General features: G+C 29.8%; 3 protein-coding genes across 4 annotated transcripts; 2 read left to right on the top strand and 1 right to left on the bottom strand.

Annotated features, from left to right (window-relative positions):
* The first annotated feature begins 3,810 nt into the window (after positions 1 to 3,810).
* Positions 3,811 to 4,834, top strand: LOC129307253 (uncharacterized). The gene has a single exon (XM_054948158.1). It carries the CDS (start codon positions 3,882 to 3,884, stop codon positions 4,662 to 4,664), a length of 783 nt encoding a protein of 260 aa, XP_054804133.1. The 5' UTR covers positions 3,811 to 3,881; the 3' UTR covers positions 4,665 to 4,834.
* Positions 4,835 to 9,171: 4,337 nt separating this feature from the next.
* LOC129304630 (uncharacterized) lies at positions 9,172 to 13,601 on the top strand. The gene is made up of 2 exons (XM_054944353.1): positions 9,172 to 9,530; positions 13,256 to 13,601. The coding sequence occupies exons 1-2, from the start codon at positions 9,445 to 9,447 to the stop codon at positions 13,362 to 13,364; spliced, it is 195 nt and encodes a 64-aa protein (XP_054800328.1). The 5' UTR covers positions 9,172 to 9,444; the 3' UTR covers positions 13,365 to 13,601.
* A 1,419-nt stretch (positions 13,602 to 15,020) lies between these two features.
* On the bottom strand, positions 15,021 to 22,418 carry LOC129306530 (probable magnesium transporter NIPA3). Of its 2 annotated transcripts, none has more exons than XM_054947171.1 (9): positions 21,560 to 22,418; positions 20,703 to 20,759; positions 19,785 to 19,875; positions 19,551 to 19,711; positions 19,326 to 19,453; positions 19,086 to 19,223; positions 18,060 to 18,152; positions 16,398 to 16,503; positions 15,021 to 15,493 (listed from the first exon to the last, which is right to left on the bottom strand). In XM_054947171.1, exons 1-9 carry the CDS (start codon positions 21,699 to 21,701, stop codon positions 15,384 to 15,386), a joined length of 1,026 nt encoding a protein of 341 aa, XP_054803146.1. In that variant the 5' UTR covers positions 21,702 to 22,418; the 3' UTR covers positions 15,021 to 15,383. The 2 variants fall into 2 exon arrangements, with proteins under 2 accessions (XP_054803146.1, XP_054803145.1); XM_054947170.1 differs by lacking the exon at positions 21,560 to 22,418 and adding an exon at positions 21,313 to 21,484.
* Between the last annotated feature and the right edge of the window lie 38,530 nt (positions 22,419 to 60,948).

Raw genomic sequence — 60,948 nt, 5'->3', positions numbered from 1 at the left:
TGTAATTATTTTCCATAATCATGGAAAGAATATTTGTTCCATTAAATTATAATCATAATAATTCATTGTAACATGAAAAATAGAGCGCAATATATATAAGAGATACTAATTTACATTTTATTTGGGGGTTTGGATCATAGTGCAACTGATAATAGTTGACCATATTTTCACCCGTGCATCTACTTTTGCATGTGTATAGATACTGTAAAAACTTGCTTGAGATATTTGCGAGTTTTTGCAAGGATCTTTTATCTTTTGAAAAGTAACCATAAAATAAAAAATAAAATTTTAAAATAATTTATTTTTGTGTACTTGTAATATTTTACTTTATGTAAATTTTTAAATTTAAATAAAAATTTATTCTATTTTAAAATTTGTTTTACCCAAATATATTAAAGATATAAATAATAATTTATTGTTATTTTAAAATTTGTTGCTTCCATAATGGATTTAAGAAGGAAATACCTAGATTTGTACTCTTCCTTCAATTAATGTGAGGGAAAAATTTAAAATTGTGTTAAAGAATAAATTTTCTGTTAAGTATTACCCCATAATTAACTAAAAAAGTTATTCTCTAACAAATATTATTAGATTTGTCAGTATTTTCTCTGTATAAATTTCTAAGTTACAATTGTTATTTTACAATGTATTGCCTTCATGCATACAAAAAATTATAAATATTTTTTTAATTAGCATATCATGCAAAATAAATTTAGCGTATTTTCTTTAAGACTTTGTTGGTCCATGCGTCATGAAAAAAATAAAACATATATCATAATAAATCATACACTGTAATTTATGTTATAATAATATTTATAAATCATAATTACAGCCAAAAGTAAAAATAAATATGAATAATGATTTTAAATTAAGGAAGTAGAATAACCAATATTATAGTACTATTTAACGACTAAGAGAAGTATAGGAGGTGTGCAGTAAAAATAAATTCTCCAACCTCGTAAGAATAAATTTGAAGTACATAATTGCAATGTTTTCAATAGATTTTAAAATTGTAGTATGCTTATGTATATTGATAATAAAAAAATTAATTATTTAATTCTTATAGTTTTGACTCACTTACAACTCAATATCTCAATTTTAACTTATTGTAATTCAGTTTTTATATTTTTAATTTAGTTATAACTCATTCTGTAAATTTTACCTCTTACAATTTAGTCTATATAGTTTTAAACACTTAAATATTAATTTCTATATTTTAAAAAATAAAATTAAAAATATTAAAAATATTTTAAACTTCTAATATTTATAATATTTATTAAGATTAAAAGGGTTTAATAATTTAAAATATTATTAATAAATTTTAAAAATATTGTAAATGTTTTTATTAGTAATAATTTTATTGCAAATAATATAAATAATATAAATATTAAAATTTCAAAATCTTATGGTTTTAATCTTTTAATCTTTAAATATTATAAATATTAAAAGTTTAAGATATTTTTAATCTTTATAATTTTATTTTTTAAAATATAAAGATCAATATTTAAGTAATTAAACTATAGGAAATAAATTAGAAGAGGTAAAATTTAGGGATTAAATTACAATCAAGTTAAAACTATTACGATTGAGTTACAACGAATTAAAATTTAAAAATTAGATTATAAGTAGGTCAAAACTACATGAATCAAGTAATTAATTTTCCTAATAATAAATTTGTTACCTCATGCATAATAAGAATATCAACAATAACTTATTTTATTTTCACATATACTATTTTGTAATTTGATATTTCTGCGTATATGAAAATATAATAAACAATTTGTTATATTATATCCTGCGATGTGTTATTCTCACATAAATTAAAATTTAAATAACTAGTTATATTATAGACTTTTTCCTATGTACATATTGAAAACATAAATAACATGCTCTGTATATTAAAAAATTGAATTTAAATTCTCTAAAGTTGATATATGTAAATTTCAGTGCATTTTTTTTTTTTTTAAATATTTTTTCATTTTATTATTTTTTAAAATAGAAAATTTCTCTTTCTTTTTTAAAAAGGAAAACTGTACAAAAATTTATAGATATCAACGTCAAAGAATTTAAATCCTAGGCAATTATACATAAAAATTTGTTACCTGTGTATATTAAAAATATAAAAATAATTTATTATTTTTATAAATGTTATTTTCATATAAATTAAATTTAAAAAATAAAAAAATTTATCTTATAATTTTTTATTTAACTTTATATTTTATTATACAATTTATTATTTTATACTTACACAAAATAGAATCAACAAATAATATATCTCACAACATTTATTTTTATTATGAATTTTATATCTGCTATTAATTTTTTTTAACCATGAACCCCACATTTATTTTTCTACTATGAGGCCCACATGATATTTTAACAATTTGTTTTAAAAAAAATTGTTACCGTCCATTCAACAATAGATAAAAAATAACAATGATATTACATGCATGGGCCGTGCCATGTATAAGTTCGGGGGAATGCTGAACTTAGAGAAAATTATAAGAGGGGTTATATATTTCACTACTTTGCACCTCTTGACTCAAATATTTTGTACCCTTAACCCAACTTTAAAAATATTTGGGTTTTAAAAAGTTTTAAATATGTTCAACTGAAGTCTTAAAAAATATTACACCCCTTTGACCTAGGGTCATGGCACACCATTGATTACATGTATATAGATTCTATAAATTAAAATGTCATATAATATCTATTTGGAGGTTTGAACTGTAGTCCAACCTATCATTGTTAACTATATTTTTAAAATGTCATGTGATATGAAAATATATTAACTAATTTGAATATTTTTAAGTATTATTCTGTACTTTTAGTTAAAAGAACAATTTTTACTATTTTAAAAAAATTAATGTATTGTTTGAATTAATGAAAATTTGAATTTGAGCCAAATTTCTAACTTAGCTGGGATACATAAAAATATATAAATATAGATTTAGTTCAAATTAGAGTACATGTTTTATTATAACATTTTTGTAATTTTAAATTTTTGGAACACGGTCGTTTAAAACCTTCTTGTTCTCTTCAAGTTTTCATTGTCAGTGTTTTTGTTACTCTCGTGTCTTCTGTCATTTCTGGTCCTCATTATTTTATAATCTTTTATTTTATCCCTTTTCTTTCTTCCTTTATTATTATTTTTTTTGGCATTGTTCAAATAAAAAATTTCAAATACATGAATTTAAAATGTGAAATTTTAAATCTGAAATTTAAATTCATCCGTACTTAAAAAATAATTACATCGATTTAGATTAATTTTCATTTATTTGTGCCTTTTTTAATCAATTTAAACAACTTTTTCTTGAAATTTCAGTTGCCTAATTTTTTGACCATTCCAATCATGCCAAAAGCCTATTCATCAAATTTCTCCATTGAATGTCAATCATCACAAATCAATCCAATTCTCATCATTAGTACTGTGAGAAATATATATATCCCATCTCAAGCTACCTAATGAATAATAATATAGATCATGACCTTCTATCACGTGACTCCTCACGTGACATATATACCAGATAGTTAGTTTGCTGGTCATCCTCAAGCCCACCAATAAGAACCAAACCCCACACACACAGACAAAAACACACACATACACAACCTACACAAAACCAACACAATCTGATCTTTTTGCCTTGCAATAGAAAGAAACCTAAAACCCCTCCATATATATATATATATTTATATATCTCCCACTTTGCTTTCACTCTATGTCTCTTCCTTCATCCATCACAACCATTGAAGTACAAGCAAAGAAAACCTTACACTCACAACACCACACACAACAACACTATTAATTTCAACCTAACAACCAACCCTCCAGTCTTCACCTTCTTTGATCTCCATCTCCTTCTTCCACATCATATCACTTCATGGAACCTCAACCTCAAACCCTAGATTTCGCCTCCACCGTCGACACCTCCTCGGCTTTCCGCTCCGTCAAGGAAGCCATCGCCGTCTTCGGCGAGCGCCTTCTCGTCAAAGAAATCGGCTCTCCCTCGCCCTCGCCAGCTTTGAAGCCGATCAAGCGAGAGAATTCGTGGAGGTTCACGTCGAGTCCGGTGACGACGACAGCGATAAAGGGAGAAGATGATGTTAGTTACAACTACAACGATCATCAGAAGAATTATAACAATAATAATAGCAATGGACTTTTGGAAACCCTAAAGAAGGTTGAAGCAGAGCTGGAGGAGACGAAGATGGAGCTGAAGCAGTTGAAGGAAAGAGAGAATGATACGGAGGTGGCATTGGCGACACTCAACGCAGAGCTTCACAAGAACATGTCGAAGCTGGCTCAGGCTGAGGCGGCCGCCGCTGGGAAGGCCGCGGGGAAAACGGTGAGGTTTGATGAGAGGCTGAATCATTACAAGGACGATGATCATGATTATGTTAACAAAGGAGAGATTGTGATAGAGGAAGAAGAAGTGAAGAAGAAGAAGAAGAAAAAGGAAACTCTGGCTCAGATTCTAAGTGTTGGGGAGAGAGAAAGTTATAATAATAATTATTATTATTTGGGAGAGAAAATGGGGGAAAGAAAAATGAAGAAGAAGATGAAGCCAATAATTCCACTCGTGGGCGGGTTTTTTTCTAAGAAAAAAGGATCTCCTACTAATCACCATAATCCTCTCTATGCGTCTCCTTTCTTCTATGATTGAAAAATTATCATTAAATACATGTTTGCATTTTGGGTTTTAATTTTGTCGTTTTGTCAACAAAATGTATTTCTTTTTTTCTATTTTTTAATTTGTTTAATTCTTGGTAAATGTACTGTGTGTAAAAAAACCAATGTATGCCTATGTAACATACAATTTTATATCTTTAGTCATTTCTGCTTCGCCGTTTTTTACATAAGTGGATTATTATTATTATTATTATTATTATTGATAATGAAACTTTTATTCCATTAATTAAGCTTGTCTTAATTAACCAACAGGATTAGGTCTAATGAAAAAAATTAGTCTTTTACATCATGTCGAACTAAGGCTCAAATTCTTACAATAGGATTGAGAGTCGATTTGTATTTTAAAATTTAAGTAACTAATATGATAATTTAAAAAAACTTAAGGGGCCAAATTTATAATTGAGACAAGTCTAAAGAATTAAAAGTTTTATCATCCCTCCAAGTTAATTAAGTGATGATGAGTTGGCAAAATGTGTGAGAAGGTTTATATAAGTCCCATCTATCATTGCTCATATTTCAAAATGCTAGGTATAGAATGGCGTTAAGAGAAATGAGGTGTGAGCTTCTAATCTAAAGTAATATTTTTCAGACGAAAAAAAAAAAAAGCAGTTGTTCCTATATTTGCCTGTCGTAGGGTATGTGATAAATTTTCTTAGAGAAATGTAATCAACTATTAGGACTTTAAGATTAAGATTAGTGTAAAGATTCAAATGAACGAAGAAAGAAAGATTAACAAGAAGCAATTGGTTCATCTTTTATAAATTAATTCTAAAGGATCACGTCCAGGGGTTTTGATTTTGAAAAGATCATCACTCTTGAGATGGAAGCATATGTACATGTCCTGGGATGAGTATCCAAAATCCAACTCACTTATTCTTTTAATTATAAAAATAGAAAAAATAATTTTGAAATGATGGATTTAATCTAAGCATACCCTATCTATCTACTCAATTAGAAAGTTTTAGTCTTCATATTTGTAAGATGATTTACAAAAATTAAGCGTAATTGATACGTTTTTCTTTTTCTCAAATGAAAATCCAGTTGAAAAAGAGTTCTTTAAATTAATTACTCCCTTAATTTCTTTAATTATAAGAAATAAATAGGAAAAATTATGTATAGGTTATGTGAAAACAACTTATCTACAAATAAGTCTCACAAATTAAAAAACTTCATATAGAGTACCAAGTGTAATTTGAGATTGGAGTGTAAAGATAATACTACAACAATCAATATAATAATTAAACCAATTATACATTGTTTACAATTACCTTATTAATAATTTATAATTATCATTTTAATTTTTTATAACTGTAACTTTACATGTTTAATAGTTAAACTAATAATATGTTATTAAAAAATTTAATGCTAATTGCTTACAACTATTTCATTTGTTATTTATAATTATTACTTTAATTTTTTTATAACTTCTGCTTTACATATCTAATTGTAAAACTTATTATGAATTACTAACAAGTTTAATACTAATTATTTATAATTATTTTATCGATATCTTATAACTATCACTTCAACTTTTTACAATAATAATTTTATAGAACCAACCAACAGTAAATTATAAAATCACTCAAACCAATTTTTTTTCTGTAACTTTTTCCTCGTATAATTGAATTTGGTCTCTGTTTTTTTTTTTTTGGAAAAAATTATATCTAGCAAAGCAAATGTTCAAACTTTTTTGCAAACTGTCAATATCCTTTTCATACTATCTTGTACACAGTGATTTTGATCATAAAGTAGTCCGAAAAATTGAAAAATGGAAATTAAAACTTAAAGTAATGAAAAATTAAACTGAATAATGAAATCTTATTTGTTGATTGAGATAGGGCCTTTAGCGTGCAAAGCAATTATAAGGACAAGGAGAAGCATCATCAATTACGATTGATTGTCATGATGAAGGAGTTGCTCATATAAAATTATCATGGATTTTGCCGTGGCAATTTCGTAGCTAGGCTTCGATGGTGAAAAAGAACAAGGTAGAGAGAGCATTCAACACAACGTCTAGCGAAGAAGAACATGGTAGAGCTACTGTGAATATAAATAGAGTGATCGTGAGCGTAAACAAAGTGTACATAATGTTTAATTGAAAAGCCATGGGCATCTTTGTTATTGTAACCTAATAGGTAAGGATAGTGTTGTATTTGCACACAAATCACAACTTACACTAAAGTTTTAAGAGATTTAGTTATAATTTTTAAATTTTATAAAATTTATTTATAAATAAGTTGCTTCTATGAAACCTATACATAATTTTTTCAAATAAATAATCATTTTATATTGGTCAAGAAATAAATTAATATCAATAAACATGATTTCTATAAAAGGTAATTAAAAAAGATATTTGATTTGGGATAATATATTTGTAAGTTTTTATTTCCACCCCTACTGATTAGAGCCGTCAATTAGGGCCGACCCTTTTAGGCCCGAAAAAATTAAGGGTCGGGCTTCTATTTTATCTTTAAAAAGTAAATCGAGTCTAAAAGGGCCAACCCTTTTAGGCCCGAAAATAAAAGGGCCGGCCCTTTAGGGCTAGGGCCGGCCCTTTTAGGCCCGTTTATAATTTTTTTAAAAAAATTATAATATAAAAAAATAAAAGATTAAATACATAATTCAAAGAAATAAACATATTAAATGCATTCATTCATCCCTCATTTATTTATTAAGATTTAGCTGATAATATTAGCTAAGTTTAATTTTTATTGGTATTCACTTTGATGTTGCTATTTGATATTAGACCTAAATATTTTAGTTTTCTTTATTGTTGTGGTGTAAATTTATTTAAATTTATTTTCTTAAACTTAATTTTATGAATAATAACTTTTTTATGATTATAAATATATATTTTATAATTTTTAATTGAAAAAATAATTTTAAAAAAATAGGGCCGAGGCCCTGAGGGCCGGCCCTTTAGCCCTGAGGGCTAGGGCTGGGCCTTAAAAAATGGAGCTCTGATATGTAATCGGGCTTATTAGGACCAGCCGTTTAGGCCCTGGCCCTTCAAGGGCCGGCCCTTTAGGGCCGGGCTGGCCCTAATTGACAGCTCTACTACTGATTGGCCAGCCCGAGAAATTCTTGCGTGGACTAGTATATCACATCATTCATGCTTCACATAATAAAATTACATCAATTCAATTAAATAAAATATTATATATCATTATTTTTAATAATTTTATTTTTAAAATAGAATACATCTTTAATTTATTATCTTTTCTCCTTTTATCATCATAAGACATAGAATCAATTTATATTTATAATCATCTAAATGACAGGTTTTTATTAGAAAAGCATGGATGATGTGGTGCATTGGATCAACGTAAAAATTTATCTTGACAGTACTAACCTTCATCGAAAATCTCTAATTTTAATTCCTTAGGCTTTTTCCCCTTTCTCTCCTCACTAAATCATTATTTGACATGGCGCTTATATGGATGCTGATTCAAAATTTATTCTGCCATGTAGGATAAGTCAGCCATGACTCAATTTAATTTATGGTTGACAAGGATTAAATAGGAAAAAATATTAAGAATTGAGTTTTAGACTAGTGAAAGTTTTAGGGGTTGGGTTACACTGATTGCTTGAAAAACTAGGTTTTATGTAAATTAAAATTTATACAACTAAAAGATTAACTTTTTTTTAAATATTGTACGAAATAAATTCATGTAACTTCCACCACATTTTATTTCCATCCATTGGATTCCCAATCATTCTGGGAACTGGTCAAGTGCTGGTTTAAATATTAATAATCAAAATCATCATTGAATTATCATCAAAATAATTATAAATAAAATATTTTAGGAAGAATTTCAATGAAAAACTATAGATGAAGCTTACTTATTAGTGGATCTCAAAAAAATCTAAAACTTCAATTTAGTCCAAAGGATTAAAATAAAACTAATTTTAATGATAAAATGATCAAAGTACTCTTAACCTGTTATGCAAAATAATTAGTTATTAATTTTTTTTATTTTACTCGTCAACTTAGTAATATGAATTATAAATTACATAAATTAATATATTAATAATTATATAAGACTCGATATAAGTTGTTTAGTCCCAAACAACAATATTAGTTGTTAAATTGCTAATTTTACTTGTTAATTTATTAATATTAGTTGTAAATTATTGACATGTATTATAATTTATAACTAATATTAGTAGATTAATAATTTAACAATTGATATTACTATTTTTCTAACAAATGGATATAATTTACAACTCATTTAATAAAATAATAAGTGAAATAAAAAAATAAATAATTAATGATTTTACGTAATAAATGAAGAGCATTTTAATTTTTTTTATTGTTGAAATAATCTCCATTTCAATCCCCTCAAACTGAAGTGAATTTTTATATTTTTTTTAAATTCATTAATAATTAAATCCCATCTATGATCCTCTCCCAGCATTTTGTTCAATTGATCAAGATATTGATATTGGTTTAACAAATTGACCCAGGATAAGGGCCGTACCCATTGTTCGTGGGGCGCATCTCCCGAACCGGATTGTAATGAATAGCGTGGAGAACCTCGCCTCCTCACGAGATGGCTCGAGAAAGTCTCCAACTTGCAGAACCAGGAGGACGATTCATCGGCTTTCTGTTTCCCTCGTATACTTGCCTCCAGCTATACGACGTCGTTCCTTTCTCTTCAACCGCCATCGACGTCCACGATCACTGCATCTTCCAAGCTAGCGAAGGCCGCCATTCATAGCTACCATACACTGAAGTTACTGATTCCCGAAGCATGCCTCAGCCAAGCAAAGAGCCCTGCAAGAAACAGGCTTGTGACATTCAAGCCTGTCTCTCCAAGAATAACTTTATCCCTCAAAGGTACCTTTTACGCCTCGTTTGATTTCAATCTTGAAATCTGATTATTTGTCAGCCGTTTGAATTTTTGTTTGATTCCTCAGAACATGCTTGCACGTGCTTGATTGCAAATCGTGGAATGATTTGCTCGTTCGCTTTTTGGCCTTCTTTGATTAGCATTTTGATCATCTAGGTTTTGTTGATTGCGTTTTTGGGATCATTTTGTCATTTCTTAGTATTGCAACTTTTATCATTGTTAGTTACAGCTGGATATGTCGATAATTTGCTTAGATGAGCGATCTTCTATGGAGTTTTCTCTGATGAACTATGTATGGAATTCCTCGTTGAAAGCCAGTATAATCAAGCAATAGGCATATCAGTATCATTAATACTTTTCTACTTTTCACAAGGCGTACATCACATTTCTAATGAGTTCCTTGCTGTTGTGCTTGGATGGTGATGTGCTGTTCTTGCGTATTAATGAAACAAATGAATTTTGAGTTTCTGATACAATGATCTTGGCGGAGTAAGAGATAGTGCTGGCCATCTGACTAAGAATATTAATTTTTTTTTAATTGTTTTGGACTAAATGGTAGTAGTTCCCGTTCTCTTTTCATTACTCTAGTTATTGTTCTGCTTGAGGCGAACATCCATCCAGTGTAAATCCTTTGTGACTAGAAACCCTTTCTGTCTCTTGCTGATGCTTGGGAGCATCTGATGAGTTAGAACCGATCCTGTATTATATTATTCTTCTATTTCTTCATTTTGTTGAAGTTATTTCTCTCTTTTCCAAAATAATAATAAGCTGTTATACTGTTTACTGCCATTATCGGTCTGTGTCTGGACTCTGATTGGTGTAGAAAATGAAACAACTTGCTGACAGATTAGTAAAATGCAGAAACTTGCTTACAGAATATAATAGATCTGTACCATAATCTTTCTCTTTAATCTTACAACCATGTTCAATGTGCATAACCGTCTTTTCAATAAAATATCTGGGGAAAATTTTAGTCAACCCCCTTAACCCAACTTAATTTCAGTCCAACCCTCTAAAACTCTGAAATTTTACTGCACATGTGGGGGATTGAAGTGAAATTAAGGAAATGACTTAAATAACCTTATTGTCCTTCATGAAGTTAGGTGCATCAACAACTTGTGTAAGGAAAACAAATAACTGATATATGAAAAATAAACGATGGACATAAGTGGAATTTGCGACTTTTATTAACAGCACAACACCACTTTGAATTTGCAACTCTCGTTCCACCTACGTTAGTTGTTTATTTTTCCTACATGAATTGGTCATGCCCCTAGATTCACTTATTTATATTCATAGTGGTATTATACTGTTAATGAGAGTTGCAAATTCCACCCACATCAGTTGTTCATTTTTTATATGTTACATGTTCATTTTCCATACTTCAGTTGTTCATTTCACCAAGGACAATAAGGTCATTTGAATCAGCTTTTTAATTTCATTTCAATCCCCCACATATATAGTAAAATTTCAGAGTTTTAGGGGGGTTGATTGAAATTAAGCTGGGTCAAGGGGGGCTGACTGCAATTTTCCCAGATATCTGCATGTCAAACTTAATAGTGCTGAAACAGCACTTAAGGACAAAATCTAAGATCTCCTGTACCATAGATCTCCCAAATATCCTTGTATTTTGGTTGTAAGACAAGGTTCTGACTTCTGATTATTAGAAAGTTGGAGACTATCAGACGAGATTGCAAGCCTTCTGAGTAGTCTTAACATTAACAATTCAACATTTTAAGGCTCGTAGTTCTTGCACTTCACTCTTGCTGCAATATGCAGTATGGAATCACTTGCACGAAGAATATAAAAATGCACTATCTTTCTTGGAAAATAATCTGCAACATAACTCTTTTCTTTGAGCTGTTTGTCTCTTCTCTATGAGCAAAATAATGACGATGATGAGTGGAATATGTAACCGTGGGGAGATGGGAACCCTCGTACATTGAGGATAAATAAGTCTTAATAAAAGCACATCTCAGTGTGATTAAGAATAAAAGAGCCAAAAATATTTAACAAGTTGAAGAAAAAGAGACCTTGCTGAATTATCAAGAAAAGCAAGGGAAAATATTCTGGCGGGATTTAAGGGCTAGCTTCCCTTAATTTGGTACGTAAGGATTAAGCAGGGATCTTCACTACCATGGATGGAGATGGACATGCTTGCGTAACTCTGTCCACTACGAAGTCAGAGAAGACTGCAAAAGACTTATTTGCCTTCTGAGTGATTTCCATGTTGACAATACAATGTTTCCATATGCTCAAGCCATGCAATTTAAGCATATCAATACTGCAAATGTCCTATCTCGTATTGCTATAATGTTTTTTGCGTTATATATATATATATAGTGGTATTTTAGCCTGTATAGATGAGGTGCAGCGTTATGAGTTGATGGCTGCTTGTGGTTATGATCCATAATGGAAACTTGAACCCTTTTTTCTTTAGAATACTGAGGGTTTTATTGTGTATCATCTTGCAGGATAAAGGCAAATCAATCACGTAATGCTTAATTATTTAAAAATTCAAATTTTGTTCTTAATAATTCAGAATGTGAATACCTAAAGATTTTTAACCAAATCTTGTTCCAAATAAATCCTCTTAGGTGAGTTGTATATGCCCTTATTTTTTGGCCAAAAGTTGTATTTCCCATGTTGAAGTAATTGAATCTTCTGTGCAATAGATTATGGAAAGCCTGAAAGTAGCAAGTTTCTTTTACGGTGCAACATTCTTTTTACAGCTTTCTTAACTTACCAGTGGTGGAAGTTGACAATCTTCTTTGAAAGGTCATGTAATACTGAGTTGTGAAAAAATGTTAAAGTTGTTGGAATCTCTGATTGCAAATACATAAAGAGCTTTAATCAAATCTTGTTCCAAATAAATCCTTCGAGGTAAATAGTGCATGTGATGTTGACGAAATTGAATCTTTGCATCAAATAGAAATTGAACTTCTGTATAATAATAGATGATGGAAGGCCAAGTAGCAAGTTTCTTTTACCTTACAACATTCCTTTAGCTGCTTTCTTAACTTGCCAGTGGTGGAAGTTTGGAACAGATGAAAAAGCGTCCCCCCCCCCCCCCCAAAAAAAAAAAAAAAGAAAAGGTATGAGTTAGTTTCATAATTTTCATAGCCTGTCACATGAAAGTCTTTACAGTGCAGTTTTGTTTCTTCCCAACGAGGTGGAGCTTTGCACTACTTTTGAACACTGGATCTGTCAATAAGCTAGACTGCGACTCTTCTGCTTGTTCTATGTAGCTTTGAAAGTTAGGGTTCATTAATCTACTGTTGATTACAATGTGTCATTTGTTTCACCATAGTATAATTAGAAGTCCGCATTATGATAAATTAAAGCAACTGTTTTTTCCTTTTTTGCAAGCTTGTTGTACTTCTTTAATCTTATTTATAACTCACTTCTACCATGATTTACTAGAATTAAAGAAAATTTTAAAACTCATTTACTCTTTCTAAAAATTGAATAAGTTTTCAACTTTACTCCTATTAAATATATAATATACTGATATATTCTAATAATATAATTTCTCTCATCAATATTTAATAGAGGGTGAAAGGAAAATTTTGCTATAAAAATTTAATGATGCGGCTTATAAATGGGATGAAAAAATCTTCTGTCTCTGCCTTGTAAACAAGAACAAAGGGAGTATCGAACTTCATTAACTTGATTATTAGAGGCTTCTACTCACTGCTTTCATTCTGTGCAGGTGCCTTCAAGTCATTGAAAAGTTGGAGTCTTGTTGTGAGAAATGCAATTATAAATCAACACATTGCGGTTCCCTTTCAGGGCTTTTGAAGCAGAAGGCTACAGGATAGAGCTGTGTTCTACTGCTTTAAGATTACTTTTAATTGATGAGCGATGACATTGATTACTTTAACTTAAGAAAAATCCTTAATTAGATTGTGTCAATCAAATATTTGTAAACAAATCAAGCCAATTGTGAAGAGACACGCTTGAGTATGTCAGACATTTTTCAATAGGAGCTTTCTCATGCTTGTATGGATTAGAAATTTTGAAGGGATAGAATTAACAGGTGTTGGTCTTGTTGGAAAGAGGTAGACTTCATTTAAGTATAATTACTTGCATTTAAATATGAGTGTAAGCAAAAGACACGTTTTGGAAGCTACCCTCGATCTAGATTCAAATTCACGGGAGTTCAACATGGTTTCAAATGCACAAGTTCGCTACCAAAAAAAAAACAAAGAAAATTAAGGGGCGGAAGCTATGTCATCAAATATTAAATTCCCAGGGAATATAATTGAGGAAATAATAACATTGGTAATAAATTGTAAGCAATATTATGTTACTTTTTTTTATCAAAAACAATTTATAATAAAATATTTATGTTAATGCATCAGTGGCAGTAGTAGTTGCTGCCGCTCTTGCAAATTATAGGTTATAAATGAAAGAGTAAGAGATTTTCTGTTTTTGTTTTGTTTTTTTTTTCTCACATAATTATTTAACTAGGTTAGATTCGAACTGAATTTAAATGAGGATAGTTTTTCCATTGGCATTTTTTTATATTTGCACAAACTCAAATTTAAAACCTTACCTGAATAGTTATACCCTTTTCAGAAAAACCATAACATATTGATAGTAACATGTTAGTTGTTAACAAGCCACAAGTTACAGATTGCTAGCGTTTTCTTTTCAAGTAAATTGAACAAGTTTTATCCAGAATATTTAGTTGAATATTCTCTTCCCAGAGTGGAAATCCTTCTATTTTAGTATTTTTAAATTTAAATGATCCAGATGCTTGGAAATTATTTGATTACTTCAATACTAAAGTCAAGCCTTGACGATAGAAAGCAGATATTCCAAAACGAAACAAAAGAATGGAATCTTCTCTTGTTTTGAAACTGAACAAGTTGCAACCTACAGATTGATTCAACATGACAGTGTAACTCACCCAAGAAATGTATAAAACACAAACATGATTTGGCAATAACGAGATTTAAAGAAACACAAACAGCATTACATGTTAATAAGATCTCTCGACATTTTTTCTGAAAATTAAAGCAAGTTCTTGATCCTCAACCACCAAAAACGTTTTAACCTTCTAAAATATTCTACCTTGTATAAATATTTAAATCAAACAGTCGGCCTTTTTTCTCATAAAATTTTTTTAAAAAAAAAAGGCACTTGCACCAATATGCTGTATGGCAATTTGCCTGAATACTAGATTTTTAAAATCTGATTCCTTTTTTTATATTGAAAAAAAAAAAGGCCAAACAATGAGTTTCACAGTAATAAAAAGTCGTTTCTCACTAAACTAATACGCAAAGTGGAAATACTGAAGTTAAAAACAATTGATGAGCTAGATACAGAGAAACAAGGAACAAATAAAAACTCGCTAAATCAGTAAACCCCTTTTTGTGAGTCTCAATTGACTCCTCGCAAATGATTGCAAAGAGTGAACGTGTATATAAGAATGTTGACAACATTTTCAATATTTGTTGCAGAGAGCTACCTGGATTTTAACTGAGATACACTATATAATAATAATAATAATAATCAGGGAGCAGAAAATTACATTGGACTGTGTCTTCTGATGTGTGGAGCTTAGAGAGAGGTGTACAAGGCAACATCAATCAATAATCATCAGGGAAGCCTAAAGGACCATGACAGGACAATCTCATCCATATCCCAACTGTATCAGAAAATGAATATATGATGATGACGACGATGACGACTGGGGGGCGGAAAAATCTTGCTCAAATACAGTGTGACCTTCACAAGGTCCCTCCCCACGAGACAAAAGTATGAGAGAATTGCATGCAATGGCATGGCAAAAAGTGTGTATATTTATATTTATATATATATCTCTATATATATCATGATGCTCTCAACGATTCCTGCCGTCTTAGGGGAATCCCTTCACCATTACCGAAATCATCATCTTCTGAATGCTTGGGAAGTTTGACGGGCAAAGTTGCCGGTAAGCCTGTACATGGATTGATTACCAATATCAAAATATATACACGTGATTTATAAGAAGTAATCATGAATAGTACGACTCATTTCAAACTCCATGTAAAATGTGAGACCCACATCCAGTTGTACTAATAATAATCAATGATTAAGTGTCAGTGTGAGAAAGCATGCAGATAAAACAGACCATGGATGCAAATGAACTGGACTAGTTTAAACTCAAGTCCCGAAAAGGTTGATTTTAGCTAGACTTGTTTCTAAAATGTATAAAGCTTCAATAGCATGTCGAATTTGTTCACTTAAATGAGACAAACTGAACAAAGTATTCATGATTTTTTACACGCATGGTTTTAGTAACTCCATTTTTTTCCACTTTGTTCCACATTCTAGCAAATAGATATGGAAAACTTCCATTTGTCCCCATGCTAACATGTCTATCATGGGAATGTCGAAATGAATTCCTATTAGTATGGGGAAAAATAGAAAAACCAATTTGTTGGAATTTCAAAAACTAACCGCTGATTTTGAAAGTTCAAGAGCTATTTGCAAGTAAAAGAAATTAAGGGGACTTTATTTTCCCCTTTTTAATAAATTTATCTTGTGCATGTCGATGCTATTATGTTTGCAATGGTTTATTTATCCAATGATTAAGCTTAATTATAAATTTAAACTTGATTAAAGGTCAAGCTAGAGTTAGAGCTCAGCAAATTCCAAAATGAGAGAGAGAGAGAGAGAGAGAGAGAGAGAGAGAGAGCATTCTAAAGTTAGACTAGACCCGATTATACCTATAAACAAGAGGATGCGAAGGAAATCGAGTCATTTTGTCCTTTGGGCAATTTTGATGATCAAAGGTTAAAGACAAAGATAAAAGATTACCAAGAATACGATGATAGAGATAAAGGATTGGCGGAGCATACCATCAGCCATATCTTTAGTTTTGTGAAGAAGAAAAGTTCCTGAAAGTATCGTCACAAATCCACACATCTCTGTGACAACTTGTGTCGGACTCTGCCTATCCCAGTCCTGATATCAAATTCAGAAGGTAGATTAAGTGTCAGTCATCCAAAATCGAAAACAGTGAACAGACACTGCTAGTCAAGCTTTAAACATACATTTTACATATAAGATTCAAGTAAAAGACAGAAATTACTCATTTAACGGACTAGATGATAAAAGTAATAAAATACATCTCACCTAAAAAAAAGCCAATAAAATACATAGGGCAAACAAGTTGCCATAGTGTTTGTGTCCAAAGGATTTTGAACTAATGCATGCTTATTCATGGTACAGGTGGGAAAAGTTTCGCACCCTATCAAAAATAAAGACTTTGAATCAACAATAATCTATTCCTCAACTTTTCCAGAAGTTCATTTTAGTTGGTCCATGTAGGATCCACAATGCGCAAAGACAGACCAAGGGAGAATTTGACAATAATACTCCCTCTATTAAAAGGTAGAAAGAAAAAGATTTTTTTTTTGTCTTATTTATAAGTAATGTACTAATGTCATTAGATTTTTACTAGAAGTTGCTGCTCTTACCCCATTAAATGCTGATTATTAAAGCACGTATATTTAATAGAGGTAAAGCTGAAAATTTATTACATTTTTCAATAGAGTTAATGAATCTTAATTGGTTATGGCGAAAAATGTTATAAGTGACTTGTAAACAAAACCAAAAAGAGTATGTATTTAATGCCTCCATAAAGCCTTTAATTTTTGCTAAAAATTATGTATTTGTCCCCCTCTAAAATTTTGTATTCCCCCCTCTTACTAAATTTTTTCTATCAGTTGCCACTAATGCTTCAAAGTCTTTAACAATCTTCTAATTAAAACCATATTTATTTATTTTTTTATATTGATCATAAGAAATTATAAATTAATTTTTTATATTTACTTTTGGAAATGACCAACAATATACTTTCCAACCTCTTATTCACACTCTTTCATAAAAAAAAAATTTCTTTAATCACTCTATATATTATAAAAATACAATTTCAAAATAAATAAAATAAATGACACAGTTAATGTTGTTGTACTTGCGTATATTAAAAAAAGATTCCAAAGGCAATATAAAAAGGACTACAAAAAACTTTTATTATAGAAGTTTACCCCAGAAAATTCTATTCAATAAAAACCAAAAAAATATGAATATAACGCAGTAATGCCCAATAATATTTCATCATCTCATACACACACACACACACAATATATATATATGTGTCAAGACATTGAAATGTATTTTAATTATAATTTGTTTTTTTATAATTCTAATTTTTCGTAAATTTATTATTAGTAATTTCAAATATTTAAAATTTTTATTTTTTTTATTATCATAATTCAAATGTTTAAAATAATTTTAAATCATTATAAATATTTTTAACTACCCCTCCCAACAACAACAACAAATTTTCTCCACGTTCCACCCATCGGATGCAGTTTTTTCCAATATTCAGTAGGATCAATATATGACATCATAAATGAATTAAAGATTAAAGATTAAATATTATCATTGGACATGATCCTTCAATAAACAAGTGGTCGATCAAGTTAAAAAATAACAAGTTAGTAAAGAATACTTACCTTAAACATTATAACACTAGCCAGAATGGTCAACGATGTGAACATAACATAATATATGGGAGATACCACCGCAGTGTTGAAGGTATCCAGTGCCTGAATGCAATAAATGAATTCATCACATGAGAAATAAAACAGAAAGCACCTACAATCAAAACATAAAAAGAGAAGAGAGGCAATAATAGATATAAGTAATTACATTATTTAATTATTGAATTAATAGTTATTAATACTAAATAGCAGCAACAAGAACATGATCCAGCACCTACTTTTCTATCAAGGGTTTGAAACATAATAGATTCTGACTCACCTTGACCCACTTTTCAATGGACTAAGCAAGAACCGGTCAACCCGCACCTATTTGGCGATACTTTAAAATATAGGATGATTTTGAAATCCATTTTAACATTCTGAAGCACGGAATCTAGGTGGAAGTATGAAATTTGTTCAAGTGGTTTGTCCCCAAAAAAAAAAAAAATCAGAAGAAAGAAAGATTCCAAACCAAAGTGAGAAACAAACAATCAGAGCTTCTCCCATATCTTTAAACCTACTTGGCTAATGGCTGTTAATCTGTTTTATCGACAATGTTTTATTAAGTCATTGCAGATTCCTTAATCATCTTGAAGCAAATAATCACTCGGTCCATTTTTTAAATTCAATTCCTTATACACCAGGCAGTAGCATAAATCAGTTCTTTCACTGGTTAAGTTGGGAAGAACAGATTTCAAAATCAATCACAGAAGTTCACTCAAAGACCTCAAGGTTGCAGATCATATTAGTACGCTTGAAAGTGTGTCACAAGAATATTATTTTTGGTTTAAGAAACATATTACATGGAATTCAGACAAAGAAGCTTCCTATAACCAAAACAAGCAAGAAAATTAACCATTTATGATACATATGCAAAGAACATGACAGGGATATCTTAAGTTTGTAGTGAAAGTCAGAGTGGAAAGTCAAATAAACCATTTATGATACATAAAATGAATATAGAATTCTGGAAACTAACAAGATAAGTAATCAAATTACCATGTTTAAATAATTCATTTGGGTAAGAACACAAACAGTCACAACTAGAGTGAATGCCCAAGTTTGGGGAAAAAGTAGTTGATTCATCCCTGATAGAGTTAATTTTATGGCAATTCCAAGCGCCTTAACACTCATGACCTGGCAAAGAATAACTTTAGAATAAAAACACCAAGAAAGGGCATAATATGGGGAAAGAAAAGAATACTAGAAACTTGTTGACAATCAGAGCATGAGACATACCGTTATAGAACCTACAAGGGAACAAACACCAATATAAACCATTATGTGAGTCTGGCCATATAGAGGAACGAAGTGGAAAATGAGAATTAAGACAGCTATTAGAATCACTGTTGCGAAAATGAGAAATGCTGCCAAAATAAAGATGATTGTCTCTCAGTTGGTATGAAATAATAAATAAGATATTTTAGATGAAGAGATTAATATTTTAGGCAAGAATTTGGTTACCAGGCTCCATGGCAAGCTCCCATACTTCTATCACCGAGTTAATTTGCTGTTCTTGAGGTGCGTGGAGGACAATTGTTGTAGAACCCACAACGCACAAAACACAACCAAGAATGCCAAATACATGCAACTTTTCTCTTAAGATAATATGAGCAAGTGCAGCACTGCAATAAAACAGAACAATCAGCATTTACCACATAGAAGTGAGGCATTATATGAAGCTAGTTTGTTTCATGCCTGATTATAATGCTGAGTGCACCAAGTGGAGTCACCAATATAGCTGGAGCAAATGCATATGCTGCAAAATTAGCGATTTCTCCAACAATCACTGTTGAAATTGCAAATGCCTGTTAGAATACAAATTTCAACTAATATCATTAACTACAGCCAATTCAGATAAACTAACTGATCAGTGAAAAATTGGCACTACCCTTGAGTTTGTTAAAGGTACTTCAAGGAACTCAATATTTCAGAAGCCTAGTAGCTGCACTGCCACCTCCATCCACTTCTAAGATAATTAGCAAGTAGCAATATCACTCATTTTTAAAATTATTTTCCATCATTCCCACCGGTGTCTAGCAGTGTGCCTTCTCATCTTGCAGAACTTCAGTATGGCATAACCGAGAGCCATAATAGGTTTAGCTTCACTGAGGTTAATAATTAACAATGCTTCCAAATCAATCACCAATTAATGAATCCATCTTCTATCTCACTCTCATGAACTCATGAAGGAGCAGCAGCTCCCATTATTTTTGTTAGGGAAAAAAAAAGCAGAAGCTTTCAAAAACAAAGCAACCGCATGGATGTTGAAGAACTGTGGGTGGCAATAAGTGATTAGATAGTGTTCAGGGATTAGTGAAGTGGCCACCGGTAATGCATCCAAAGTAAATAATATGGGAGTCTCCAACTATGAACCTTATGCTAAGAGTCCTCCCAGCTTTTTTGTTCATTTTTTCCGTAACTGCAACTTTCTAGAGACTTGGTAACATGTTTGCTTTCCCCCCTATATTTCTCTCTACCAATGTTCGCAACATAATTTCATTCCCAAAAGATCATAAAATCATATAAACAAAAGCCATAAAACAATAAAATCAAAAAATCCAGCACACAATTAATAGCCAATCCGTGACCAAATAGATTCATGTACAAACTCACTTGTTATCATGCCCACCCACCAAAGTGGCTCATATAAGTAAGAATAGCCTCCACTTCCTGTCAAATAAGATTGCTTAGAAAGTCAGTCACTACAGCCCATGATAAATTGCATGGATGTTCAGCCAACATTACAAAGCATAAACACAATGGCATTGCATATACAAATAATAAGATCTGCATTTTAACAGCAAGTGCAAAAGCTAGAGATATACATGCATTACGCAACTAGCAAAATGACAAGTTTAAACAGCAACACCTCCTAATCTACATGATTGAAGCATTTTGTATGTTCAAACAGCAGAAACACATATGAAACTTAACAAAACAATGCATCCAATTTAAACTTTGGACTACTGAAGTGAAAACCGCTTAATGTTCTATTTCGGTGCAGATCTCACATCCAGTGAACCAAATTTTAAAAATGAACTAGATAACTAATAGCAGCCAACAAACATGAGCCAAATAAAGGAATTTCATCATCTAATTTCTGAGTATGAGATGAATCATATGACCCGACCATAGCCAATAACAACCAGGTTGAAACCACATATATAAAACCATATCAAATCACTAAACTACTTGTGATCACAAATATGCTAATAAAACCCACTTGTCGGACAGCAAGATCTCTTCTTAAGAAGGAAATGGTCGTTAACATTCCAGTAACAATATCCCTTCCCAACTTCCATCTGATCCATGATCAGGCCTAGGAACAGAACAAATCTCGAATAGCCAAACCAATTCACCCCCAACCCACTGGACCGCATCCCATTATTGCTCAACCGTACCCATATTTAGTCCTCTAAATTGTGGAATGAAGACCCATAGGTCTGGAATCAATTGAAGATTTGACGTACCTGCCCTGATACCACTAGCACCCGCCTTTTTCAACCCCTTCTTCTTAACAATGAAGCTAGCACCGATAAAGAAGCTAGACGACAGAGCAAGACAAAGGCCCTTAATATTATCAGAGGACATGCCCTCACGCCAGCCCGTCATGACAACGAACAAACCCTAACTTAGCAGAGCGATGCTTGGATTACCCAGCACTCAACTCAAGCCAACCCAACCAAACGGGTACTCCAACAAAGGTCAATAAACCGAGCGGATCTTCGAAGCAAACAAGGAAGAGCAGCTTCAGAAGCCAAAATCTGAAGAAAAAAAATTCTGCCAGTGCAGTTTGGTGGATGATACAGCTGTGACGTGAGAGGCTCCTCAGATTTGGAAATGTATTGCACACCGCACTCACAGAGAAGGGGGGGGAGAGAGATAAGAAAGAGGTAGAAAGAAATTAAAAAAAAAAACGTAAGAATTTGGTTTTACTCTCCCTCTCTCTCGCGGTGTCACTCAGAGTACAAAAAGTTTGATGAGCACTCCCTGCTACAACAAGTTCATGATTTTCCTTCCTGCTCTCCTTCTGCTACGATGCTGTCTCTCTCTCTCTCTCTATACATATACATATAAACACACACATATAGATCTTTCTTTTTCCAATCCGAATCCTTCTTCTCTCTATATTTTTGTGAACCGAAAAAACCACACGAAATCCCGCCCCTATCTCTCTCTCACTCTCATCTTCAAATCTACCTTCTTTATTATGCTAATCGCGCCGTCATCCACAGTAGAAACCGTGAAGATATCAAGAAATTTGCTGTCTTTACTCGATTTAGGCTTCAAAATTGTCGATTAAAATCTTTTCCTCCGGGAAAAACACCTGAAATATCTTCCATAATCTTGTAAATTTGTTTTCTGAGTTAAATAAAATACCCGAAGAAAAAGGCATTGGCTTGAGAGTAAAAATGCTTTGATAAATCGACTTATATAAGTTAAAAAAATATATATTTTGTTTTTGTGGTTGACTCGTTGCGACAAGTTTTGGCCAGAACACCTGTAAATGAAATGTCTTGCGTGTGCATTTTAAAAGAAGAAATGTCACGCAAAATGAAATTGACCGGCGAAAAGTAATTAAAATTGACATGTTTTTCTATTTTAAAAAAAGCACCCACTATTTTAAACCTGGCCCGTAGAGTTAATGGGACTTTAACGAGTGCAAGATTAATATGCATCAAATCAGATGAGAACTTTTTTTTTTTTTTAAGATGGAAGCCTTATCATTGGCGCTACTGGTCATAGTATGGAAAATTTGAAATTCAAGGTCAACTTCCTCGGTGGAAAAGGTAAATTGTTAAGTTAATATTTCAACTAGTTTAATAAAAAATTTTATTCATGATCAATTTAATTACAGTTTGACTATAGCTTTAACCATTAACTCTTGAATTAATGCATTGACCCAATTCAATGATTAGTTCAGATTTAAGTATCTTGACATTGCTTTTTAAACTTTTTAATTATTTGAATTAAAGTTCTTTTTATTCCTGAACTTTTTTTAAAAAATAGTGGACATCTTGTACTGATAAGTGGGACTATTTTCCATTTTAACCATTTTTGTAATGAGCAAATAATTCATTCTGTTGGTCACTCATTAACTTTGTTGTATTCTACTAACACAGCATGTTCTTATGACCCACACACAGTGACAAGTAAAATTTTTACAATGTTCTTTATTGTTAATTTGCCCCTTACCTTTTTTTAAGAGCATTGGATACACTAAAATATTGTTAAGATAAAATTTAATAAACATGGTTAAAATATTAAATATTTTAATATTTAATAATTTAAATATTATTATCTATAAATATTCATCCAGAATTTATAAATTATTTTTTAAATAGTATCAGCTTGAACTAGTTTTCAAAATTTATAGATGACTTATAGTTTTTTATATATCAATCATATTTTTAATATTAATTAGATTACTTAAATTTTTAGGTCCTTCTTTGTAATTTTTTTTATCAATTAACTATTTTCCTCCAAAATATTACATCATCTAAATTTAATAGGGTTAAAGGTTAATTTTACCCCTAAACTGTACGTAAAGGTTAACAAATGACCATAAACTTAACTTAAGGTTAATTTTATTCCTCAACTTTAGAAATTCAGTTTGCCATGCCCCTGGCGTTATTTTTCCATTATGCGGGTCTCACATTTAAATTGTTTAATATTTTATCATAAAATGTATTAATAGTAGGACCCGTCATTTTAAAAATATTTTTATAAGATAAAAGAACTCTCTCTCCTCCCATCTTTCTCCTTTTCTCTCTCCACCCCACCCTCTTCTCCATCTCCTCCCTAGTGTCTCTCCCACTCTCTCTCCATCTCCAAGCAACCCACATAACAGTGCCACCTTACCATCTAGCCTTCTCTTCGTCTTCATTGGCATGGTGTGGCTCCTCCCATCATTATAGCTACCTTACCCTTTAACTTGCAAAAATAAAGTTCGATTATTTCCAAATGCCATAATGTCACCATTATCAAGTCTTTCGTTCACAATTCATCGACGTTAGCCAAAGATGATGGGTCTGGTAAAGGTGATGTCATGCTTGGTCAAGCATTTGCCAAACACCGACGCTACGAGTGGTGAATTAATAGCTTCAAACTGAAATGATGATCCCGACCTTCTCTTTCTCTCTCTCCTCTCTCCTCCATGTCATGCCTATATGAACAACCATTCATATATCGTTGTTGACACCATCCCAAAGTTCATCATCGTCTCGATTGATGCTCACGTTTTAGGATAGAATTGGAGAGAGAGGAAGAAAGATGACCTACGATGGTATGGTAAGTATATGTGGAGGTAAAGAAAGACACAATGTACATGGTGTCATGAGGTAGAGAAGGATATAATGTATGATGGCCATCAACATGGGGTTAAAGAACTCACACAGTCGCTTCTAAAACTTTTCCTTCTATCTCTATTCACATTCAATTCCTACTTATGATAATCAGTACAAGCCCATGTATATGTGGCTTTAAAGAACAAAGGATGAGTCGAGCCTTTAAATCCAACATAGTATGCAAAGATTCGAGAATGGTGTTGGCATTAGCATCCAGTCTTTGCCTAATTTTTGAATATCATGAAAAGCGATTTCATGCAACATACTTACATGACTCCACATGAAGCGTCTCCTACTTTTATTCTACCACCGCTTTTGATTGAGCTTGGATTTATTACAACTATTAATAAATTTTTTGTGCATTTATAGCCTTCCAAGAAAAGGACATATGCTCTATTTTGTTCTTTTAAAATAGAGCTTGCACTTAGTTCTGGCTTTGACTGGGTTTGAACCCACTTGCATGCATATCAAGAACCCACATGCGTGCATGCTCTAGATTTTATTAAAGCAAGAGAATAGGTGAGCATGAATGGAATTGCATCTTTGTGTCACATGAGGCAAAGTAGAGGCTATTTCCTTAAGGTTGAGGATGGAGGCGCATGAGGAAGGGGGAGCATATCCAAGTAGTTTGACGATGGTGAGAGATGATGATGAAACATAAATGTTGGTGTGAAAGAGAGAAGATGTTGCCTCATGATGGTAAGAGTATGTGGGGGAGAGAGAGAAGAAATTTTTAAGTTATTAAAAAATATTTGGTGGGACCCACAATAAAATATTTTATAACAAAAAATTCATTTGTGAGCCTAACTAACAGAAAAAATAGATAGTACAGATGACAGGGTGATATATTTAAAAATTTTAGTAATTAAAGAATATAAATAACTAATAGTTGTGTTTAAAGTCATTTGTGTACTTTCATGACTAGTTCAAGGGTAAAATTAAGCTTTAACCCAATTTAATACTATTTGTACATTGTAGTGCTAGGGGTAAAATAAAAAACATGACAAACTAGGACTAACAACATGCCAACAAAAATGTTTATTGAAAAAATATCATTTGTCCTATTAATATGCCACAAAAAGAGCTACTTAACCCAAAAAAAGTGGAAGGATGAGGGAGGAAATATCTCTATTAATTTAAAGGTTCATTTTATTAGTTAATTTAGAATTTTATTTTCTCCATTTTTAATATAAAATTATTAAAATATTAAATTCAGGAAATATAATATTTTGGAAGAAAACCATTAGTTGATTAAAAAAATTATATAGAATGATATAAAAAATTTAAGCAACTTAATTAATATTAAAAATATGATCAATATATAAAAATTACAAGTAATCTATAAATTTTTAAAAAAACTAGTTTGAGCTGTTAATATTTAAAAAATAATTTATAAGTTTTGAATAAATATTTATAAATAATAAATTTGAATTATTAAATATTAAAATATTTAATATTTTAATAATATTTATTAAATTTTATTTTAACAAAATTTTAAAACTCAGTGTTTTTAAAAAAGTTTAAAAATAAATTAACATTAAAAAATAATAGTTAGAGTTTTATATATTATTGTGCGTTGATTCCACACAACAAGTGACTAGGGGAAGGGTTTTTTCCTTCTTCAAAAAATAATTCATGAGAAAACTGCTCACTTATGAATAAAGGGGTATCTAAGGCTTCTAACAAAAATTCAAGACAAAAAAAGAAAAAATAGCAATGAAAGACCACTAAAAAAATTTATATTAATTAAAAATTAATTGTTATTAAAATTTAAATGAAAAGGTTTGAATTAATTATTGTTAATTTAAAATAAATTATTGTTAAAATTTGATAAAAAGCTAACTTCAATCAATAAATATTTATTCTGATTTTAGCAATAATTAATACTTAATTGAAATAAAATTTCTCCTTGATTAATATTTTTCCTTAAAAACACCTTAACCCCTAGTTATCTTTTGTCCTTACAATTTGATTGGACTAAATTTGTCGGTCGGGAGTGGTGCTACCGGACCAGCCGCGAATTGGACAGAACCGATGAAATCATGTAAAAGAAAATTTTAAAGAAAAAAAAATTGTCTGGTTATTTGTTGCAAATTGCAATGCTTATTTAATTCTCACTTTTGAAATGTTAAATTTCTGTTTAAAAATCTATTTTTCGATTTTAATATGTTTGGTTAACATATTTTTCGTTTGAAGTAAAGCCCGCCTGCAAAAGCAAACACGCATATAATGCCTCCAACAAAGTAATGGTAAATTAATTTTTTTAACCAAAATCCTTTTAAACTAAACAGAACTTTTAGTGGATGAAATTTATTTAATTTTATTATTGTTACAAAGTGATATCATCTTTGGATATTTTTTCCTATTCTAAGTTTTTGGTATAAAAATTATTCTCATTTTCTTCATAGTTTGTGAATGGTTGAATAATTTGTGACTTATAGTAGTAGATAGTGTCACTTGTCAGTATTTGTATATTATATTATATATATATTAATTGATGATATTGATGTTGTAAAGTATTTTTCATAAAACAGTTATTTTTCAGGTGACAAGATGTAAAAGATACAAAGTCAACATTCTTCCGCATGATTAATAATAATTGTGGACCTGATTAATGTTCACTATGATTATCAATTATTAGTTGCTTTAAATTTATGTAATTTAGAAATTGTTTAAATTGGAATATTCAGATTTTTACCAGAATTGGAATATTCTGTCTTGAAATTTATTGTTAGTAGCTTTTTTATGTTATATAATATTTTAATATGAAATAAAATATATTAGTTTATTAATTATTGTTTTAATTAATTACAGTTAAATTAGTAAACTTTAAAGTAGTTACTTGATCGATTCAATTTAAGGGTCCTCAAAATCAGACAAAGCAGATTAAATTAATCTGAATGGAGAAAAATTTATTTTAAGTAAGATTTGGTTGGGACCCAATTGGTTTGATTTGATTTCCTGTTTGTTTGAATTTTAATTGATTTGAACTGAATCAAATGCTCAAAACAATCGCCATTCTTTTTATTTTGATAATATTAGCAATAATTGTGTCATTTTGGATATATTTTGTATATGAATATTATGTTAATGACAAAATTCAATGCTAACGGGTTGTTGTGGCATAAGGAAAAAATTTATTGTTATATTCTTAGAAACTTGATTTCCAAATATATTAATAATTTTTTATTTTCTAAAAATGCCCTTAACATGAAATTAAGATTAATAGTGTATAAAGTATCAATTTTATTTTGAGAAGTAAGCACATATGTTCAAGGGCAAATGAGCAAAAATAGGGTACCAAGTAGACAACCAAAAGCATCCGATAATTTAAAGTGAGAAAAAAATAAAAATATTCATAATGTTATTTAAGTTAGTGTAAAAGCGATCAATTTATCAAATGCCTCAATCGTTTGTTAGTTTTAAGTGTTAGAGCTAAGTGTGCTTACTAGTTATAAAAATGACCTCTTTAACGGTTCCATGTAAGCTGGAGAAATTTTGACCGTTGCCATGTGTGAGTCTCCTTTCCCATCAACACTTCTTCATTCTTCTATTGCCATTGAGTTCTTGTGCCCATAACCAAATTTGATCATGCAAATTGAGATCTTCTCCTATCATCAATTTCACGCATGCTTCTTCTTCATTCTTCTTCTTTGTCTTCCTCAACTACATTCACGCCTCTATTTGACTACAACTCGAGAATCTCAAAACTAAGCTTTGTGGATTCTTCACTGTAGTTTTATGGGGGCTTGGCCATTGAAGATCCAAGCTCAAATCTAAGCTTTCTTGGTTTGTTAATATTCTTCAATCATACCCATGGTATTGAAAACCAGACCGGACCGGCTGGGTCAACCCGAAAACCGGTGAATCGGTCCCCTGTCCGGTCTGGGTTTGCTCTTAACCCGGTGAGGGAGTAAACCGATATAACCCGGTCAACCCGGGTTCAACCTGGTATAACCCGGATAACCCGGTGGGTTGACTGGGTTAACCGGGTTAATATTTTTTCAAACTTTTACCCCAAAACGACGTCGTTTTGAATTTTTTTTCATTGTTAATTTTTCAGAGCTCTGAGTTCGAAAAAAAGATAACAAAAAAAAGTAAAATTGAAGTCAAAAAATGAAAAATTAGAGATAGAGCATGCTAAGTCCAAAAATATAGTATTTTATTATTGTTAGACTTTTGAGTGGTTAAGTTTGGTTGAATATTTTTATAATTAATGTCTTTTTATTTAAATTGTATTATTTTAATCATGATCAGTTTGCCACCGGTTCAACCCCGACTGAACCACTAACCCATGACCCAGTACCATGACCGGTTTAATGACCGGTCCGGTTTTACGTACCTTGATCATACCACCCCAATCGATGCTTCACTTGCTTCTTCTCACTATCACCCAATCCCAATCTGACAAGCTCTTCGATGACCCAAACTTCTTTATCACAGTGACCTTCTTGTGGTCACCTACCAACACCGTTGGCTCCTAGTGGCCCTCCCTAATGCTGTCACCTCTAAGCTTTGTTCCCAACACCCTGTCACCCCCCAAGAATGTCTCCACGAACTACTCCACCATCACTTTCAAGCTCACCCACCAACTCTAAATCTTCAATGGCGAGGCTGAAAAACACATGCGGTGACTAGCACAGCCTCCTATTTTGCCTTTCCTACCTTCATCGATTACTGTGCTTCTGTTGTGGCTGACGATGAATATGGCTTCAGGTATTTTGTCTGCAGTTCACTAATGTTACTCTAGCACCAAGAAGTTTGATTTCTCTATCCTTGATTCCCTTCTTCGATTTCCCCCTTTCACTTTGATCTACTTCAATTCTTAGATTTGTGATTTTCTAGCCCATGATTTCTTGTCTAAACTTGTACAATTTTTTTTTTTGGATTGATTGTTATTGAGTTTTGGATTGATTATATTCTGAGCAATTTTTGGTGGCTTGCTAATGCTTTCCCTTTCAATAATAATAGTGACTCAACCTTTCCTAGCCCACAAGGATAACCCATGTGCTAACTACACAATCAAGGTTTGAAGGATTTATGGTCATTGTTATATCTATTAAAGTAATGTTATGAGTATTTTTATCATTTTTCTCATTTTAAGCTACTAGTTACTTTTAATAGACGACTTTGTGGATATTATTGTCTTTTTGTCATATATTCAAATCTAATTTATGAACCATTACTTTAAAAGCATTGATACTTCAAATTACCTCATGTATTCATATCGATATCATATTCAATACTGATACTTCTTCGATACGTATCCATAATGTATTGGAATGTTATTTTTAATTTAAAAAGTTTTAATTTTTGATATATATTCGATACTTCTAGATTGCGAGTTGATAATTCATGAAAATTTTTAAGAAATTAATTTTTGTTAAGATTACAATATTAAAATTTTGAGAAAATATAACTTTATATCCTTATACTTTACTCACGTTTGCTATTAGTTCCTATACTTTTTTTTTTGTGTTTTTAATCCCTATATGGAGAGATCTAAAACAATAAAAAATAAAAGTATAGGGACCAAAAACACTCAAAAAAAAGTATAAGGATCAATAATAAAATGCAAGCAAAGTACAAGAACATAAGTTATATTTTCTCTGAAAAAATTTATTACTAATATCTTTTTTTGGGACGTTAGTGGAGATGAATGTGATGACCTTGATGGTATTGAAATTTTAGAAATAGTAATTTTATCTCTTAATGAACTAGATATAAAATAAATCATTTTTGAAGATGATGGTTAAGGAAGAGAAGATATTGATACTATATCTATTAAAAGGGAATTAATATTATTATAAAAGATTATATATGTATGCTAGTTTGGATATTTGCTAAGATTATATTTTTAATGCTTTTATGATTTTCTTGTTAATATGTATGTGTGTATGTAAAAAACATATCATATCCCATATTTTAAAAATGGAAGTTTCGACATACCAGATACGCGTATCAATATCTATGCACTATAAACTATCATAATATTGTTCTCAGTTCTCACTAAAAAAAAAAGTTTAATTTTAGCATGATAAAAAAAATTCAATTTTTAGGTTTAAAAAATAATGCCAAGTCAAACTGACTTCAAAGTTCAAAATCAAACCAGACTGATGAATATAATAGTATCACCAAATCAAGTGGTTTACAGTGATTTTTTTGTTTTTTTGTCAAAAATTGACGAAAATGACAAAAGTCTTCTCGGTAAAACGAAAAAAAATAACAAAACTGTTTTTACCTTTTTTTCCTCTCCATATTTCATCTCGATCTTTTAAAATCGTGATGAAAAGTACTGACAAAACTTTTGGAAAATATATATCTTTTGCATTACGCGTTTTTTGGCTTCTGCTTTTTATTGCTGAAGAAAAAAAAAAATTCAACATCTTTAGATGCAAAGTGAAGTTGTTGACCCAAATCAATCAATTTTCCAGAGACTGTGAAAATAGCATACCTTAAATTGCATGAAATAAAAATTCAATAGAAAAAGCTAACTGTAAGAAGTCGCGAAACTTGGTTACTTAATCACAATAAATTATAAACATGAAGATTTATTTTCAAGTAAGAAAATGGCCCTAATAATCTTAACTTTTCAATATTTAAGTTTGAAAAATACAAAAATAGGTCCATTATGTAACATCTAAAAGCTTTTCCTTTGATTTATTAATCTAATGAAGGATAATTATATAAATTTAAGTATAATTAATTTTGAAGATAGTCAGAGACGACTAATAGATCTATTGGGTTGACTTTAGCCTTTGGATTGGAATTTGAAAGTGAATTGAGTCACATGAGCTCAAATTATAGAAAAAAAAATTAGAATTTGGCCCACCATAGCATAATGCATTTACATCATAGCATAATGTCAAGAATCAACTTTTTTAAAAATGCAAAAGAAATGTTCAAAATAGAGAGAGACTAGAAAACAGAGAAAGGTGACAGAGAGGGTATTTTCTCTACTAGACCATCAATTTTTGGACATTTTGGAGGTAATTAGAGTTGGATGTTACTTAGGTATGCCTTCCTTATCTTTTCTCTTTTATCTACACTATTTAGAAGTAAGGTTTGGGTTTGAGAAATTAGGATTTTCAGACCTAGAGCTATGAATCTGAACCCACTGATCTAAATGAGATTAATGGGAGTTGTTTAAATATTTTACACATAGTTTATAAATTTTGACAAGGTTGTGAGCTTGGGTCATCTATTTCAAATGAACCCTAGACCTTTTAAAGTTTGATTTTGGATTGTTGGGTATTATATTAATAATTATTGAAAGCTAAATAGAGTTAATGAGAGTTAATAAATCTAATAGTTATGCTTAAGTGCAGGATATTAGAATTTTGGATAATTAAAGTGTTAATTAATGAAAGTTAAGAGTATTTATGATGATATTAATGATGATTAATATGATTAGTTGTAGATTAATCATCTTGTACACCATTTAAGCTTTGATATAGCTTGTGAAATACTTTTATTAAGGAATAAACCCTTGACTTCTCAAAAGTTTGAGATAATTAGGGAAAAGTTAGTTTGTGCATTTGTTTGTTAATTAGTTATAGCCATATGTAATTGAATAAAAAATATGAGTTTATTTTTAAATATATGAAAGAATACAAATTGTGACATAGGGTTAATATTTAAAGATTTTATTGTGAAAAAGAATTTGATTATGTGAAATTATTTTTTATATTTTGTTTAAGCATGATTTGAAGAAAACATGGACCTATGGAAGTGATGAAATTATGATAGGAATATAGAAGAGTATGAGAAGTAATGAGTATGACACGTGTATGCCATGTAAAGAACTCGATGCATAATTGCATGTATTATGTGTTAACCATAATTTCATCGCATGATCATATGAGGTAGGGGTTTCGCCTATAGGGAGAGAAGTAAATATTATAAATTTATGTGGTAAGGCCACTATTCAGAGCTTGATAGCTTGCCTCTTTGTTTTATTATCCCACTTGTTGTTTGAGGGATTGTCTTACTTGTTTATTGAGATATTCAAACCTAACTAATTTTCACCGGTTCACGACAAGGCTAGATTAGAGATATAACACCCCATGATTGTTAATATTAGGAGGAAACCGTGACTCACAAGTAAGTGTAGTAGCCTTAGTCAGACAGTTTTCTCACAAGTAAAAGGCTTGGTAGTTTAATGACAAGGACAAATCCTACTAAAGACCCACCAATTTCATATCAGAGGTATCAAGAGGGTATAAGATTGGCATTGATCATGCATATCATTATATAGCTATATGGTTGTTATTTTTGTAGTTTTGTATGTTTTATTAAAGGCACATGATTGTTAGTGTTGTGACCCTTGCATGCTAAATAATCTAATATCACATAATTGTTAGTTTTGTGACTATATAAATTAAGTGGTTTAATATGTGAATATGTTTCAATTGAATTTGTCATTTGTATCACTATGATTAATCAACATGTGTTTGTATAAGCTAGATTAACCTTAGATGTTGAGTAGTTGCACTCACCTTATCACCTATCTTTCTTCAATATTATAGGTACTAGCTTATCAGGACAAGACTGAGGAAAACTGTCAAAGGCTTAAGATTTCTATTCTAGATTTGTAAACCTTGTTTATTTGAAGAGTTGATGTGTATAATTTTTCTTGATAATACCAACTAGGAGATTGCATGTTTTTGATTACTTGCACTATTTGATTCTTGATCTAAGTTGTATATTTTAGGCCTAGGTTGTATCTGAATTAAATGTAAAATCTAAATAAAGCCAAAATACTAGTCCAAGTAAGAAGTTCTTATATTTGTGAGTGATGGTGAATTGAATGTGGAATTTCGTGATTAAGACTCCCCCTATTATTTTTAAAATTAAGAGGTTGAGCATTAAAAATGTATTACACATATTATTAGAGTACTGTGGATTGCACAGGTCTTATTGATTCTATTGAGTATAGTCTAGGGTGGTTATGAGCTTATAGCACTTGGTTATAATTTCGGACACCTTAGTTATATTTTGAAAGCAAAAATGAGTGAGTTTATATTTTGATGTCCAACTTTTAATTAAAAAATGATTTGAATGTAAAATAAGTATAATTAGCTAGAGCTCGAAAAAAGCTTTCTGTAGATACCAGATCATTTCAATTGAACATCGGATAAAAAAATAGAACATGTTGGAAGTTGGCCTAAAAAATTTATCATGATAGCATGGGCTCTGCATTTTACGTCGCAACATAAAAGTTTATGTTGCAGTGTATTGTACCATAATTATTGTTTTTGGCTTTTTTTGACCCTAATTTGATTTATTATCTTACCTTATATGGTTTTAATGCTTTTGTATACATGTTTTGCTAATTTTATTTTTTAAAATGATTTTATAGCATTTTAAGTTTTGAAAAGTTAAGATCCAATTTATGTAAATTTTTCAAAGTTGGTAATCCATTTGGATTAATCCCGTAATTACCTCAATTTTAAAGTTAATTGTAAATTAGTTAGGGTAACCTTACACATTACTTTATTATATTTTGTTTTTAGTCTCTATAGTTTTATTTCATTGTTCTTAATTCCATTAATTTGATATGTCTTTAACGTTAGTCTTTATAATTTTTAAAAATGCACATAAAGACTACAAGCTAATGCCAATGGAGTTAAATTTTCTAGCATGTATTTAGCTTTGTTAACTTTTTTGCTAACATATACTTAATCTTGCATTCCTCTTCTGCGTTCTGTAACATTCTAATTTAAATTTTAATAGTTAATTTGGGTTAATAGAAATTTAAAAAAAATATTTAGAGGTAAGCAAATTAGTAGAAAATGATTATTAAATCTAACTTAGGATATAATTCTAAATTAATTTTTTTAAAAAATTAATTAATTAATTAAAAAATATTATTAAATTATTATTATTATTATAAAAAAAGAAAAGGTATAAAAACAAGAAAGGAGAAGAACAAGAAAACTTTCGGCGCCGAATGAAATCATCACACATATAAAATAATAATAAAAAGAAAGAAAAGAAAAGAAGAGAGAGGAAAGAGGAAAATAATAAAAAAAATGTGGGACTCACAGTATTTTTTTTTAAAAAACCCAACTCTTTCCTTCGTTTCTTCATTTCTCCTTCTTTTTTTAATTTCTCTTCATGCGCGAACAGAGGGGGCGACGGTGCGCAAGTTCGCCGATGCTGGGTTTTAAGGTAAGAGTTTTTAATAGAATATTTAGGGTGTGATTTCAAGTTTTTCAAGACTAAGTAAAGTGATCTAAAATTTGTTCTTAGCCATCCTTCCTCTTTGGTTTCTGAGTTTGTGGTGGTAGAAAATTTAGGATTTAAAAAAGGGATGAATTTATGTTGAATAAATATGGTTTTTGAGGTTGTTAGTAGTATAATAAATATTCTAGAGTATAAATTTATTGATGATATTTGAATTTGTGGCTTAAGGATCAAATCCTAGAATAAATTTTTATTAAATCTAAAAATATATGTTAATTTATTGAGGTTTAGATGATTATTTGGGATGAGAAATGAATTATTATGGCTATAGGATTATGATTCTAAGCTTGAGACTCAATTTTTAATTTTTGAGTATTTTAGGTGCGAATTTATGAAATAAAAAGAAAATAATAGAAATTAGTTTAAAATTTAATTTTTAGATTTTTAATGTTTATTGATGAGTAAAAGAGGAATTAAAAATTTTACTTAATAGTATTAACTCTAGATTTGTATTAAGATTGAGATTAGGAATTATGTTATATTTTTAATTCTATTATTAGAATTATTTTATTAGTTTCAATAATTGAAACTAATATTTATAAATAATATGTTATTTGTAAATTGTGTTGTTGGTGAAGATTGTGGTAGGAGAGAAATTTGTAAGGAATAATTTATTGAAAAAGCCACGAGGTAACCATGCTTTTAATTTGTGATTAGTGTTACTTTATGTTAATTGGGTGATTATTGAGAAAATTATGAATTTTGTAATATTGTATAATTGTTCAATATTATTATGAATTTGTTTGATTATTGTGGGAGGTGTTGGGAGACTTGCTAATGTTGTTGTATTTATGTGCCACGTGGTACGCTCCTATTGGAGCTCAATAGGTGGCTTATAAGGGCTCGGGCTAATCTGCCTTTAGTCGGGTAATTTAGCACCGAATGAGGGTTACGGCTCGAGATTAATAAAGGAATATAAGGATGGTTGTTTGTGTGTATTGTAATATTTCTTATATTTGTTGGAATTATATTATTTTTAATTCTCACTTAATAAGCACACATTTAACTGTTTGTATATACTATCATAAATTAGCTATGGTTACTGGGACTTTTGAGTCTCATTATGTGGTTAACAATTTTCAGGAGAAGAGCTACGAGTGACACGTGGAGGAGTTCCAGAGGCTTAGTGGCATAGATTGTAACATCCTAATTTTTTTTAGATAAAAAAATTGTTGTGAAATTTAAGTTTTTATTTAAAAAATAATAATAATAGGAATTTATATTATTTGAGATTATTTAGAAATAATAATATGGTTAGAAATTTAATTATGAATTAAAAATTTAGGTTTAAAATTATATAAAAAATATTTTATTAAGATATAATTTTAAGATTTAAAATAAAAAAAATTATGTGCGTATGTGAGTTAAAAAAAAGAAAAGAAAGTAAAAAAAGGGTACTGTAGAAGTCCCACATCGATTAGATGTGGGAAGGTGAGGTCCCTCCTCATATATAAAAGGAGGAGGCACAGGCGAAGAGGAGCAGAGGGAAGAAAAAGAAAAGTTTATGTAATTTGTGAAAATTACAACTAATGACCCAAGATGTAATTTGTAAAAATTGCAAGTAATGACTCAAAAGTTTGAATAATTAAATTCAGACCTATAGTTTTTTTATATAATTTTGGGACCCACAATCTCATTTTTATATTATTTTTCTCTCTTCCTCTTTCTCGCAAGGGGGGATTATTTTCTTTTTCTTCAGGTATGTTCTAATTTTCCTGTTTAGATTAGCATTTAAAAATTTATTTAATTATAAAATTAATTTTATAGTTATTTTCTAAATAATATTAGCTTTTTAGTGATATGATTATTTTGTAGGATAGAGTAAATATTTTGATTAGGATTTTTTTATAGGATAGTTAATTTGATGATATGATGGATTAAAAATATAGATTAAAACTCTTAGGGATATAATAAATATTATAGAATATTTTTTTGAGGTTGAAACTCATGTTTAAGAATTTTTGAGTTAAAATCTAGATCTATATGGTTGAATTTATGTAGAATCTGAGATGTAGGGATGAACCTCTGATTATTAAATATTTATTTAAGTATGAATAGATATTTTTGAGGTTATAGAAAGGTAATTTGAGGTTTAAATATGATTTATTAAGGTATGAAAATTTTAGAAAAGAATTTGAAAAGTTAAATGAGGCATAAATCTTAAATTAGTGTTAATATGGATTATAGATCTAAGACTTTCTAACTCTTTAAATTAGAGTTATTTATTTTAATGTAAATTAATATATAGTATTATGAAATAACTATGTAGATTGTGTTGACAAAGATAGTGGTGAAAGAGGAGTTGTGAAGGGAAACTTGTTATTCAAGACACAAGGTAACCATTAGTAATGTGTTGTGATGAGTGTGTTTGTGAATGGTTATGTGTTGTTTTGTTGTTTGGAAAAACTATGAACTATTGAAAATAAATACTGTTATATACTTATTTGAAATTATTGCCAAGTGAGTCAAAAATTTATTTTTGTTTATCATGATGAGATATTATTATTCGGATATATTCCTGTTTGGATATTTGAATGATGCATGACTTGTTAGGGTATTTTAATATATGGTGTTAATGAAAATTTCTGTTCGATTAATTATTACCATGTGGTAAGCTCACATTAGACCCAATGAGTGGCGTGTCGCTTGGTCCAACTCACCTTTGGCCAGGTGATTTGGCGTCCGAGCATGACAAAAGGAGGATATAAGGTGCAGTCATACAAATTAAATACTTGTTCGATTTGTTTGAAAATATTGTTCGGTTAAATGTTTTGTGTGCCCACTTAGTAATCGCATGATTAGTTACAACCGTATGCATCATTACATATTAATTTTTGGTTACTGGGACTTTTAAGTTTCATTCCCCGTGGTTAATATTTTTATAGGAGCGAGTCCGACAGAGAAAGCACCAGAGGTGTAATTATGGTGTATGAGACACCATCTTTTACGTTGCCCCTTATTTTAGATTATACAATATATCTTGTGCCAACTTAGGACATATCTTCTTTGTGAAGCATGTAAACTCTAATCCTTTTTATTAAAAGTATTTATATGACTAAGAGAATTATGTCTGTCCCTCTTGATTTATGATCTGATTTGAATATCATGCCATGAGGATTATGTCTGTCCCTCATAGTCTTAATTGCCTTTTTAGATATTTTAAGACTTTTGTTATGTCTTAGATATATCATGGTAAGAAAATTTTCTACCATGATAATGGTTTTAATAATTTACGAAAAATCAGTTTGTATTTTTGAAGGTGTTACATAGATACACTGTCTCTTTTGGGTATTTGATTTATAATTTATAATGTGTTATATTGCTAATATTAGGGTCTTTTATTTATTGACAATTATATGAATATATAAATGTAATCATGCCTTTCAAACTATTTCTATTTTTGGTATACTTTGAATGACTGTAATTTTAATATTTGGTTTTCTTTGGATTGGTTAAAATGGCATGATTATGAGGTCAAATAATTGGCTTGTGTTAAAAATTGACTAAATTATTTATTTTACTTGTTGGGAGTATAAGGATGGGCAAATGTGATTTAGTTTACTTGTTGGAAGTATAAGGATGGACAAATGTGATTTAGCCTAATGGCATGTGGGAAGTAAAAATTTATCTGAAATGTTATACTGTGTGAGTTGAAGCTAATTATAAAATATTTTATATTGAAATTATTGATATAAAAATGTGTTGGGTGGTTGTAACCCAACTATGGTTGAGTTAAATTATTTAAAAAAAAATTGGTGTGTTACAATCTTGCCTTTTATATAACAACACGGCCACACCACTACCTCCCCAAGGTCTTTTGACGGTGCTGGGACCGCTCCCCTCACGGGGCCCAGATCCAGCATTCCCCACTGGTGGTACAGTGAGTATTCCTCACCCCATCCTCATGGGGGTCTTTTGGAACCTCCCCAGACTTGAACCTCCAACCTCTAGCCCCTTAACAAAGTTTAGGTTAAATTTGGTAGAGATTGGAGGTTCAAGTCTGAGGAGGTTTCAAAAGACTCCCGTGAGAGTGGGGTGAGGAATACCCACTGTACCACCAGTGGGGAATGCTGGATCTGGGTCCCATGAGGGGAAGGGTCCCAGCACCGCCAAAAGACCCTGTGAGGTAGTGATGAGGCCGTGCTGTTACACATTCTATTTAAGTCAAATATAAAAAAAAATGTTTTCATAATTTTTTTTAATAGAAGACTACGGAAAACCACATAGAGGTAATAATTAGCTCATATTTGAACATACAAAACTTCTGCACCCTAAAGGTGGTTTTTGCAAAAATCATAGTAAAACTATTTTCCCAATTACCTTTAGTTTTCAAACATACCTAGTCAATTTATTTCCCTATCATCAACATATTGTTATCATGTTAGCAAAGGAAATAGCAGATTTACAACAAAATTTACCTCCCTAAGTGTCGGTTCATAATCTTTATGTTCATGCATATTTTTAAAATTACAGACACTAATGTTGTAAACTAATTAAATTAAAGGACCAAGAATAATAAAATCAAATTATAAGAACCAAAAATAAAACTTAATCAAAGCATAAGGAACTACTACCGTGTTTTTCCTTTAAATTTTATTTCTAGGATTATATTTTTGCATTAAACAAATAATGATTCCCATCATAATTGATAAATATTTATTTTTCTATGGAAAATAAATATTGGTTTAACAACATTTGAAGTAAATTGTAAATATGAAAATCTACAACTACATATGTACCCCTCTATGCAATAAATAATATTTGAAAAACTTGTCCAACATGCCCAACCAGGCTAAACAGACTGTCAAATCTTACATAGACGAAATTAAGATTTTATTGGGAGGCAACTCACATGCTTCATTATATTTGGATCTGTACCGAACAATTTAATTATTGCATCAAAATACTCATTTATATAAGTATATAATATAACTCGTTTACTCTATAATTATTTTGTGAATTTAAAACAATTTTGGATAAAATAGTTCCCATACGTGTTTCTTATGAAATCGCTTAGATGGCATTTGTATTTATATATTTAAATTTACATCTTATATTTAAAATTTCACATTTAATATTTATATATTTAAATTTTCTATTTCAATAGTGTAAAAAATTTAAAAGAAGAGCAACGAGCTAAGATTTAAAATAAAAATAAAAGAAATTATGAATGACAAAATAGCATTTAGTTTGATACTCAAATTCATGACTAGGTAGGCCAAAAAAATAAATTATGGGTAGTTGATGAAGAATTCGAATGTGAAGGAATAATTTATGACTCAAACTCAACAGCAAAGCATGAGTCCACAACTCACTCAAATCAATCCTAGCCACATATATTGCCCTTTTTTCATGATAGGACATGCTCAATGGTGATACTTTCGAAAACCCCATAAATAGAAAAATAAGTAAAATATTCTAACTTTTTTTTATTTTATTTTAATTATATATATATATATATATTTTTTTTTTTATTCTTGAAGCCTATTCAAACCTCTGAATAACTACAAAACATAAATATCCTATCTATTTTTAAAATTTTATTTTTATTTACTCAATTAACCGTTAAATTATATTTGTTAAACCAAAATACCCCCTTTTTAAATATAAATATTATCTACAAATTATTCAAATTATCCAAAAAATTGATGCTTATATATTTTGTACTTTTTAATTTATATTTTAATTTTTTTCACTTTGTAAATATCTTTATTTAGTATTTTAAAATACATTAAATACATGAATGGGTTAAAATTTTAAATAATATTTCAAACATCGAATTGAAAATATTAATGAAATAAGATTTTTGGGCCAAAAATAAAATAAGGATTTAATATAATAAATTACTTAATATAATGTATATTTATTTTTTGAATTTTAACGAAAAATTTAAATTATTGATTTAAATAACCACATACTTAATTATTTAAAGTTTTTAAAATTGGAAGAGAGAACAAACAATTAGATTATAAGAGAAAATTAATAATTTTGAAATTTTTAACAAAATTAAAAATAAAAAATTAAGTATTTTAGAATCTTTGACTAAATATTTCTTAATGTTAAAAATTAGACTAAAGTATATGTTTTTAAAATAAAGAAGAGGTCTCTATAATTTTAACAATACAAAAGGAATGTCATTGTATTTTACTCTAAAAAATAAAACACACTAAGAATATTGACTGTGAAAAAAAATTATAAGATAACCACATACACTTCAGTTAATTGGTAAATAAGTTGTACTAATTTAATTAAAGGTCTCTAATTTGCGTTTCCAATCAAAAGGATCTTGTCCTAACACAATCTATATTAACTTGGATCCACATCAAGAGTTCTCAATGTGATGTGGGGTAATAATAACATGTTGATTGCTCGCTGCTAAAAAATAAAAATGTAATTCAACAAAGAACATTTAAAAAAATCATTTGATACCAAGCATTATCAAATACCTTAAATTCAAGGCATGTGAGATTCTAAACAAAAGCCCACAAAATAAAGGCACTGAAATTATTTCGGTCATTGAATAAGTTAAAATACCAATTCAAATATTGATAATCCAAACTATAGTCAAATTTTAGTTAGGCTGATCAAGAACAAATTATTTCATTAAATTAGTCGAGACATTTATTTAATAGTTTATTAATTCAATTGGTAGGGTTAATTGAGAGTTCAAAACTATGCAAAGAAACTAACTGTAAGAAGTTGTGAAACTTTGATACTTAACCACAATATATTGTAAACATGAAGATTTATTTTCAAGTAAGAAAATGTCCCTGATAATCTTAACATTTCAATATTTAAATCTGAAAAATACAAAAATAGGTCCATTTACTTTATTATGTTTTGTTTTTGTTGTTCTCAGTTTTTAAAATTTGATTTTGCCTGTAATGTTAGTTTCTATAGTTTTAAAAATGAACATAATGACTATGAGTTAACACCAATAGAGTTAAATTTGCCAATATGTATTTAACTCTGTCAACCCATTTGCAGACACATACTTAATCTCGCTTTCATCTTTCACATTCTATTTAAGTCAAATATAAAAGAAAATTGTTTTCATAATTTTTTATAATAGAATACCACGAAAAACCATGGAGCGGTGATAATTAGTTCAAATCATAGCATATGAAGCTTTTACTCTCTAAGGGTGATTTTGTGAAAATCATAGTGGAAACTATTTTCCTAGTTACCTTTTGTTTTTAAATATACCTGGTCAATTTATTTCCATGCCATTAATATATTTTTACCATGTCGGCAAAGGAAATAGCAGATTTATAATAAAATTTACCTCCTTAATTGCCAGTTCATAATCTTTGTGTTCATGTACATTTTTAAAAATATGGACACTAACTTGTAAACCAATTAAACTAAAGGAATGAAAATAATAAAATAAAATTATAAGAATTAAAAATAAAATTTTATCAAGGCATAGGGATCTACCATTGTGTTTTTCCTTTAAATTTTATTCTAAGGATAATATTTTTGTAAGGGTTAATAAGTATTTTAAATCTTAAATTATGATGCAAATAACACCTTAAATGTTAAATTCTTCAAATATGCGAAAACTCTCATTAACATCTAAATTTTAAGAGCTTGAAACCTCTCTATTATTTTTAAAGGTCAAGATAAATACTATGTCAGTGTGTGGTTCTATAACTATAAAAGTAATAACCATTTTTTCTAATTTAATGATAAAATTTTATATGCTCAAAATTTAAAAATTAAAAAGAATTTTTACACATTTCAAAAATTCAAACTTTAAAATATTTTTTACATAATAGTTTAAGGTTTGAGATGCTCATTAACTGGTAAACAAATAATGATACCTATTGTGATTAATAAATTATGCAAAATAAATATTGGTTTAACGATAATTGAAGTTGTAATTCGGATTTAAATTCCAGTGTTCGGGATTGAAACTCAGTACTCAATTTGCAAAAAAATGACATGAAATTAAATTGTAAATATAAAAATTCTACAATTACACATTTACCCCTCTAAGCAATAAATGATATTTGAAAAATTTGTCCGACATGCCCAACTAGGCTAAACAAACAGTCAAATCTCACATACGAAATCAAGATTTTATTGCGAGGCAACTCACATGCTTCATTGTATTTGGATCTGGATCGAATAATTTAATTATTGCATCAAAATACTCATTTATATAACTCATTTACTCTAATAATTATTTTGTGAATTTAAAACAATTTTGGGATAAAGTAGTTCCCATATGTGTTTTCTAATGAAATCGCTCAGATGACATTTGTATTTACATATTTAAATTTAAATTATATATTTAAAATCTCACATTTAATATTTATATTTAAATTCTTTATTTTAATAGCGTAAAAAATTTAAAAAAAGAAGAACAATGAGTTGAGATTTAAAATAAAATATAAAAAGTATGAATGACAAGATAACATTTATTTTGATACTCAAATTCATGACAAGTTGATGAAGAATTTTAATGTGAAGGAATAATTTATTACTTATGTGACTCAAACTCAACGGCAAAACATGAGTCCACATCTTATGACTCCCTCAAATCAATCCTAGCCACATATTTGGTCCTTTTTCATGAAAGGATATGCTCATGGTGATACTTTCGAATAAAAAAATTCATGAAATAGAAAAATAAGTAAAATATTTTTATTTTTTTAAATTTAATTATAGATATTTTTTATTTTTGAAATATATTCGAACCTGTTCTAGTATGGATAATTACAAATATATAAATATCTCTTTATTTTTAAAATTTCATTTTCATCCATCCCAATCAACCATTAAATGACATATGTTGGATCAAAATACTCCCTCATTGAATATAAACATTATCTAAAATTATTTAAATTATCCAAAAAATTAATGCATGTATATTTTTTAATTTTGTAATTAATGTTTTAATTTTTTTCATTTTGTAAACATGTTTATTTAATATTTTAAAATACATTAAATACATGAATTGGTTAAAAATTAAAATAATATATCAAAACACGCAATTAAAAAGTTTAATGAAATAATATTTTGGTTAAAAATAAAACAATGATTTAATATAATAGATTACTTAATATAATTTATATTTATTTGTTAATTTTAACAAAAAATTTAAATTATTGATTTAAATATCCACATACTTATTTATTTAAAGATTTTAAAATAGGAAGAGAGAAGAGACAATTAGATTATAAGAGAAAATTAGTAATTTAAAATTTTAACATAATTACAAATAAAAAATTAAGTACTTCAGAATCTTTAACAAAATATTTCTAACGATATTGAAAATTGGATTAAAGTATAAGTTTTTAAAATAAGGGGGAGATCTCTATAATTTTAGCAAAATAGAAGGGAAGTTATTGTATTTTACTCTTAAAAAATAAAACAAACTAAGACATTGACCATGAAAAAAAAAGGTAACCATATACGCTTGGTTTAACTGGTAAGTAAGTTGTACTAGTTTAGTTAAAGGTCATGAGTTTGCATCTTAAAAATGTAGCAGCATTGGTGGTAGATATTTTAGTTGAAAGGATCTCATTCTAACTCAATTATATTAACTTGGATTCTTATTAAGTGTTCTCAACTTGATATGAGGCAATATTAATACATTGATTGATGTCAGCTAAAAAATCAAATTGTGATTCAACAAAGAACAATTAAAAAATCATTTGATATTAAGCACTATCAAATAATTCGAATTCAAGGCAAGTGAAATTCTAAATAGGAGCCCACAAAATAAAATCACTGTAAAATATTTCAATAATTAAACAAGTTATGGCACTAATTCAAGGATTGATAGTCCAAACTGCAGTCAAATTGTAGCTAGGCGAATTAAGAACAAGTCATTTCATTAAATTAGTCAAGACACATATTCAATAGTTTGTCGATTCAACCGACTGTGTTAAGTGGAATTTCAAAACTATGAAAAAAACACGAGAGAATCTCATTTTGGGCCCCCAATAGAAATAAAAACTACACTCAGAGCTCAATACATTTTGAAATTATTTTGTAGTCCCAAGGGCCCTTTTGGCAAATTTGTTTTAAGGAGAAAATACATAATTGCCCTTAGTGAGAAAAGGCAACAAGCACAAGTTTATATTTTTACAACTACATGTTTACAAATTTACAACTTTAGGTTTACATATTAACAAATATTTTTCAGGTTTTATTTATAAGTCACTTTTAGCATGTTTATTAGAACCAAGAAAATCCTTAGGTAATGTTTGGGAGTTTTTTTTTTTTTAAGATGAAATGGAATAAAATGGGCTCACTAGAAGCTTTATGCCATTATTTAAAAGAAATTTTTAAAAGAGAGTGGAATGGCTTGAGGTGGCCTTCCAAGGCATCTTTTGCCATCCTAAACTCATTTTTTTTAAATCCTAATTGAGGGGGTTGAGGATGAAATAATATGATATAAATAACATGTTTACAAAATTATCCTTATCCTTCTCATCTTCTCTCGCTTGTTCACTCCCCCTTACCTTAAAACTAAAAAATATAATTATATCTTATTCAAATATGTTAATTTTATAAGTATTCTTAAATAATAATTAAATAAAATTATTTATTCTTTTAATTAAACTCCCAAACTTCCATTCCATTCCACTCCTTCCAACTCCACCACATTCCATTCCATTAATGACCATTCATTTTTCTTCCATCATATACTCTTAAACATACCATTAAATCTCATTAACTTTGTCTAAAAATTTATCAAATTTTTAACTTTATTCCTATTAAATTTACTTATTTTAAAATGAAATACTTTAGCATTTAATAAAATTCCCTATACTTAATAGGGGCAAAATAATAATATGAATATAATAATCATTTAGATGCTTTATGAATATGATCAAAACAAACATTTCTCTCTACTTTATAAATAAGACCAAAGGAGTAATTGTTTATTGGAACTGAAATTATTGTTCAAAGTCGACATGTTCATCTTGGCCAACTTAATAAATTTACAATTTAAAGTTTGAATATTTATAAGTATATGTTTATCTATTCACAAGTCAAAGTCCAAAATTTTTTACTTCATATGTTCAAAACTAAGATTAATCATAACAACAAGTTTAGATTTTTACAACTACATATTTACTAATTCACAACTTTAGGTTTATATATGAACAAGTAATTATTAATTGGTAGTGAAATTTTTGTTCAGGGTTGACAAATTTGTCTTGGCCAACTTAATAAATTTGCAACCTAAAGGTCGAGTATTCATACCTAAATGTTCATATACTCATAAGTTAAAATACATAATTTATGACTTCATATATTTATAATTAAAATTCATCATGATAGCAAGTTTAGATTTTCACAATTAGATATTTACAAATTCACAATTTTAGATTCACATGTTAACAAGTGATTGCTCATTGGCAGTGAACTCAAAATTCTTTCTTTCTCACTAAGAACAATTGTATTTTTTCCTCCTGAAAACATATTTTTAAAAAGGACCTTTGAGCTTGTAGAATAATTTCAAAATGTATTGGACCCTAATTACAATTTTTCTCTCTTGGAGGCCCTAGATACCAAAAAAACAGTTTTTTCTAATACAAAGCTATGTGTTAACTAAACCCCGAGACATGTATCATACAAAGTTTAATATGAGTTATACTGTTTACAACTATAATATATATATATATATATATATTGTGGATTATGTGTAAGTGGCCGTTTGGATAAGCAAAATAATCAATTCTAAACATATTTCACTTATACAGAATATTGACCATTTTCAAGCATTCCTCTTCCAATCTATCTAACAATATCTCACAGGGTGTCTTGGGTTACGTTTAACCGATGCCAAGCCATCTCGTGACCATGCACAAAGCCAACTAGGGCCTAGTGCTCTAGAATTCATTATTCAATATGTTTCAATTATATGAAAACTAATACAAAGTCAGTATGATGTATGTTCATGCTTTCAATAGGTTGTTATTTTATCTTTGATATGACAATAGTCAAATTCTAGTAAGCCTAATTAGGAGTTGTTTCTTCAAATGTATTTTTGTATTCATATAAACTCAAACTTAATACCTTATGTTTAAATAGTCATAGTTTCTACTATTAGAACTAATGCCCAATTATTACACACACACATTGTCCTCACATCCTAAAAGGTTATGGGTATACTTTTATTAATAAAAAAGGTATTGTATTTTTGTGTTTTATACATTGACAATGACATGGGTATACTTGTGTGTGTTTTTTAAATAAAAATTACATTTATTATTTTTTTGGTATCAAATACATTTATTACTAAAATGATAGTGATTGGGATAGAATAAATATTATAATTTATCGTTATTTTGTTAATGAAAAAACACATGGATTTAAGTCAAGGTAAGCATCAATAATTTCTAACATAAAAGAGTGTTAACCTTAATATTATATTTTGACAGTTAACCACTCCTCTGTGTGTGCGCGTGCGCGCTCAATTTAGTTTAATAATAATTGGAATCAATGTAATTAATCTTTCAAATTAAATTTATTTTAACGTTAAAAGAAAGATCTCCTAGAGGAGGTTAATACATAGGTCAAACGTCTATCTCAATTGAAAGTCCAATTTAGCTGAAAATGATATTATAATTATACTACCAATTACCAACCAACCAAAACTATAACTAGTAACAAAAGATAAGCAGATATAAAAACATACCACAAGAGTAATTGAGAGCGGGGGAGGGAGAAAAATCGACAGAGAGACTTTTTCGACCTTTAAGACTCTGTGTATTTTAGTTCTTAACTTGTTATACTTTAAATAAAATACTGGTCTCTTAACGTTCAAGGAATAAATTTAAGGGAAAATTGCTATGAAATCTCCTAACACCATTCAAAACATCCAAAGGCCCCATCAAATTCAAAAATATCTGTTAGGTCCCTAGAAATATAAGGGTTTGAATAAGATTGAAATGATAATGATCAAAATGTTTATATCATAAGATGCTTTATTAACAATTTAGCAATAATCATTTATCCCAATTCCCATGACAAAGGCTACTAACAAATGAGGCATTTGTCATGAACAAATGCAAATTTATTAAGTGCCTCACTTGTCAGTAACCTTTGCCCCTATAATAAATGGCCATTGTCAAAGTTTCAATAAAGTATCTTATAACATGATATTTTGGCCATTATTATTTTAATCTTATATACCCTTAAGTCTCTAGGGCTTGGTAGCTATTTAAAAATTTCACGGGACTTTTAAATATTCTAAATTGATGTGGAGGACTTCTTGATGCTTTTTTTCCTAAATTTAATTCTTGTAATTTTATTTTCTAAAAATATATGGATTAACATTTCAAACAATTAAAACTTTAAGAATTATGTTATATCGAGTCAGAGATTAAGGTTGCATTTGGTTATTGGAAAGGAACGGAATAGAATGGATTGAAAAAATTAACACATAAATAAACTAAATTATCATTCCTCCTCATGTTAAGTATGATAAAACTCATTAATATATATTATAAATGTGAAAATCATCACACCCTCTAAAAATTTCATGAATCATGATTTCAAAAATTAAGTTTTAATTGAGACAAAATTATAAGAATTGAGATGTATTGAATTTAAGTTTATTGATGGCATTTTTTTTTAAAAAAAATTGACCTTTAACCCAGCCCTACCCAATAAAGAAAGGGAGACACACATGGGTACACACAAAAACAAGTCAATGCCGGATTTGAACTCGTGATTTCTTCCAAGTAAGAGAGATGACATAGTCAGTTGGATAACTTGTCAATGACCATTGGGCATTTCAACCAAGTTAGAATTATAAATATAAATATCAAATGATTAATTTTTTTCATTGGCTCACTCAAAACCCATTGAATGTCCGCAAACTCATCACCTTAAACTTACAGATTTCACATGTAATTAGAAAAGTGTTAAAAAGTAATAGTCTTACCAAAATTGGCAACTGATTTTTTTATACAAATTTTTAATTTGTTTTCATTCATAGAAACTTTTTTTATGGCTTTGTTCTTGAATCTTGATCGCCAAGAGTCATTTTCCCTTTGAAAAAAAAAAAAGGAGAGTCATTTTCCCTTTTTTAAGCATGGCAATATGTTGCCATTTGTGCTCGCATGCAATTGCTTTTCCACATGTAACATCGTCTTTTCAATTTTTTTATACAAATTTTTTAATTTGTTTTCACTTATATAAACCTTTTTTATAGGCTTCATTCTTGAATCTTGATCACCAAGAGTCATTTCCCCTTTTGCCAAAAAAAAAAAAAGAACACACACGCACAGTCATTTTCCCTTTTTGTAGCATGGTAATATGTTGCCACTTGTGCTTGCATGCAACTGCTTTTCCACATGTAACATCGTCTTTTCAATGTTTTTGGGCCCAAAACGTTTCGAGCCCATATTCAAATCACAAAAGCTCTTTTTTTATGTGACATTCTTTTGCCTTATTGTAGGTGTTGATATTTGCCGCAATAACAAATATTTTAAAAGTCCAATCAAATGTTAAATTGAAAAGATTTTTGGTTCTTAATTTTTATGATCTAACTGGTTGAACTGTTGATCAAATTGATTAAATAATAATTAAATAAAAATTAATATTAATGCATATTTAAAATATGTGTGTGTGTGTGTGTGAGAAATTAATTCATAATATGTCTAATTGTTAATTAAAAAAACAAAAACATGAACATAAATCAATAATATTATAAATTATAAATTCTAATTTTGTAACTTGTTAAATGTAAATAAATTTTGATTAAATTAAGTATGAGCAGGTTTAAAAATAATTATATTTGTATTTATAACAATTAACATTTTTTAAATAAATATTCTTAAATCACATTATATACATGAAAAGGATAAAAAATGAAGTTGACTTAATTTTTAAATTTTTTTAGCTTTTTTATATTATGTATAAGCTCATTCAATTTTTTAAAAACAATTATAATTTTTAACTTACTTACAGTTTAACTCTTATTCAATCCAACTTAACTATATTTTTTTTGTTCAAACTGAATTGTTAATGGCTTCAATTTACAATCCAATCAATCTAACGCCCAGTTTGGTTCAATCTAATTCTTAAAACAATACCAGTGAGTGCTCTATGGCGGCTTGCTATCATATGATTTGCTTTGAACACATGTTCATAAGGTATTGATCCAAATCTTTTGATTTATTTGCTTACCATGTTAATATCCCAACATGCTTTTCAATCTATGACTCCTTTAATGAACAATTCTAGCCTTTTTTCTCAGTGTGACACATGGCCTGTTTTTTTGTGTCCCTTTTCTTGTGGAAATTAATGTCTCTCCACGTCTCACCCTTAATTACAGATTAAATTAAATCTCCTTAAATGGGCAACTTAAAAATTTCTTAACCCTGATCGTTGGAGAAGAGGGAAGAAAATATTCTAATGAATTTGATTTAAAAAATAGATACTTGATATTATAAAATTTTGATGAAGAGAAGATGTAAATTAAAAAAGTGAAAACAATTAATTTAATTTTTTTTAACACCATTTCTCTATTTTTTTAAAAAAATTATATTTACTAGAATTTCCTCTCTCCTTCATTTTCTTCCTGCCAAAAACACCCTAAGAAGATCTTTGAAGAAACTTTAATAGGAAATTTGAGATCATGAGATTTTGCTTTTTAGGATTAGAAGAGAAAATAAAGTTTTATTTATGTGTCAATTAGATTTGTTAAAAAATTATTTATTCTTTATATAGCTATTTAATATCAAGTAATGTTAAATTCAAATTTAAATATTGTCAAGCCTAATTGTTGTTAACTCTTTCATAAATATTTCCTGTATTAACACAGACTCAAATTTAAAACCTTGTACTTAACCAGCCGAAACTTTTCAAGATCATTCTTTGTATTTGACATTATAAAAATATCTTTTTATTTGATTAAACATATAAATATCCTAAAAATATTTCCTTCAAATTAAAATCAATTTATCAAAACCTTGGGCTAACCCTAAGCATGACAACAAATTGTTTGATTGGATAGCTAAAATTGAGGCACGAGTTGCTTAAGTGTCAAGAATAAACCATTCGATTAAGCTAACAAATAGGTTTTTTTTTTGGCCAAATTGCAAATATTTAATTAAGTATACTATTATTATACATAATACTAAACCAACTCTTAAATATTCCATAAAATAATTGGTTTTGCTCTGAGAAGTTACCCAAAAATGAAGTTTGCTACATGCACTACTTTTAGACAGGATAGAAATAAAGATGAAAAAGACGAAGAAGAAGAAAGGAGAAGTAGAGATTGACATCACAATAGAATTAAAGGAAAATGCCAAAGAAAGAGTCAGATCCACACGTTCGCTACATAGTGGTAATTTGAGTGAGCATTGCTGTCTTGGCCCAATAATCTTCAACTAAGAGGTTACAAACCCACAAAGCTATGGACACTTGCTATAGTATCTTTTAAGTCTCTGTATTTTATAATCTATAGTGCTCTTTTACCTTTTTGTACCTTTCCCCCACTTGTGTATGGGCCAATAGCTTTTTCTTGTTATTTTCTTGGACCAATATATTTTTTAATCTATTTTTTGGCCTCTAGATTTTTATCTTTTTCACTTTTTTTTTAATTGGAAGAGCATATACTTATAACTTGAGACTGTAAGTGGGATTTAACCTACGATTTTGTACTTATAGAAGAATTTATACGCTACTAAGTTAAAAGGCCCTTTGTTTTTTTTTTGCCACTTTTCTTATCTCCTATTGCCCTCCATTTTCTTGTACATGAGATATTAAGATGTTTACTACTCTTTAATTTCTAAAATCTCAAATCTTCATTTGAAAAAATTACATGAAATTGCTTTGAGCATTAGCTGAAATGAAGGGATAAGGTTTTGGGTATTAAGAGGTAGCAGAGAGGACATCAGACACTCTATATCCCCATTTTCTTAGACCTTTCTGCATTGGTTGTCAATTCTAAGACCCCCCGTTTTTTTTGTGATGGTCAATTCTAAAGAGTCTTCACAATAAAATAAAGTGTGAAGGTGGTTTGGCCCAACTTCCAATACAATTTTAGGTTAACAAATTGGGCTGATGGGCCTGAAAGGCCCAGGTTTTGGCAGGCCTGACATGATTATTAGGTTCTTTCCTTAGAATAAATGAAGTTTGATACTTTTTTATGTGAATGACTATTTTTGTACATGTCTACATAGTTTCGTACTTTATGTGTATAATTAAAAAAGGGGGGGGGGAAGCATAATCTATCAAACTATAAAATGTGATGGTGCTAAAAAAAATTAACGTGACAACTTGAAGTATTTATTATTTATTTTGTTAAGCTTGAGGTGGTCTAAAATATAAGAGAAAAAAATGATTTACTGGTGCATTAATTTTATTTCCAAAGTTAATCTTCATTAAATGGTGTGCAGGCATTATACTGCCATTTAAGCAAGTGTATCTTTAGAAAAAAAAATTAAACGTGAGACAAATTAATTAAGTTTAAGTAACTCAAATTGATTTTCTTAATTTTAGCAAATAGTAATTTTTGTGTAGCAATTTAGTTAGAAGACATTTATTTTTTATTCTCATTATTTTGGAAAAGATAATCTCTACTACAAGCATAGATAAATTATTATGCAATTAATTTAACTTTTAACTTTATCATGCATAACCACTTAGTTTCCCCTCATGATCCCTTAGAGAAATTCTTTCTCATGATTCCTTAGAGAAATTCTTTTTATTGCTTCCTCCACCTCCACCTCCACCTTAACCTTTAGAGAATCCCAAGCTGTAACTTGACTTTTTGCTCACACCCCTAATGGGGCCCATAAAAGAGGAATATCAACCTTGGCCATCTTGTCAGTTACCATCATTCATCTGGCTTCTTCTAGCAACAGTCCTTAACTTGTTACACATGATTTCAAATGAGTCAATATCATGAGCTGTCAATGGCCTGCTATACTTAAGCCTCATCTTGCTTAGGAACTGCTCATACTTCCATTCTTCATCAGCATTACTCTTCAAGTAAAAATAAAATTTATAAAGCTCATTAAATTTGGTTATGAACTCTTCAACATCCATATTGCCTTGTCTCAAATTGTGGAACTCAACTTCTTTTGCTACTTTTATAGTTGGCGGGAAGTAGTAGGCAAAGAACCTCTTCTTAAATTGCTTCCAAGTTTCAGATCCATCAATAGGTTTAATGCTTTCTTACTATTGTTTAGCCGCATCTTTAAGCTTAAAAGTAGCCAATTAGACTCGCTGTTTAGTAGTGCAAGTTATCACAGAGAAAATAGACTCTAATTCATCAATCCATTTCTCCCCAGCTTGGTCTACTATGAAACCCTCAAAGGATGGCAGGCTTAATCTTGCAACATGGTCAATGGTGACATCTTTCTTTTTCTTTGCCTCATGGAGTTGTTCTGATAACTTTGTTCAGAACCCCTAGAGGACTCTTCCTCTTGTTGATTATTGACTTATTGATTTACTTTCCCTTGCTTCTTCTCAAGGTTACCAACATCCTTGACAACAACTTTGCTATTACCCTCGACAAGAGTCCCCAATATGACTTATTCATACGCATCCATCCTCTTCTGGATATCCCTCAGTATTAAAGTAAGAAATGCCATATCGTTGTCATTACTAGTGGCAGGAGTAGCTTGAATTGGAGCTTGAATAGAAGGTTCTGCTTGAGTTAGGACTTAAACTTGTTCAATCGGGTTTGGTAACTCTATCACCACCTATCCTTATTAGACTTGAGCCAGTGCTGTTTCATCTTCTACCACTACTTAATCCTTTGGTCTTGGTGAATTTGCCTAATTATTGATAGCAGTGTTTCTAGTTTGCACCACATTCTTCCCTTTTAAGGATAGAAATAATACCACAAAAGGAAAATAGTTAGTGCTAGCTCACAGAGGAAAATAATACATGCATAATGATACTTGCTAATTTTATATACAAATGCAAGCATAAATCACAAAATAAGTACATAATCATATAAGTAGTCACACACTGGTCACAATCCAATTCTTGAAACTCAAAAACTTAATACTAATATGTAAGGGTGCTCTAAATTAGGACTTAAATCATCACACTAATTATGGTTAATCAAGGACTAACCCAAAAGGGTTATCCTATAGAGATTAACCTAAATAAGTCAATAACATATATTTTCACAAACTATTTAAAAACAAAGGGATTCCAAGTCTTTCAAATATTTCAAGAGCTCATATTATTTAATTAAACATGTGCGAAAGCATGATTAAGAAACACATCTCAAGATGAGAGAAAAAACTCCTCTCTTATTTTCTCCTTGTGCCCTACTCTACATAACATATATCTTTACTAGCATGACACTTGACCACTCAAACCCTTTCATAACTGACAGTAAGGGGCTAAGGTCTCAATCATATTTATTATAATGATTATCTCCCTGTCGTCATATTCTATATATCATCTATTCATCAACAGCTCATCATATGCATGAATTTTTCTTTTCATTCATATATACTTAATATCAACTACTCAACCTTGAACATAAAAAATACAAGGGAAGACCATAACAATATTTAAGTTCTCAAATCAAGCAGATAATAATTATCTTTACTTGTACAAGTATTTTAGCCCACTAATATAAATATAAGCATTAAATTACATTCCAAAGGGCCTAAAATACACTTCTACCCAACATAAAACCCATAATGTAAGTGGATCAATGATATATTGTCTTAATTGGTAATATTATAAACTAAATACACATATCAAAATAAAAAGAGAAAGATCTACAGAAATGATTATTATCACTTGGCCTGATGCTTCTTTCCTCTATTCTTTCCAGATGAGTTAGCTCCTATAATATATTAAAAGAGAGGGGTGAATACAACTACTCAATAATCAAGGTATATCTAAGTCATATAAATGATGATAATTAATCACTAATGTAAGTGGCTAATAAATTTATCAAGATAACCATGCAAACAATCATATCAAGATCATGTTAATCTTATTAACATCTAACTCATGTGAATAATCTCAAGAATAAAGTCAAGTACAAAATTGACACGATGGCCCACAAGTATTGAATGTTTATACAACATTGGCATAAGAGCCCACATATATATTTTTCACATATTTACTATATGTTTTCATTTTCATAATTACAATCATAGTTTTAAACATAGCCATCAATCACTCAAATGGCATAACAATGATGAAATGCACAATCAATATCTTCCTTATATCTCCCTTTATTTCCTCTGACATAAAACCCGTAAGCCAACAACTAAGAGGGATAATCTATGTGGTGAGACTACCTAAGGCCTTAATCATAGCATGAGGAGCTATCGGGTTAGAGTTATCTTACTCACTTATGAATATGATTTTTCTCAAGTCACATATTATAGGGTGTCATACTCAAGACTAGCTCTAACTAAAACTCCAGGTAAGCCAGTAAAGTTAGATCACTTAATAAGAACAATGCTATAGTACCTTACAAGGTAAGTAGCGGCTATAACCCCTAGGGTTATCGATTAATAGCCAAGTACTATAAAAATTTTGCACAATTGCTAGCTCCTTGACTAAGGCAAACTCCCGCCATATCATCATGCTCATGAAAAAATGCATTTTAATAACTCTTATATGTAATTCATAATTACCCACATGTTCCTCAATGTACATGGTTAACAAGCATCAAGAATCATCATATCTCAATCATATCTCATGCATCAATTTTCATGTTACCACATAAATCACATTGGCATTATATGAAAACTCAACATGCTCATACACAATTCATTACTATGTACAATCTACAATTTATAATCAAAAGTATGTACATCATCATCAACTCTCAATTTCATTACTCAAATTTTTTACATGTGCCACAATTACCTTAGTTACAAATTATAGGATTTCAACAAGGTCACATAAGCATTACAAGCAACAATTTCAAGATTTGGAGATATATATAAATATATAAATGTGTGTGTGTGTGTGTACATATTTATTTGTTTTACAAACATAAATAATTAATTAACACACAATATATTTCTCCCGACTATCTCAACTTTTGAAAGGCTAAAGGTTACTCCTCAAGTTATCACACTTTCAAGGCTTTTCAAAACTTGATTGGTGCCAAATAATAATTAATCCATAGTTAATCACATCACAATGTGTTAATAATATTATTAACACAAATTTCACTCATATTCCAACACTTAATTATTATTTTTTTAAGACCTTATCCTTAATCTCTTGAGTTTTAGAATTCAATTTTATGTATTTAAACATGTCCACTTAATTCAATAGCTTCCTTTATAATAGTTTCATCAAAGTTTTAGCTAAAATCATCTTTCAAATAATTTTTTTAATATTAAAAATTTTCATTTTCATTTCATAAATTCATATCTAAAAATGTCCAAAAATTGCAAATTTAGTCTCAAGCCCAAAATCATCATTTTATAGCCATAATAATCTATTTCTCATCCCATATAATCATTTAAACATCAACAAATTAATTTACATTTTTAGATTTAACCATAAATCTATCTATAGAGATCTAGAGTTTAACTTAAAAGCCTCAAATTTAAATTTCATTAACAAAATAATACTCTAAAATAATTATTATACTACTAATAACTTCAAGAGCCATATTTATTCATAAAAAATTTATCCCTCTTTCAAATTTTAAATTTTTCATAATCTGCCTAAAAAAAATTTAAAACACTTATATAGTTTTAGAATACTTAAAATCTTATTAAAAGCATTTTATTATGGAATCTTATCTTCTAATTAGCTCTTGTCACTAGCGTCACTCTTGTCTCTTTGTTTGCACCGAGGAAACGAAGAAAGAAGGAAAGGAAGTGAAGAAGAAAGAGGTGAGATTTGCTTTCAAAAAAAGTGTGGGTCCCACACACTCTCTCTTTCATTCATTTCTTCTTCTTCTTTAAACATACACCCCACACACACAGAGAGAATCCCTCCCCATCCCTCTTGTTATTTTTTATTTTATATTTCTTTTCTTTTTTAAATAATAATATTTCTATTTTTTTAAAAAATCATAATTTAAGATTTAGATGTTATTCTAAATTAAATTCAACAATAATTTCTTAATTAAAATTATTTATCTCTAAATATTCCTTTAAAATTACTCATTTGTCTGTGATTAGTTAATTAATCTTGGGTTAAATTTGGGATGTTACACATGATACCATACAAATCAATCATACTGATAATCCATTCTAGTACTTAACATGCAATACTCATACATAGCTTATATATTGCAAAACAACAAACATATAATATAATTTAACTTCTGATTATCTCAGCTCTTAAAACCATACCAAGAGTAACTTTAAATTATCAAGAGGGCCTCAAAACAAGCAAGCACTCTCTAAGAGCGATTAATCTAAATCATTACTATTAAACATCATTAATGACTAGTTGTTATTATTTAAATCTTAATTAAAGTCAAGACCCAAGACTCTCATTAGTATTAGTTATAACCAATGTTATTTTTAACTTCTATTAGCTAATTTAACTTCCTATTAGCCTGAAGGACACTATTAAACCAACCCATTCCTATCAACCAAGTTACTTAGAGTTAAGGTTAATATTAAACCCATCATTAACTTGTTTAAACACCTACGTTAGCTAAACCCATTATGAAGAAATGTGAAACAACACCCCAAGATTCCATAGAAGTTATAGGGATGGGTAGAACTTAGCCATATATGTGTTTGGATTTAAACTCCCACACCCAAGAAACTTCAAGAAAAATGCCTAAGAGAGGAAAAGAAAGAAGCTTAGACACTTAGGCTCTATTTGGTACAAGGTATTGCATTTTAAAGGATTGGAAATGAGATTGAGAGTGGGAGTAGGATTGACTTTTAAAAATCATGTTTGGTATGACATGAGATTAAAAAAAATGAGATTGAGATTAAACCAAAAGAATTGCAAAAAATACTCAAATACCCTCATCTCTTTCTTTCCACCCTTCCATCTTCATTGTGCTTCACTTGTTTGAAGAAAACCCAAAAAACAACCATAAATTTAAGAAGCATAAATTAAAGATCTAGGAACTAGAGAATCAATCAGCGATGTGGCAAGAATGAAGCTGATGGTAATAAATCCAAGCCCACAATGATGTTGGTGATGACTGACGATGAAGAACCTAGAGGTCATGAGCGATTGATGAGGTAACAATTGATGAGGTCGTGAGCGACAATGGCAATAGTGTTGGTGCAGTAGTTTGACTACAGCGACAATTGATGAGGTCACAAGTAACAACGATAATGGTGTTGGTGTAGGAGTTTGACCACAGTAATGATGAAGAACCTAAAAACTCAGATCCAGAAACAAACAGTAGAGACGATAAAGAACTGAAACTTAGATCCAAAAGAGAGGATGGTAAACACTTGAATCAGAATCGAACGCAACCATGATGTAAATGATACCTTCAACCACAACAACAATGGGATCTCTCTCGACTATTATCAGATTGCCGACTTTGAACAAGGGCAATTTGGTCTAGAAAAAATCAATCCTAGCATTGTTTTTGCAGTACTAAGGGATGGGTGGTTTTGTGTAATCTCACATAACATGGGATTGGGTCTAGAATTGGCTTCACCAATGATGCACACCAAACATGATAAGTTGGATTTATTCAACCCCAATCTCACTCCTACCTTTCCAATACTTCCTATAAATAGAGCCTTAGTAATCCCTAGCCTGAGAGGGCTCCAAAATATCAAATCTAACAAGCTCTATCAAAGGAAAAACATTGTAATGACACCAAAAAAAGTAACTTAAAATAAACAATAAATAATTAATTGACCTAGTAAGTTTAATAAATATAGTAAATCAAAACATAGTAGGAATAAAAGATAATAAGATTACTTATTTAAGATTTCTTGTTTCATATCTATATTTAAAATTATAGGTTAAAAAACATAGAAGTTCTAATATGTTGGAGAATGCAACTTTTATCTTCTATCAAGTCTTGGATTCAAATTTAGTCTAGTCCATTAATTAAGTATTTTTCCTTATTTCTATCATTTAAAAATTTTACTTGAAATTAAATAACCAAATATCCCTACCTCTAGTTTTCTTGTCAATGCCAAAAGAAACAAATAAATAAAATAAAAGAAGGAAAAAAAAAAAGAAACCCTCCCACTCACTGGTCGATATATAGGAAAGGGGGATGGGAGATTTCTTTGTACACTACTTTCCTCTCGTTCTCTTGAATCTTTTTCATTTTTCTTCTCCAACATGATTCCTCTGCTCCTTGGTTTTTTGTCACTATCATGTGTGTGAGTTACATCTTTAGCTTTTCTTTCTCTCACTCAGTCGTCCACCGTCATGTGTGATGTGTGTGGGGGATTAAGGCCTCATTTGGTGTGATAGAATTAGAATTGAATGTGATTGCATATGTGTGTTTGGTATGTATATGGAATCCTTGTATTATTTATTATTTAATATGCATATCCATATGTTAAAAGACTAAAATATCCTTAAATAAAAAAAATCTCCCTCTACATAGTTGAAATCCTAAGTCCGAGCATCACAACCCTCCCTAAGACCTACTTAATTCATCTTCCTCATCTACCTCATACACTACTAGATTCACACCTAGACCAAGAAGCAAGAGCTCGACAACATGGCTCATATAACATCCATTGCTAAATATTCATGCCTAGACTAAGAATGCCTACACATACAGGGAGAGAGAGAGAGAGAAGGCCATGGGCGATGGGTCACCAATGGATGATGGAACTGTCGACCTGTGATGGTGGTATAAAGTTCCTTGAGTCAATGGAGATCTAGAAGGTAGGTCATCATCGGTTATGGAGTAGTTAACCTATGTACAATAGAGAAAGAGAGAGAGAGAGAGAGAGGTCATGGGACGCGAGTTATCAATGGATGATAGAGTGGTCAACTTGTGATGGTGGTGTGAAACTCCTTGAGTCGATAGAGAGCTAGAAGGTGGGTCATTGCTAGTAATGGAGTTATCAACCTGTGTGTAGTAGAGAGAAAGAAAGAAGGAGTGTCATAAGGAGCCCATTGTTGCTTATGCCAAGCCTATTGTAGAGGAGGATGTCATCATCCAACACCGATGAAATGTGGTCATCATTGATTGTCACCTTGTCATCGCCACTGCTGGAAATGCCATAAGGAAGAAGAAGGTATAAAATGGAGGAAGGGGTAAAATAGATAGACAATGCATGAAATTATCATAAAATCAGATTTCATCTTGTATATGATGGAATCCAATTCTGCCTATTTTGTAGGAATCAAGATTCTAGAGAATTGTAATTATAACATACCAAACACACTATAATATGGATTCCATTTTTGATTCCTTCTCCCACTTATTGATTCTAAGGTATCAAATGGGCCATAGTTTTCTTCACTTCCCCTACTATTGAACGTCTAAGATGGGGGAGGTTTAGAGTGTTTGGTCATCAAGAAGTTTGAAGGAAAAGGAGCTAAAATGGAAAGGTACTTTTACAATATTTTGTAGTTGCTTCTTTGTTGAATGATTGAGAACTAAAATCTGTAATTTTTTCCTTCCCTTTCTAAATTGAGGCAAGATAATAAATTGGGTGTGGCTGGAAGTTATTGTAAAACCTCATTGATGCATAAAAGTTGATTAGGTATTGGATTATGAACTACAAAACATGTTATTTGGGTTGATTGTTGATGCATGTTAGGTATTTGATGAAATATGCATAAGGGATTGAAACTGAAAATGAGCAACTGAATACTAGAGAAAAATATTGATTAGATTATAGTACATACGTCATCTAATATTCATGTTTTGTGAAAGAAAGATGATAAATATTACTCATAAAGGTTTTGTGTGAATTATTGATTGAGTCAATGAAAAGAAGTATTTTGAATGTACTATGAGATGGATGTAAGTGTAGGATAATCACTTATAGATATTTTAATGGTTAGTAGATATTTTATTTTACACAGACAAGCTAAATGAATAAAGTTGTAATTGTGAGTTAGGGATTGGATTTATCAAAGATGATTTTCCCATTTTTTTATGTGATCTTCTTTAATGCTTGAAAGTTGTTGGGAGGCATACCTATATTCTTGTGCTTGCTTTTATGAGTAGATGTATGAAATTGCTTGAAAGAAACTAAGTTTTTTTTTTAAATGAAAGTTGGTAGTTAGTTATTATAGTTGCAAGGCATCATATTATGGCTTTCTTGAATTGTTCGACCTTCATATTAGCATCCGCAAGTTTAGCTATGGATATTAACCTTATGAGAGGAGTTAGCTAATAATTTTATTGTTTGGAATTTGAT

This window comes from Prosopis cineraria, unplaced genomic scaffold, assembly GCF_029017545.1.
Source record: "Prosopis cineraria cultivar Desert tree isolate PC_DT_omini unplaced genomic scaffold, ASM2901754v1 PC3, whole genome shotgun sequence".
NCBI classification, from domain to species: Eukaryota; Viridiplantae; Streptophyta; class Magnoliopsida; order Fabales; family Fabaceae; genus Prosopis; species Prosopis cineraria.
The sequence above is the reverse complement of the archived record's forward strand: the minus strand, read 5'-3'. Positions and strand labels throughout refer to the sequence as shown.

What these genes read in the sequence shown, in the direction of transcription:
- LOC129307253 (XM_054948158.1), top strand. Translation starts at nt 3,882, where the DNA reads ATGGAACCTCAACCTCAAACCCTAGATTTCGCCTCCACCGTCGACACC.
- LOC129304630 (XM_054944353.1), top strand. Translation starts at nt 9,445, where the DNA reads ATGCCTCAGCCAAGCAAAGAGCCCTGCAAGAAACAGGCTTGTGACATT. An exon ending in AATAACTTTATCCCTCAAAG is followed by an intron (nt 9,531 to 13,255) that starts GTACCTTTTACG and finishes CATTCTGTGCAG; the next exon opens with GTGCCTTCAAGTCATTGAAA.
- LOC129306530 (XM_054947170.1), bottom strand. Translation starts at nt 21,469, where the DNA reads ATGCGGTCCAGTGGGTTGGGGGTGAATTGGTTTGGCTATTCGAGATTT. An exon ending in CTAGTGTTATAATGTTTAAG is followed by an intron (nt 16,504 to 18,059) that starts GTAAGTATTCTT and finishes ATTTGATATCAG; the next exon opens with GACTGGGATAGGCAGAGTCC. An exon ending in AACTAAAGATATGGCTGATG is followed by an intron (nt 15,494 to 16,397) that starts GTATGCTCCGCC and finishes ATCCATGTACAG; the next exon opens with GCTTACCGGCAACTTTGCCC.